This window comes from Leucopleurus acutus (assembly GCF_964270905.1).
Source record: "Leucopleurus acutus genome assembly, chromosome: 15".
Lineage (NCBI taxonomy): Eukaryota > Metazoa > Chordata > Mammalia > Artiodactyla > Delphinidae > Leucopleurus > Leucopleurus acutus.
This window is the reverse complement of record NC_139157.1, coordinates 26555761-26615196: the sequence shown is the minus strand read 5'-3', so window position 1 is coordinate 26615196 and position 59436 is coordinate 26555761. Positions and strand designations below refer to the sequence as shown.

The 59436-nt window shown below is 42.5% G+C and overlaps 1 protein-coding gene and 1 pseudogene across 2 annotated transcripts; one reads left to right on the top strand and one right to left on the bottom strand.

The window, feature by feature from the left end:
- Positions 1-3094: 3094 nt before the first annotated feature.
- SLC35D3 (solute carrier family 35 member D3) lies at positions 3095-5386 on the top strand (the record flags this gene model as incomplete). Its single annotated transcript, XM_082855273.1, has 2 exons — positions 3095-3533; positions 4557-5386. 2 exons carry the CDS (start codon positions 3095-3097, stop codon positions 5384-5386), a joined length of 1269 nt encoding a protein of 422 aa, XP_082711399.1.
- A 17435-nt stretch (positions 5387-22821) lies between these two features.
- Positions 22822-27688, bottom strand: LOC309972297 (annotated as a pseudogene). The gene is made up of 2 exons: positions 27641-27688; positions 22822-23356 (listed from the first exon to the last, which is right to left on the bottom strand). The product of its transcript is annotated as an uncharacterized misc_RNA (transcript).
- Between the last annotated feature and the right edge of the window lie 31748 nt (positions 27689-59436).

Sequence of the window (59436 nt, the reverse complement as noted above, 5' to 3'; positions counted from 1 at the left end):
GCTCTGTATATGTTTGTTGAATGAATGAGCTAAAGGATTTATTTAATGCCATCAGAATTTATTGTGTAGCTCCAAAGGTAATGGAGGTTGAGTCTTGACCCTTGATACCAGTAGGTCAAATAGCTTTTTGGCCTTCAGATCTACATTCATGTTCAATTAACCTTGCTAAACATAGTATTCTTTTTTTTTTCTTTTTGTTATATTTGGTTCTCTATATCAGATTTGTTATCAATTGTTTGGTTAATGTAATCTGATATCTATTTATTATGCTTATATATTTTGAAGCCCTGAAAAACTGTCATAGTCCCATGAAATTAAAGAAAATAGTTACTGAATGAAACCCTCTCCTCATTTTCTCCCAAATACAAGCCTGTAGTGGACAATTAATACTTTTTTAAAAATATTTTTAAGCCATTTAGAGTTGGGGTTTTTTTTTTTTTTTACACACATAGTATTCTTACTTTTCCATTTTTCCTTAGAAGATTTCCCATTTTTCTTTTAGGAGATTATCTAGTAACTGGTGTGGAAGATGGTATTAAATTTTTTTTAAATGAAAGCCCTAATGGAAAAAATTATATGCAGTAAAATGGAGAACATGTACTGTTTCATGCCAATGTAGGTTTCAAACATTAAGCTAAATATTCTTGCCTAAATGAGAAGGGTAAGAGAGCTGAATCAGCCCCAAATCTTTTACCTAATGTTAGTATCACAAATGGAAGCAATTATAATTGCTGGCAGAAATGAATCATTCCAAAACTAGGTCTGTGCAGACAATTCTTTATATTCACTTAATATGGCTTAAAACAACCATCCTTTAATTGGAATAGTCCCCAGAAGTAGAAATGTGTTATTTGCTGATGCTGTCTTTAAAAAATTAATTTTCCAAGTTTTTATCTGAGTGTACTATGAATATATGCTTATACCACCACACATATAAACATAAATTTCAACTGTTGCTTCAAACCTCATTATTTTCTAAAGGAAGAACATCAACACTTGAAAAACAGAGTCTCTGAAATAGCCAATAGTGTGTAACCATAGCTTGTAGCTACAAAACCCAAGAATCCGCCAGGGAACCGGAAGCACAGTTTTCAGTATAATGCTTTCCGGTTGCCACAGGGGGCCATTCCGCAAGCATTTTCTTGAGTGCCCACTTCTGGGGGCCTACTAGGCCCTGGGCATACCAGCAGGAGGACTGGTCGAGACCAAGCGCTCTCCCACCAAAGGGAGCTCCCAGCACACACAAAGCTGACGCAGATGAAGGACTGCAGTGATGCTACCAGTCCCTGATGTAAACTGTTATTTTGCTGCTGCGGCAATAATAATCGCGGCTTCAACATCTGGGCTGGAAGCGTTGCGTTTAGCACAGAAGTGGAAATATGGAGGAGAAAACAAAAGAATTAGTAGGGAAATGTGCCGTGTGTATTAGGGCAATGTGGTGGTTAGAAGGTTGGGATCCCGGTGGGGGTGGCTGGGTAATAGAAGTGAAGGAAAAGAGAGGTAGGGCGCCGCGATCTCGCGCGCTCTTCCTCGCTCCGGAACCCTGGCCAAGCCGGTAATTTTTAAGCAGCGCGAAAACTAAACTGTGCTGACTCTTAGTGGTGACCTCTGCTGAGCGAACGCGCTGTTGCTACCGAGTTTACGGTCCGGACATTACTTTCCAGGGAACGAAATTCAGATCGTAGGGACACAGAAGTCTTGCACCTGCAGAAAATAAGAATTTCATTCTTTTTACTCTTAGCCAAGTAAGAAGTAAACAGTTCACAAGTCCTGTGGGAGACACATGCCCTGGGCCGGGGAGGCAGGAGGTAGGGGTTGTCCTCCCCAAAGCGGCCCGTGACGGTTCCGCAGGTGGCGGTCGGTTCCAGGGCATCCACAGAAAGCTGCACCCAGTCTCGGCTCTACGTCCGCGTTCTGCCCCTGGGACCACGCCCTCCCTCCCCTGCTTCCACCCACACCCCATTCCCCAGAGCGGCCAGTCTCTCCCCGCTCACCCCTGGGAACCGTTGCCCCGGCGATCCTCCGGAACTAGTAGAGGCTACTTGGACTTAGTTTCTGCTGTTTTGCCTATTTCACATCTTTGCCTCACTTGGAATAGGTGTCCCTGCCCCCGGCCCCAGGCTCGGCTGCCCAGCGAGGCCACGGCGCCCCCGGGAACCTCCCCCCGCCCCTAGCCGCGAGCGTAATTCCAGGTCCCTCCTCGGAAGGCGCACAGGCAGAAGAGCGCGTCGCCCGGGACTGGGAGGGACCAGCTTCCCGCTCTAAATAAAGCACGTCCCGCCGGCGGCCCGGGGCCCTGGGCTCCTTCGATGTTGGGGCGTTGGCGCGCGAGAATCCGTGAGCCCCGCAGCCCGCTGGCACCGACCTTTTCCCCTTCCCTGGCCGGCAGCTGAACAGGGTACCGCAGCTGCGCCGGGAGGAACCGTGGGTGGAAAAGCCGCTGCAGCTCAGGGGGAAGGGGGCTGAGGGAGCTGTCACTTGTTGCGGCTAATGAACGGTGCCCGACCGTGGAACGCAGCTGTTTCTAAAGTCTTTAGCTGTGCCCGCGATCCCCCAGCCTGCGCCCCTCAGCTCGGAGCCGGGAAGCAAGGGCAAGCGGGAGCAGCTGGCCATGCGAGAGAAGAGAGGACCGCGCCCCGAGAGCCCGCCTGGCTGGGTGCTAGGTGCCCGAGGGGCGCAGGTCCGGTCCCGCTTGCGGCCGCTGCCGGGGCTTCCAACCGCAGAGCGTCCTCCCTGACGGGGAAACCGCACGGGACACAACCCAACGCAGCTCGTCACCTACTTACAAATCGCTGTCGCTAGGATTCCCGCCACTCCTCTCAGACCAGCCCCCCACCCCTGCCACTTTTCGGAGTCCCCCGCCCCCGTCACTGCCTCCCCGGAGCTGCGGGGCAGTCGGACGCGGAGCCGCAGAGCCGCGAGGACGCCCGGCTGGAGCTGCCCTTTTGCAGCCGAGCCGGCGCCCCCTGCCCTTCGCCGTGGTGTTGGGCGGGCTCCCCTGCCGCCCTCGCTCCGCTCCTCCCGGCTCTCTTCCCCGCTCTCCTTCCGCAGGTCTCGGAGCTCCACCACCGCCGGGTGCGGCGGGGCAGGCGCGATGCGGCAGCTGTGCCGGGGCCGCGTGCTGGGCATCTCGGTGGCCATCGCGCACGGGGTCTTCTCGGGCTCCCTCAACATCCTGCTCAAGTTCCTCATCAGCCGCTACCAGTTCACCTTCCTGACCCTGGTGCAGTGCCTGACCAGCTCCACCGCGGCGCTGAGCCTGGAGCTGCTGCGGCGCCTCGGGTTCATCGCTGTGCCCCCGTTTGGCCTGAGCCTGGCTCGCTCCTTCGCGGGGGTCACCGTGCTCTCCACGCTGCAGTCCAGCCTCACGCTCTGGTCCCTGCGCGGCCTCAGCCTGCCTATGTACGTGGTCTTCAAGCGCTGCCTGCCCCTGGTCACCATGCTCATCGGCGTCCTGGTGCTCAAGAACGGCGCGCCCTCGCCGGGGGTGCTCGCGGCCGTGCTCATCACCACTTGCGGCGCGGCGCTGGCAGGTGAGCGGGACCCGCGCGGACCCCCGGTACACCCCACCCCACCAGTCAGAGACCGCGGAGATCACTTAGGGCAAAGCCCTCACTTCCAGATGGGGAGACTGAGGCAGAGAGAGGCGGAAAGCTTTGAACGTGGTCGCTCGGCTCGAAAACGGTACTTCTGAGACCCAGCAGAGCCTTCCCCAGGGTTCCGGCCTCCCCCTTTCAGAGCCCCCTCCCCCGCCCCCCGTCCTGGCTTCCGACCCCCGCCCGTCTCACTCCGTATCGCCCTTCCGTTCTCGCCCTCCCCCTTCCGTCTTCCCCCTTTATTCGTTCCTTCCTCCGGGAGGGGTGGGAGAGACGCCTGAGCCTGGGAGCTAGAGTCCCCAGACCAAGACGGATGGAGGGGGCCGTGAACTTCCCTAGGTCACTCGGGGCCGGAGTAGGGAGGGACGACGGGAGCCAAGCTGGAGCTTGGGGCTAGTTTGGGATCTCCGGCGCCGCGCGGGGGGCTGCGGGCGCGAGGCAGAGGCAACTGGATTGAGACCCGTGCGGGCCGGGCTTGGAGGACCGAGCGAGATGGGAGCTGGCGAAGCGGGGTGCCTTCATTCGAGGGTCGAGGGGAGGGTGTTCTTCGCCCGGTTCCCAGCCCGCCGGCGGTTAGAAGCCACTAGCCGGGGCCCGCTCGCTCCTCCGGTGCCCCACGGAGGCGACAGGCGTACCACGTGCCTGGGTGACATCCTTGCCAGCTCGGGAAGCCACAGCGCCTACCCCGAGGGCATCTGCGCTGTCCTGGGCCTCTGTCTTGGATAGAGGTAGACGGGAGACCCCCGGGGATAAGGAAGGGAAGGAGCGCCTCTCCTGCCTCGAACTGGGCATTGGCTGAACTTGGCTCTTCCTTTCGATGAGCGTGGGTAGAGCTTGGGCGCGAACCCTGTCTGCTTTCCAACAGACGCCTTTGCCCCAGTGGGTACCCACCCTTGCCAACCCGGTGTCTCCTCTTTTTCCTTCCTGCCCTGGCTCCTCCGGCCTCTTGATGCGCTCCAGGAGCCGGCGACCTGACCGGCGACCCCATCGGGTACGTGACGGGCGTGCTGGCGGTGCTGGTGCACGCCGCCTACCTGGTGCTCATCCAGAAGGCGAGCGCCGACACGGAGCACGGGCCGCTCACCGCGCAGTACGTCATCGCTGTCTCCGCCACCCCGCTGCTGGTCATCTTCTCCTTCGCCAGCAGCGACTCTATCCACGCCTGGACCTTCCCCGGCTGGAAGGACCCGGCCATGGTGTGCATCTTCGTGGCCTGCATCCTGATCGGCTGTGCCATGAACTTCACTACGCTGCACTGCACCTACATCAACTCAGCGGTGACCACCAGCTTCGTGGGGGTGGTGAAGAGCATCGCCACCATCACGGTGGGTATGGTGGCCTTCAGCGATGTGGAGCCCACCTCTCTATTCATTGCCGGAGTCGTGGTGAACACCCTGGGCTCCATTATTTACTGCGTGGCCAAATTTTTGGAAACCAGAAAGCAAAGCAATTACGAGGACTTGGAGACGCAGCCTGGGGGAGAGGAGGCGCAGCCAAGTGGAGCCCAGCTGCCGTTCGGCTTGGAGGAGCTGCCCGCGGAGGGTGGAAGTGGCGGGTCGGAAGGTGGGACGGCAGCAGGTGACTCCACTCAGCAGGGTGGGCAAGAGGCGAGGGGCGGCCCCAGAGGAGTCCCGCTGGTGGCCGGGAGCTCGCAGATCTCAGACAGCCCTGCAGAAGTGAGCAAGAGGTCATTAAAGGATACTTACCTGGAAGTGTGGAGGTTAGTTAGGGGAACCAAGTACATGAAGAAGGATTATTTGATAGAAAATGAAGAGTTACCCAGTCCTTGAAAAGGAAATGCATATATGTATATATGTACATACACTATTTTCTATGTTAGAGATGACATATTTTAATGAGGAGCCGCCCAATATTTTGCTTTGAGGAGTGGGGAAGGGAAGCAAAGAAAGAAGCTGAAACGCCTGACAGCAACAAAATTAGCAACGGCGTGTGAATAATTTAGCGCGAGTTTAGCCGAGCATCACAGAGACAAAAGAATGTGAAGGTGACTAACAAATTAAGGCAGGGTTTCCGGCTGCAGACTCCTGGCACATTTTTTGTCATTATGGCCATAACCACGTATCTGCATGTACCAAGAGTCCTTCAACCACCCCCGACAAAGATGGAGTGTAGAAATGATGGCAGCGCTTAGTAAACTCAAAGATTACATGCAGGGGCACCTTTTTGATGACAGTTAGATCTATAGTTTTTATGGCCAGCTGGGAAGAGTATATTATTGAAATGACATTTTTAAATACACTGATGTTTACTGTTTATAGTCATCTAAAATATGTTTCCTCTAATATTTCCTCACTTTTAAAAAATATATAAGTGCTCTACTATTCTATTATATATTGGTAGAAAATGTTAAAGCTATTTTGAAACTGAATCCTTACCTTTCATCATGAAGTTTAAAGTTGGCTTTTAGTAATTATAAAAACAATTGGAGAGGTTGTTTTGGTTCATTGCTTTATAATATTTATTACTGAATGCCATAACCTTTTTAAAAAACAGTTTTACTGTGTCCAGTATTCTCTCAAGTAAATGCAACGGCTGACGTATAATTCAGTATTAACTGAAACCCAAACAGAAATGAGACCGTTCTGTTAAGCTAGGCCTTTCAAGTTGCACTGCACATCCAAACCGTGTTACAAAAAGAGCAACTGCTATATTCACTTTATGATATTTTTCTATCTTAAATTTGTCAAAATAAAGTATGAGTCTCTCTGCTAAAAGGGATAATGTTAGAAATTTGTTCTAGACACATCTGTGTCCTCTTGCTGTTGTGTGGCGTGTGTTTGCCTTCTGTGGTGGTGTTTTAGTCTCTGGGATGCAGGGCCCATCCCATCAGGAGCTTCCTAAATTAGCATGGCAGTTTGGTTTCAAACAACAACAGCATCAAAACACTCTCATTTTCCAGTCAAGGAAAAGTAAAGTAAAATAAAGTCCTGCCTCATGCTGCAGTGTGAAAGCCATCCAAAGCTGACTTCAGTTAACATAGAGTTTGAGACATAATAGTAGTGGGCAGCCAGCGGGAAGTCTTCCTGTCAGCCCTCTCCTGGAGAGGTACTTGGAGGGTGAAGACACTCATTATTTGCCAGCATATTTCTGAGAGTCTCAGATGGTGGCGTCCTTTATTTTTCTTTATTTTTCCAAAAATCAAAACAGAGCAAAAAGCAGAGGCGTCAGTTTGTGTCCACAAGCTGGTTAAGTGACATTGTAATGGTTTGTAATGGTTTGTAACTGGGTCTGGTTGACTTGTTCTCACGGCAGTTGATTGTTTCCATAGGTACCTCTACAAGCCATTTAAGATGTAGGAGCTCTCACTTGGCTGCAGTTAGGAATGGTTGGCTAGAGTTATACTGGCTTCTTTCAAAATAGGCATTAGTTGTAATGCCGGCATACCAGAAGGCAACATCCTGCTGCAACTCTGTGAAGCTGAGAATTAGTGAAAAGCAGCGAAGTTGAATGAAGTATATATATTTTTGTTAAGTCCACTATCAGGCAAATGGATAAAATGATTGTTTTTCACTGAGAAAAGAATTCCTTTTGGTTAAAACTGTTGGTTTGCATTTATTACAAAAAGATTAACTCTTTTCTGTCAATAAACTTGTGGAGACACTGTATCAGTTAGAATTCTCCAGAGAAACAGAACCAAGAAGTGTGTGTGTGTGTGTGTGTGTGTGTGTGTGTGTGTGTGTTCATGTGCGTGTGTGTGTATACTGAACCTAGAAGATCTATCTATCTACTTTAAGGAATTGGCAACTGTGGGAGTTGGCAAATCTAAAATCTGTAAGACAGGCCAGCAAGTGGGAAACTCAGGTGGGGCTTTTATGTTGCAGTCTTGAGGCAAAATTCCTCCTTCTGCAAACCTCAGTCTTTGCTCTTAAGGCATTCAACTGATTGGATGAGGCCCACCCACGTTATGGAGGGTAATCTCCTTTACTCAAAGTTTACTGAGTATAAATACTAGTTATATCTTAAAAGTGTCTCCACAGCAACATTTAGACTACCTTTGGACCAAACAACTGGGCACCACAGCCTAGACAGTTGTCATAGAAAAGTAACCATCACAGACACCTATGGTAGGAGGGGTGAGGGGGGTACGATAGGATAGAAAAAACCCAGGAAGATCAAAAGTGTCACATGCATTGGTTTGGGCAAAGCTTGGGAGTCTGTCCGTGGAGCAAGCAAGTCACAGGGCAGGGCAGCATAGGAGTTAGTGCTGGAGCTCAGCCACAGAAGGCATGATTAGGTGGCAGCCATGGCCTGGCTTGCAAATCCTTCCTCCATGGTCAGTAGCACTTGAGTCCATGCACAGACTCAGGTCCACCCTGACCTTTGGGCTCTGTCAAGGCATTGAGTCAGGCAGGAAGGAGGCTTCTGACGTTCTCCAGAGTATCACCATGGGAGGAACTCAGCTGGAAGTCACAACTGTCACGTGAGTGACCCAGTCTTTGTGCCCATTTCTGACAACTTGGATTCTCCCTTTTTCTGAGAATATGCCCCCACCTTGTACACCTTTTGGTGTCTGGTCCCAACTGACAATCTGTTCCTCTATCAATTCTTCAGGATGGAGGCCCTCACACTCACTTGCCACTTCTCAGCTGGAATCTGTCTGTGGAACACAGCATGATGTCAGACCTTCTCAATGCTGGCCCTGAGCTGGACCCCTACCCAGATTCTGTCTAGCCCTCTATTGTTAACTGAGTCATAGATCTCTGGGGTAAAAGATTTCCCAGAACTGTGCAGGTGAGAGGGTGTGTACATGCTACTGTGGGTTGCTGAACAGAGCTGAAGCAGTGACCTAAACTTCTATGAGACTAGCCATCCTGAAAAGTGGTGTCAGAGGGCCTCTAGTCTGTATGATTAATAGCAATAGTTCACCAAGACAAAGCTGTGTGAAACTCACAAGTCCTTACCTGACTGAAGTTTTTTTTTTTTTTTTTTTTTTTGCCTTTTAGTTTGAGAAGTTTCTATTGACCTATCTTCAAGCTCACTGATTCTGTTTTGGCCATGCCCAGTCTGTTGATGAGCCCATCAAGGTCATTCTTCATTTCTGTCAGTGTTTCGGTTTTTTTAAAAAACTTTTAGCATTTCCTTTGAATTCTTTCTTAGAGTTTCCATCTCCCTGCTTACATTGCCCATCTGCTCTAGCATGTTGTCTACTTATTCCATTAGATCCATTGGCATATTAATTATAGTTATTTTAAATTCCCTGTCTGGTAATTCCAGAACCTGTGTCAAATCTGAGTCTGGCCCTGATGCTTGCTTTGCCTATTCAGACATGTTTCATCCTTGTTACTTAACATGCCTTATAACTTTGTTGTTGTTCTTGAAAGCTAGGTGATGTATGGGATAATAGAAACTGGGGTAAATATGCTTCTAGTGTGAGATTTCATGGTAATATTGACTTTGTTTAATGTTTACTGCAACTGTTGTCTTTGGGCTTCTCTAAGAGCTCCTCCTTAAATAGAGTTTGACACACCTCAGCTCTTACAGCTGTAATCCACTCTTATTAGATTGGAGCCTTGTCGGTGTGCTGGTAAAGTGTAGGGGCGGGGATGTGTTCTACAATCTTATTATTACATCTCAGTCTGTTAGCGGTCTGTGTCCCTGGGTTGTGACCTTCACAGGTGTTTCTTAGCCTTTTCTTTTTTCTCCACTTAGATGATACAGGAAGACCAGAGGGGCCTCCAGTGGGAAAAATGCCCTTTCCCCAGGGTGGGAAAGTCTGGTAAGTCCCTGCCGCTGGAGAGTAGGCCTCTGTTGTGAAGAACCCTCTGGGCATATTTCAAAATGATTACTCTTTCCCTCCCTCTGCCAGAGTGCCAAGGTTTCGGAGAAGTCAAACCCATGAAAATGTAGTGGCTACCCTAAGACTCCTCCAGGAGTTTCTCACATGGTAGTCCACATTCAGCCTCCAGAAATTTATAAAATTTACCATTGAAGTGTTTCTACCAGTTTATAGCTCCAATGGCTTCTGCTTCAAGTAAGGAGGTCTCTGCTGTAACTTCCTGGATTCATCTGTCTATCCAGATTTAGGGGTGGCAGTTTGCCCTGTGACCTCAGTTCTCTGAAGAGTCCTTGAAAAGTCATTGATTTTCAGTTTGTTCATCTTTTTCTGCTTGTAAGGAAGATAGTAACAACTTCTAGGCTCTTTATATGATGGAGCTGAACCAGAAGTCCTGGCTGAAGATTTTTGAAAAGTCTGCTCAATTTCTATAACGACAGCCACTGTGAAGGGAAAGTAGACATTCCTATGGAAGGTTCCAAAAGAAAATAAAAGCACCCAAAGCTACTGGCCCTTCTTGTAACTCCTGACCTCTGCACCTCATGTTGAGTGTTGGCCACTCCTGCACTCAAGCTGTGGTGATATACGCAGGTGAGTGTGGGCAACTTTTGAGTCCAAGTGTGAACAAGAGTCAATGCACATTGAGATTGGTTGCCACAGTAGTTGTCATTAGTATAAAACAAAGTCGTTTTTATTGTTGCTATTTGCTTAAGTCATTTTAAGTTCAGATTTCTGCCACTTTCAACCCAAAGAGTCCCAAGTGGCACAAATATAAATGAATGGTTCTTAGCCCACAGGGTGGGGTGAACAACAAAAGAGGTTTTTGTTTGTTTGTTTTGTTTCTGTTTTTCATTTTTCACCATGCAAGCTGTTACCTGCACCTGACTAGGGATTAGATATGTCACCCTGGTCTCTTACAAATTACCATCTACCATGTATCACCTATGGTCTTAAACAACCCATGGTTTTACCTGTCGTCTTTCTCTTCAGTTTACAATTCAGTTGAACCCCACATTCATGCTTCACAAATTCACTGGACGTTGGAGCAATGTTGTGTATTGCACACTATTATAAATAATAATACCTGAGGTTTATTATTACAGTGCTTGCTATTTGCTCGAAGCAGTTCTAGGTGTTTTATATGGACTAATTCATGTAATTCTCACAATATTTCTACAGGTTGGCATTAATATTATCCCAATAATACAAAGGATAAACTGAGGCATGAAGAGGCTCCGTAACTTGCCCTGGTCTCATAGCTGGTAACTTGTAGGTGTGGGAGCTGATCTGAACCCAGGTGGTCTAGCTCCAGTGCCCATCTGTCTCACCATTATGCTATTCTGCCTCTTGGTAAGAAGCACTCAACCGCACATCATAAAGCTGGAGGAGGTGGGAGTGGTGGTGGGCAGTTCCAATGCTTGTTAATTTTGCAACTCAGTGAGGACCCAGACTCTATCCATGATTCCTTTCTGCTGTCCTCAAAAAGGAAAAGAATCCAACCTATATGTTTGTACGTACGAACAGTTTTCTGTTTGTGAGCACTAAGGGACCCAGAGAGCAGTTGAGGTACCATGAAAACAGAATAGAGATAGGGGTCCAATTGCTATTTTTTTTTGGCGGTACGCGGGCCTCTCACTTTTGTGGCCTCTCCCGTTGCGGAGCACAGGCTCCGGACGCGCAGCCTCAGCGGCCATGGCTCACGGACCCAGCCGCTCCACGGCATGTGGGATCCTCCCGGACCGGGGCACGAACCCGTGTCCCCTGCATCGGCAGGAGGACTCTCAACCACTGCACCATCAGGGAAGCCCTCCAATTGCTATTATAACCAAGTCCCCAAGATCTCCAGGCTTTTTGGTCCATCTCTCATTTAATAGTCAAATAAAACAACTTAATCCTTCACCTTAAATAACCCTGAAAAGTACAGAGCTTCAGACTAGTGTGTCTGAGGATTCCTTGAACATGCTCGGTGTTGTCGATGACTTCCTTCTCCCAGCTGCTGTGCCAATCACTTAAAAAAAAAAAAAAGCTTTATTGAAATATAATTTACATCCATAAAATTTGCTCATTTTAAGTGCACAATAGTCATTAGTATATTTATAGAATTGTACAACTGTTACCACCATCTAATTCTAGAACATTTTTAACATCCCCAAAAGAAATCGTGTACCGTTAGAAGACAGTATCCATTTCTCCTGAGTCTTCCCAGCCCCTAGCGTCACAAACCTACTTTCAGCCTCTATGGATCTGCCTCTTCTGGTTGGATGCTTCCTGCTGTCCTGAAATTGCTCTTTCAAGCTGCTCCTCCTAACGCGCTCCCGTGCTCCTTTTTTACGCCAGCTATTGCTAATAGAAAGTTGATGTTGGGATGCAGTTGAGGGGATCTACTAAACGCTTGAAGCTCCCCATCATAAGGGCATTTCAGTGCAGGAAAGGAAAACTTGAACGTTAATGTCGAAAGTCCTTGCTCTTGGTGTCTCTGAGTATTTCTCTCCCTACCTGGGCCTTGCTTGCTGCTGTGCACAGTCCCTTTCCCATAGTCACACTTACCCTAGACTTAAGCCCCCAAGTTCCTTATTTTCTTAATATTTTTCTGAAGAAGTAACCGGAAGGGCTCTAATACTGTTCTCTAAGACAAAAGAGCAATCATTCTCCAATATAATTCTTCACCACGTCCTAGAATGTGGAAAAGCCATAGTTATTAAAGCATCACCCCCTTTCTGTCCCACTACACAAAACACACACACACAGATATGTATATATGGGGAGATATATACACACACACACACACACACACATGGATAGAGAAAGTTACTCTGGAAGATTTTACAATTAATGCAAAGTTAATTGCCCATTTGTCATCTCCCAGCCCCTCTCCTATTCTTCCTTGCACACAGAACTCTAAACTTGTTCAGGTACAAGCAGCAATGTGCTCAGGGAAGGTGGGCTGACCCCCTAGTTGGATTAGTCATCATTTTTCTAAAGCCGTCATGGTGGACCCATAGCTCTTTGCCAATGATTGGTTTAGCGGTGGGCCTGTGACCCAGCTAGAGAATGAGGTGAATGAGTAAGTATGCTAGGGAAGGGGTTCTGGGCAATTTCGCTCTGATAAGAACACGCTCTTCAGAAGAAACTCCCTTTATACCACCTTTGCATGCAGTTGGTGTGGATGTGATGTCTGAAGCTACAGTAGTCATTTTGCAGCCGTGATTGGACAGCCCTAAGGGTGTACAGCAATGTGCTGAAGGCAGCCAAGAAAATGAGGGAAAGAGTCTGTTTCTTGACACCGTCATTGTGCTGCCGAATTAGGAACACTGGAACTGCCTACTTCAGGCTTCTTGTTATAGGAGAGGATAAACTCCTATTCTAAACTCCTATCCTATTTTTGGTTGGGCATTCTTTTTCTTTCAGTCAAAAACTTCCCAACTGATATAATTTAAATTTGATAATTACTTTTGCTTCTGAAAGAAAATACACTTGAAAAGCAACACCGATTTTTCCCATTGCAACACCGATTTTAACCCATCTATCCATAATTTATCCCTTTATTCAACATTTATTAAGTAAATATTATATACCAATTTCTGAAATGTGTTTCCTTTTTTAAAATATTTCTTTATAGTCAATGTAATTAGTGATATTATATACATGAAGGATTCCTTCCAAAAGGGCTAATTTGAGGATAAAGACTAGTCAAAACATTCTTTGAAAGGGCAATAAAAACTCTAAGGTTGGGCTTCCCTGGTGGCACAGTGGTTGAGAGTCCGCCTGCCGATGCAGGGGACACGGGTTCGTACCCCGGTCCGGGAGGATCCCACATGCCGCCGCGGAGTGGTTGGGCCCGTGAGCCGCGGCCGCTGAGCCTGCGCGTCCGGAGCCTGTGCTCCGCAACGGGAGAGGCCACAACAGTGAGAGGTCCGCGTACCGCAAAAAAAAAAAAACCTCTAAGGTTTATCTTCTAAAGTTTATCTGAAAGACACAACTGGACAATGTTTCTCATATTCACCAAGGGTTTGAAAAACGAACTAGAAATGTGATTTTAAAAAAAAAAGGGAGCAAAAGGTGTCAAAAGAAAGTTTTTAGCAAAGGAGAGCAAATGTCTCTTATACAGATGAAAGGATCCTTAACATCATTTAAATAGGAGAAAAGCAAATTAAACCACAATGAAAACACGCGTGTCAGCAAGGCTGTTGGAACGAAGGTTGTTCAGGAGAAAGCACGTTGGTACCACCTCTGAAGACAAGAAAATGGATGATAAATAATGCACCTTATTATGGGCTGAATGTTAATGTCTCCCTCTCTACCCCCAATTCATATGTTGAAATCCTAACCCTCAAGGTGTTGGTATTAGGAGGTGGACCCTCTGGGAGGTGATTAAGTCATGAGAGTGGAGGCCTCCTACCTGGGATTGGTGTCCTAATAAGAAGAGAAAAGTGAGCGTGCCTTCTCTCTCTGCTCTCTGCCTTGTAAGTGTACAAAGAGGGGCTGGCTCTCTGCAAACCAGAAATCAGGCCCTCGCAAGACACGGGATCTGCCATCACCTTGATGTTGGACGTTCCCGGCCTCCAGAATTGTGAGAAATAAACTTCGGTTGTTTAAGCCACTCAGTCTATGGAATTCTGTAGTTCAAACTGACTAAGACACAGCTATTATTTCATCCGGAATTTATCCTAACAATATGATTGCACATGGGCACAACAATATATGTACAAGGACTAAACCATTTTTGCCATACCAAAAATGACAAGAATCCTAAACTTCTATTTAAAGAGTGCTGGTTAAATAATTTATGATACAGCCAAACAATAGAAGACCTGCAGTCATTTACAAAGAAAGACTTGGGAATGATCTTCAAGATATGTCTAGGAAAAGCGTGCAGTATAGAAAAGTGTGGATTGCATGCTACCGTGTGTCTACAAAAAGGGATGCTGTCCTTTTGTATGATATGATATCTTTGGAAGACTACAGAAGTTGGTAATAATTCACAGTTGTCACTGTGAAGGGGAATCAGGTGACAGTGATAGAGGGGTCAGAGGAAGACACACTGTGTACCCTTAGTACCTTTTGGATTTTGTGTCCTCTGAATTATCTACTTAAAATTATTAGCATAATAACTTAAAAAGGTGACTACATTCCGTGACGGGACCAACAAAGCCTCTTTGTCTCCCAAATTCCCCTTTCCATGGGTTCTTGCTAAATACTGGTGTTTGCTGGCAGCTGTTGAACATGATACTGACAACCCACTAATAAATACACCAAGGCTTGGTGAATCCTTAATATTCCCCCCAAAGTATAGAGGATAAATAAATCAAATTCAAAATATGTGCTTGTGCCCGATAAGATTGCTAAGGTCTGAATGTTTGTGTCTTCCCCAAATTCATATGTTGAAAAAATAATGCCAAATGTGATGGTATTAGTAGGTGGGGTCTTTGGGAAGTGCTTAGGTCTTGAGAGGGGAGACTTCATAAATGGATTATTGCTCTTACAAAAGAGACAAAGATTTTATTTTAAATAAATACCTTTGGTGGGCACTTAGTTTTCCCCAGGCATTCCTTCTCCCTTCTTCCTTCTGGTACTGGAGCGCCCTGCTTTAGCTGCAGACCTCAGACTACAATTCCAAGTCTCCCTGCAACTAGCTGCAGCCAATCGGATATGAATGAATAGAATGAGGACAATGCCCATATCACTTGTCTAAAAGAAACTTGCTTGTTGATGAGAAGGTTTTGGAAATGGATAGTAGTGATGGTTGCACAACATTGTGAATGGAATCAGTGTCATTGAATTGTATATTTAAAAATGGTTAAAAGGGCAAATTTTACTATATATAGTCTGGTCAGACTGCTATAACAAAATACCGTTTTAAACCACAAACATTCATTTTCACAGTCATGGAAGCTGGAAGTCCACGATCAGGGTGCCAGCATGGTTGGGTTCCGTAAGGACCTGCTTCCTGGCTTATGTAGACAGCCACCCTCTTGCCATGTCCTTACTTGGCTAAGCGAGAGCTCTGGGCTGTTCATCCCCTTACGTGGGCACCAATCCCATCGTGGGGCTCTACCCACACGACCTCATCCAAATCCAATCATCTCCCCAAAACCCCACCTCCAAATACCACCACACTGGGGATTAGGGCCTCAACATATGAATTTGGGGAAGGTCACATTCAGTCCATAGCAATATATTTTACCACTATTAAAAAAATTAATAATGTAATATACCCAAGTCCATTGGCCGGTACACTTTAAACGGGTGAATTGTATGGTATGCATATTTTTAAAAAGTAAAACAAACCTGCTTGTCCTTTCCTCTCTCTCTTTCCTGTCCCATGGCTGGACTGTGGATGTGGCACTGACCCAGCTATGACCAAACACATTTAGAAGAAAGCTGGGAACCTGAATAATCCTGTGAGTGAGGTTTTCTACCATTACAACCCTACCCCTACTTTCAGACGATTGTGAGAGAGAAATACACTTGTTTGTTGAACTTCTGTACTCAGGATTCTTTTTAGTTCAGCAGTTTAGCCAGTGTTCTCACCGAAACACTGTCACCTCACTTGTCACAGTGAGAAAGACAATGATTTGGAAAAAAGAGACAGGGATTGAGGGCATCAACCTACTCTCTTTCTTCTGCTCCTTCCCTCCGTCATCTTGACCAGCACTCCATTTGTAACCGGCAACGTCCCAGGCCTCCACAATTCCTATACCCACTACATAATTTTACTTTAATTTACAGAACTGCTGAACGCCCAGTACTGTATATAAGAGTAAGCTACTACTATCCAATTTTTTTTCCTTTGATTTCATTAACAGTGGATGGAGTTTCAATGAGCACAATATTCTACAGTAGAACTTAAATAAGAATTAGTTCATGGTTCACGCCAACAGAGTCAATTGAATATATCAACTACGTTCAAATAAGCAAATCAGTTTTTTCCCTAGCTATCTGAGTAATGTCTGTTTGCCATTTGTTCCTTTTATTTCACTACAGAAAAGATTATGGAACATGAAAGCAGAAGGGTAGAAACCATCATTTTTCTTAAATCCATCCTTTATTATAAACTAATTCGGTAGATCTTCAGAGCTTGCAAGAATGTAGCAATGGATTAACTTCAGTGATATGTTCTCAAAATAACCCATAAAGTAAATTTGATGCAATGGAAAGAACAATTACTTATTATCAAAGGGCATGCCTTTGATTATGTCTCTTCACATGATGTAATTCCAAATATGTTTGGCTCATTTCTGCCTCTGGATCAACCTTTTCCTGTGATGTGATGGAAGAGACAAAGGTTGATTTTAATTGTTTGATGCCAAAACACCTGTTGAAAAATTTAAAAACTTGATAATCTTGATGTTTTTCTATCTTGATGCAGACCTAATTCAGAGAGATCTGGACAGTGGACCAAATTCCTTGCTTTTCGTTTGGCTATTTGGCTTCATGCAAGATAGCCGTGTGTGTGTATGTGTCCTTGTATCAAAGATCTCTTAATGAATGAGAGATGCTGTTGGTCTTGGACTGACTTTCCATACAATTATGATGAATCTAGAGTGCTAATGTATTGTGTGATTTAATAAAACATCACCAGTTATAAATCTCTGCTCTATAGCACCCCTGCCTTGGATTAGTGGAAGTTAACACAGGTCATGTCTGAAATTCAAAAGTCCTGACTATATGTGGAATGCTTTCACACTGATTGCCCAGTTCTCTGAAGGGCTACAATTCTTTCTCATCAATGATTGCTGTGCCCAGTTACCCTTAAAGCAGCCCATTGCAAGCAGCCCAGTTCAAAAGACCAGCTTCCTATTTTCCTTTCAGGAGTAATGTTCAATTTTCAAATGAATTAGACAGGCAAATTGGGGAAAGTTTTACATTTTGCAATTTGCCTAGTGGGTGTCTTCCAAAATCTGCAATATATTTTATAAACATTATTACTGACTTGGTAAACGGCCATTTCTGTAGGCATTTACTGTCATTGTGATGGTATAAAGGCAAATTCACTTTACCTAATATTCCCTAAGCCTTCCAGAGTGCTGCAGTAATCATAGGATGGTGCTACCTCTTCCATGTGATGAATGGCTTTGTAAACAAACACTCTCCCCTTTAATTCCATCACCATATGGAGAGATGATTGTGGAAAGGGAGCCAGTAAACCAGGCAGTTCACCGCACAAAGGCAGGTATTCCACTGTCTTATCTGCCCTATTTCCCACTGCCCCGCACTGTGCCTGGAACGTGGTCCAGCACTCAATAAATATCTGTTGACTGACTGACAAAAGAAAACCAAGTCATGAAAAATCAAAGCACAACTTCAGTTTTCTCATTCAATTGGAAACTACATTGGATTATAAGCTCTTTTAAGATGGCCTGATTGGTAAGCCTGATTTCCCTAAAGTGCCATTCTTGGAAAATAAAATGCTGTAAATTGAATCTGCTGGGTAAGGAATTGGCTGTGTAGTCTCTGCATAAAAGGCAGAGGCAGGAAGGCTTGGTGCAGACTGTTTGGAGGTCTGCTCAGTGAGATGGGGAGCTCTCACCCAGCACTCTTGGTTCCCTGAGGCCCCATGCAGTCAGGTTTTAGGAGACTTGCTCTGACTCAATCCAATAAAAATGTTCATAAAGAAATCTTTTTTTTTTTTTTTTTTGGCTAGGATGCTTGTCTTGAAAAATAATATAGAACATTGTTAACAATTCAGACAGGAATGGTAGAAATAGGTCAGACAAAAAATGAAGGGTGAAATTGTCCTGGCCTTTCTTTAATCTTTTGAACAGTGTTTGAAAGAGCTCTTGGCCGATGAACAAATTTGTTCTGTATTGTGGAGTTAATATCTGTGCCAGGGTTTTTGTCATCCCTCTGGGCATGGTGATCAATATAACTAATAAAGAGGAAATGGCTAGACTGAGCCCACTGGAGGCCAGCAATCTCCCTAAGGGGTCCCACAAAAGAAGACACCCTGAGATAATAGTCACACTGAGTTTGGAGAAGTGTGGGTCTTCACAGAACAGTTAGTGGCTCCTCAGTTAGCACTGAGTTACCTTAAGGAAGCTTGGCAACATCCAAGGATGACACTAGAAAAGAGACAGCAGGAGAGTGAACCAAGTGAGTGAGGGAAGAAGGAACCATAGAAGACAGTGAAGGAGCAGAAAACAAGGGAGGCTTTAAAAAAAAAAAAACAACTTTATTTTCTTAGAGCATTTTTAGGTTCACAGTGAAACTGAGAGGAAAGTACAGAGATTCCCTGCACAATGCATGGCCTCCCCCATTATCAACATCCACCACCAGAGTGATACATTTGTTACAATCGATTAGTCTGCCCTGACACATCCCTCTAAGTCCATAGTTTTCATTACAGTTCACTCTTGGTGTTGTATATTCTGTGGGTTTTGACAAATGTACACACATCCATCATTATAATATCATACAGAGTATTTTCATGCCCTAAAAATCCTCTGTGGTCTGCCTATTCATCCCTCCTCCACACTCCCAGCCCCTGGCAACCACTGATCCTTTCGTTGTTTCCAAAGTTTTGGCTTTTCCAGAAGGTTATGTAGTTGGAATCATACAATATCTAACCTTTTCAGACTGGCTCCTTTCCCTACTTAATGATACGTATTTTAGTTTCCATGTCTTTTCATGGCTTGATAGCTCATTATTTTTCAGTGCTGAATAATATTCCATCTTCTGGCTGCACCATGGTTTACTTATCCATTCACCTTCTGAAGGGTATTTTGGTTGCTTCCAAGTTTTGGCAACTATGAATAAAGCTGCAAAAACATCCAGGTTTTTGTGTGGATTCAGGTTTTTCAACTCCTTCGGGTAAATACCAAGGAATATGATTTCTGGATAGCATGGTAAGAGTATATTTAGTTTTGTAAGAAACCACCAAACTGTCTTCCAAAGAGGCTGCACATTTTGCCTTCCACCAGCAATGGATGAGAGTTCCTGCTGCTCCACATCTTCACTAGCATTTGGTGCTGTCAGTGTTCCAGATATTGGCCATTCTAATATGTGTGTAGTGGTATCTTACTGTTATTTTAATTTGCATTTCCCTGATGATATATGATGTGGAGCATCTTTCCAAATGCTTATTTGCCATCTGTATATCTTCTTTGGTGAGGTATCTGTTAAGGTCTTTGGTCCATTTTTTAATGGGATTATTTGTTTTCTTGCTGTTGAGAAAGGATCCTTTATTAGGACAGCAGAAGAGTTTACTGATGTTGGGAGTGAACCAGTGGTCTGTATCTGATATATATATATATATATATATATATATATATATGTATGTATGTATGTATGTATGTATAGGTTTATCCAGTGCTAACACAATCTAATATATATATATGTATATGATATATATCCCTGATATATATATGTATCCAGTGCTAACACAATCTAAGTCACACCCAAGAGAACCTCTGATTAAAACACAGTGAGAAAAATATGTAGTCACCAACTCAAATACAAAGGGAAAAAATGCATGTTATCAGAGGTATTGTTTGAGAATCAGATAGAAGCCCTGGGTCCAATAGGATTTTTAGGTTTAATGGTTCAACGAGAAAATTAAGGAGGTTTTTCCCTTTAGAGGACAGTTGACTAATTGCCAAAATAGAAACCAATCTAGTTACCAAGTCCTTCAACGTTAGCAGGAAGTTAAAGATGTGTATGAAGAACTGCAAGGCATGAGCATATGCTTTACAGCAGACTCCCATTATTACCCAGGGTGGTCTCAGTTTTCCTTTTTGAAAACTGGGATGATCAAAGAGCTTCAGGATTAAGTTTTTTAGTTTCTTTGTTTCTGTTGTTGTTTTACACCTTGGTTATCCTTAAAAGCTTAATATTTCAAATTCTGACTAAAAACGAAATAAATGATTTGCTTTGCAGAAACTTGCTTTGCAGAAACTTGCTTTGCAGATTCTAAACACTCTTTAGGTTAGAAAGTTACCACATGGGGGAAAAAAAGAAAGTGACCACATGAGAAGAGCCTGTTCAACTTCCTCAAGCCTTTCCCAGAAGGATGCACGTCAACACCTGTTAGAGGACTCCCCCCACCCTTCCACCAGCTATGTTTTTATTTATGTTTGTGTATTTGTGTCCCCACTCGACAGAGCTTCCACGGAGCAGGGCTTGGGTTTGTTCACCTTTGTATTTCTAGTGACCATGTGCTGTATAGCACCTAGTGTGCATTTAGTAAGTGCTTGCTCAATGCACGAATCCCTTCTGTGTTGAAAATATGTTTTCAAACAAAGAAACACTTGTAATAAAAGGAGTTCACAGGCCCTTCAATGGCAGGCCTTGAAAAACAGTGATGCACTGAAAATCCTCCCTGCATTTCCTGCTATGGTAGTGTTGTCAAAATGTTCAAACCAAATTATACCACAGACATCCAGTTAATTCTTTTTCCCTTTTTATTAAGTCGGCCATGCATTTCTTACTTGCAAATTATGTTGTCCTCAAACCTGGGCATGTCACTGTTATGTAAGCTGGACATTTAGGGACAAAGAATTTGTTTTTTGTTGTTTTTTTTTTCAGGTTCAAAAATGGAAAAAGATCTTCAGGGAAACTAGCAAAGCTGGATGAGTCCAGCTGTGGAAGGGTGGGAAAGGTGGCTTTCTAAAAGAGGCCTGATCAATGGAGCCACGTCTATGTGGCTGAGGATGCATTCAAATGCCTGCCAGACACTGTTATTAGGTCTGGATGAACAATGAGAACTGTAATTTTTATTGGCTTAACTTTGAGGATTTTCCCAAAGCTGGAGGCACTCTGATTAAAATCTCCAAATTTGTTAACTAACAAACATTCCTAAGCAGGCCAGAATTTCTCCTGATTGAACACTCTTAATATACAACATAGAAGTGCAAGGTACCCCAGTAGATAATTATTTAAATGAGGTGCCAAATACTTGTGTTAAACAGACATCTTAATTAGCAAAGCAGATATATTTTTGCATTTAAAATACTTAATAATACCACTATTCAAGAGTTATAAAGACTGTCTTCTCTGAGAAGGTCAATGAAGTCCCTACGTTGTTCATCTCCATGCATCCCAAAGTGCCTTTCTTATTTCCTTCTCTTCATGTCATTCTCATGGATTTGCTTGAGGTGTTGCACTTTCCTGAGAGAATAATTTTTATTGTCAGATATGTAAAATGACGTTTTCCTAAGACTGTATGAATTGGCAAAACTGAGCGTAAGAATATAACCTAAAATATTTTGGAGAGAAGCATCTAGCTTGTTTGTGATGGTTTTATTAGCTGCTTATGGCAAAAAAGTCTTTTTTTTCTTAAGGGTTCAACAATGCATGATTTTTATTCTCTCGCTCTGAGAGCTTGTATCTCTCTCTCTCTATATATATTAAACCAAGGAAAATAACTGATGATTTATGGGCCTCTTGTGCTTTAAAAAGGAAAAAAAAAAGGTAGCCACTAATTTGCTCAGATACAGCAGGCTTAGTGGTCCTGTATTTTGAAGATTTTAAGAATGTTTCTTAAGGTGGGAGGAAAGGGAAAACATTCACTATCCCTTTCCAGAATTTAAACAGAGGGCAGTAGACATTCTTTACACCCAAATAAAATTATGGCAGCAGTTCACATGTGACCAAGGTGAATGTAGAATGGAGATGTTCTAAACACAGCTAGGATTCTCAGCAAAGCTAATACTCTAAAATCATATGATTACATTTTGAAAGAAAATGCACAAAAACCAAATAGGAATTTTGAGATTTTTCATTTGAAGGTAAATCTTAATGCTATTAAATTCACAAATATGTTAATTTAAATACCCAGTTCTATTATCTAAAACACACATTGCAAACATACAAATATCTATTATCTCCACATGTCAGAGCCCATTCATTTCATGGTTTGGAAATGGGGAGAATAGATCCCCTTAAACTGCAAGTCAGCATTTGTTTCTTTACAGTTAACTTTAGCAAAACTCATTCAAAATAGTAATTAACAATGATCTTCTTTACTTGTTAACTCACAAGGAAACACCTTCAAAACTGCATTTTGTTAAAGTTTCTGTACTGAAATGTAGAAAAACTGAACTACACAAATATTGAAAAGTTAAAACTTCCTTAATTTTTTATTCCTGGTACCACTACCACAATTTACAGGGCAATATACCTGATTTAATAAAAATAAAAATAAAAAGCTACAACAGATAAAAGACCTCAGGAATGTACATCTAATTGACACTACAGTGCATTAATCAATAGCTGCACTTTTTGCAAACTGTGGCTATGACAGTCCTGAACAAGAAGGGTTTCCTGTTTAAGCTGCAGTAACTTTTCTGACTAAGGATCATCGTTCCTTCTGTGGCAGATTTTTACAGTTCCTCTAATGCATTTGGGACGACTGTCTCAAAGTAACCTGCAGCTTTCCTGATAACTCCTTGCTCTCTCTCCTGCTAAGAACTGTAACCCTTTTCTTCTGGGTTTTTAGAACCTTCTGCTACCATCCACCACTTCCACCACCAGATCCATAACCACCACCATAGGGACTTCCCGAGCTTCTTCCACCCAAACTTCCCCCCTTCATGGGTCCATAATTTGATTGCTGTTGTCCACTATAATTTCCAAAATCATTATAGTTTCCACCATACCATAGTTACCTCCAAAATTTCCTCCTTTACTGTAACCATCATATCCCCCCCCCCCACCGTCACCATATCCCCCACCTTGGTTTCCATATCCTGGTCCACCACCACCATAGCCTCCTCTACTACTGTAACCAGGACCACTGCCATAGTTACCGCTGTCGCCTCCAAATCCATCATATCCGCCATCACCTCCTCCATGACTACCTCTGCTGCCACCACCTCCACCACCATAGCCTCCTCTTCCACCAAAGTTTCCACCACGGCCAGTTACCTCCACCGCCTCCAAAGTTTCCTCCACGACCCATAAATTTGCCAGATCCACCTCCACGAGTCTTCCTTTTCTGAGCTGGATTATGATTGGTCCTTGTCCGAAGCTCTTATTAGAATTATTAAAAGAAAGGTGTTATCACTCTCTCTGGGTGATACTCAGCCTTCTTGGATGATGGATTTTAGTGTCTGCAACAGTGGTTTAAATTTGAAAAAGACTCGATTTATACAGCTACCATGACAGATCAAAATGAGGGAGTATATTCCTAAACTTGAAAAATATTAATATGATCTATTAGGCTTCTTTTTTTCCTTGACCAATCATCCAGGTAACGAATATTTCTTGGGCACTTTGTTGAGTAAGGCACTTTGGGCACACAAAGAAATATACTTAAGACTTAGCTCCTGCTCTCAAGGAGCTAACATTCTCCTTGGGAAGATAAGATATATGTACATGGCAAGTGACCTAACAATCCAAAATAGTACATGTCAGTACCAAGAGCAAAACAAAACAACAGACCTTTCATTTGCAAACTACAGATGTTTGCTCCAAGGCAGAATAAAGTTAGTAACTACCAAAGCAGGATTAAATTTCACTCCCTTGGTAAGTCTCTAAGCTTGAAAGATTAGAGGCATATAATTTGGGAATGAGAACTATTCGTCTACAGATAGTGCAAGTCTAGATTGTGAGCCAGATCCTTCAGACAGGTTAGTAAGTGGAAGAAAAACGAATTTCATAGAGGCTACGTGAAATGACTGGTTTTATCAAAGTAACTATTGGAAAGGGGACAAATCATTCCAGCAATTCCCAGTCAGGCTGGAATGATTGGACACCAAGCATCAGTAGAAATGTTAATGAGATTCCTTCTCAGGTGCCACAAAAAGCATTATTCTTCCTCTGTTCATATCATTGCGGAATAACCACAATGGCTGATGTGCTATTGACTTTCTGGAACCAAAATCTTGTGCAGCTAAATCAGCCTTTCTTACGGTTCACGCTGGGATTCTCTAGATTTCACCATCAGAGTCCTTGTCACATACAGGGTTCTCCCTTCCTGCTTCCCTTGAGGAGGTAGAATCATCCACAAAAGAGGCCAGTTGCTTTTCTGCTCATTCATCCCACATGAGATGAGTGTACCTGAGCTGTTTCAAACAATGCCCCTCCAGATTAGAAATGACCTAGAATGAGATCAGACTCTGAAAGGTGGTCCATAGCTGGAGAAGGTTAAAATATGAATGTGGCTTTGTACAAGACATTATTAACAATGCCTGAAAACCAACAGTTGAAGCCAAGGACCGGTGATGACCAACCATATAACCAATCTGTAATACATGGAGGTCTGGGGGGACCACTATTACTTTCAAGCACAAAATTTCCCGTTGCTACAGAAAAAGGAATATAGAAAGAACTATGAGAAGGGAAAGAGGCTGACTCAAAACTCAAACAGGAATATTTCATGTTAACAAGCTGCCTGCCAATAGTTAAAAAAAAATTCAGGAGTCTCCATTAAATTGAATTTCAAACGCATCTCTTTTGTGATCTGTTAATGAGGACAGTTTGACATTTTCCCAGGTGAAATAACTTAAGTAGAAACCATGTGACATTATAATCAATTTAAGCAGCTCTCTAACTACTTCAAGTTTGTCAAAGTGTTTTACAGTTAAAGCTATAATTAGCTAGCCCTTCTAAATTCACTGTGAGGTAAAGATTTGAATTATCAAGGAAGCTTTATAACTGTGGAAACAAAGAACAAATAATTTTCAGAAAGAGGCAGCCATTTGGGTGCTGGTTACAAGGATATGTTCATCTTGTGAAAATTGATCAAGCGACACACTTAAGGTGTGTGCACTATTGTGAATGTATATTACATATCAATGACAAGTTAAAATAAAAATGTGTGTGTGTGTGTGTGTGTGTGTATTAAGAAACCTGGTATAAAGAGAAAGAAGAAAGATCTCCTTCCAGACTAACTTTTCTGAAACTACCCAGTAAGGGCGTTTGTGTTTAGTGTAATGGGCCTTTGTCCTGCTGAGCCAGACGCTTGAGGTGCTAAAACTAACTCAGTTCCTCCTAGACTTAAGTTGGAGTTTGAAAAGAATAGAATTGTGTGTTCAGGTGTGTAGATGGGAGTTAAAGTGGCAAGAAGATAAATGGATTATCACACGGTTGTTTACCGAGTGGTTTGCTTCCTCCATGGAACTCTTGGGTCTTGACGGCCTGGTGCACTAGAAGCAAGTCATGACTGTGACCTCCAGGTTCAAAGCTTTCATCTCGCGGAGATGGGAACAAGCTCCTAGAGGTGAAGTTGCTAGAGAGTGGCTGACCCGCTCACTCCCAGGGCCTCGGTGCTTTAGATCCAGATAGACCTGGAACCAAATTCCAGCTCGATGTTTTATGTACCCTGGGCTGTGGGCAAACCAGTGGACCTTTCTGACTCAATTTCCTGAGAAGTTTAAAGAGAGAATATAATAATGCCCATACGGTAGAACTGTTGGGATGATAAAAGGGAAAAAACACACAAAGGTCTGGCAGGCACTGTGTTGTATGAATTCCTGCACCACACACACCACTCCTTTTTTCATTTAAAACCAGAGAAATGGATCAGATTAGCCCCAGAGTTCTCAGCAGGCAGGAAATGGAAGGTGACAGCACCTTCTTAAAGCAAAACTCTCCTCTGTCTCCCTTCCTCTGTCTCCCTCCCTCTCTCTCTCTCACACACACACACACACACATACACACTCTCACACACACACACACGTTCCTCCTTGACCTGAGTCTCCTGACTATTTTCTGTCCCTTCTTTCCACTAGCTTTCGATGTCAAGCTTCCTGAAATTTGAGTCTGCTCTGCTGTTTGCGCTCTCGCTTCTCCCATTCAGTCTTCAGTCTCTGAGATCTGGGTTCTAGCCCCACCACTCCACTGCAACCGCCCTGCCAAGATCCTCAGAGATGTCACGCTTACAAAAGTCAAGTCCCTTCTTCAACTTGATCTTATTACTTTTCTGTGGCATTTGTCCCGTCGATCGCTCTTTCTCTGAAACACATTCCCTCCTTGGATTTTACATGGCTCTCACGGTTTTCATTCTGCCCATCTGCCCACGGCTTCTCAGTCTCTTTTTCAGGGTCTCTGAAATGCAGGTGATCTTCAGGGCTCCCTACCTCTCCTTGACCATCTATCTCACCCCCACCTGTGACTCCTCCTACCTTCCAGATGGCACACAAATGTATCTTTCTATCCTGTCCTGTCTCCTGAGCTCTACATCTCTGTATCAATCACCTGTGGGATGCTCCATTGATTAAACATCTTGTCTCAGCTGTGTCCACCATTGCCGCTCTCTCCACTTCCTCCTCCTCTATCAGGCTCCCTATTCCTGAGCCCTGAATTGTACCACCATCTATGCTGTGGCTTTAGCTCTCCCTCACTACTAGCAACGAATCCATCGACAGGTTTGGTACCCTCATTTCTTATAAATTCTCTTGAAGCATATGTGTTTCTTGTCCTCACACTCACTGCTCTAACCTGGCCTTTTCTTTTTCTTTTTTTTTTTTTTGCGGTACACGGGCCTCTCACTGTTGTGGCCTCTCCCGTTGTGGAGCACAGGCTCTGGACGCGCAGACTCAGCGGCCATGGCTCACTGGCCCAGCCGCTCCACGGCATGTGGGATCTTTCCGGACCGGGGCACGAGCCCATGTCCCCTGCATCGGCAGGCGGACTCTCAACCACTGCGCCACCAGGGAAGCCCCAGGCCTTTTCTTTTTAACTATTATTATTTACTCTTTTAAAAAAATATTTATTTATTTATTTTGGCTGCGCTGGGTCTTCATTATGGTGCGCAGGCTCTTTGCTGCGGTGCGTGAGCTTCTCTACTTGCGGCTCTTGGGCTTCTCTAGTTGTGGCACTGGGCTCTAGAGCACATGGGCTCAGTAGTTGCGGCTCGTGGGCTTAGTTGCGGTATGTGGGATCTTAGTTCCCCAACCAGGGATCATACCTGGGCCCCCTGCATTGGGAGCATGGAGTCTTAACCACTGGACCACCAGGGTAGTCCCTAGCCCTGCCTTTTATCCTCGTTGGTTTTCTTGATTTGAGTCATTTAGAAAGGAGGTGACAGCCTATGTACAACACTGATGCTGTGAATACAAATCAGATTAATCCCTTCTTAAACATGCTAGTCATTGCTTCCCATCTACTTCAGAATGAAGTTCAGCTCTTAGTATAGCCTTCAAGACCCTCTATGATTGCCCTGGCTCTCTTTTCCAAATTTCACTTTTTCATTCCATATCTCGTATCTTGAGATTGTGCAGCTGAGATTGCCAAGAATGTCCTTCGCTTTTCCTGAACAACTTCCATTCATCTTTCAAAACACAGTCAGCTCTGGGAAGGATTCTCTCACCTTCACCTCCTGCACTCCATCCCCAGCTGGGTTGGGTGCCTGGTTCATAACATTCTGCTCATAACAGGAGACCTCCCTCTCTGCATTGTGATTGTCTGTCTACTTGTCTGACTTTTTCATTAGAGGCAGGAAATGTGTTCTTTCATCTGTTTTGCCAGGGCATAACACGATGCCCGCATGTACCAGTCCCTCCATAAATGCAATTTGAGTGAGTGATGAGTTGGCTAGAGCAAGTCTGTGGGAAACTTTGGTGAGGCTTTGGAGGAGGAGGGAGGTGTGAGTGTGTATGAATCGGGTGGCTTATCGACTCCTCCACAGTCTAGAACTAGCTCAAAAGTAATTTAAATACAAAATGAGAAGCTCATTTTTTTCCTCTGATCCACCCACATTATCATTTCACTGCTACCTGAAGACTAAAAACCATATAGCTTTCTGTTGCTTGCATGACCCTGTCAAGTGATCTGAAACATGTCATTCGTGAGCAGTGTCTCTGGCGGGGCTGACACCCACAGGAGAAGATTTCTCCCAGCCTTTGCTTTTTCTCTCCTTCATTCTTCTGAAACACATCATATATTCCTGTGAGCTTTTTCATCCCGGAACAATTCTCCTCTGATGAAAACATCCTCTTCATCTTGTTCCAACCTCCCTCTTCCCCCAAAAACCTCCATGGATAGAACAAAGGTGATGACTTTTTAAAAATTTTAATGAGGCATCCAGGGGAGTGGCATAGAAGGAGATTTTAATGTTGCACTTAAAAGAAAAAACAGACAATTTGTCTGAATCTTCTTTTGGAAATGTATCAAAGGGAAATATTTGGAATTCAAATGTAAATTGTAAAACAGAAAACAGAATGTCCATTAGAATGAAATTGATGCTGACCAGTGGCCCAACGATCCCACAGAAACAAAGATTTTTGTTCCTTTGAAGTTAAATAAATGTTAGTTATACTATGTTTTTGACCTCATCTGTTTTTCCTTAGAAATACTAGTATAGAATGGAAGATAAAAATCCATAGGCAAACGACTAAACTCAATCTTATCTTTGTTCATCTGTCTTCATTGTTATTTTACATCAAAGTCTGGGTCAACTTAATTTATAAGGAAAAGAATATTTATTCCATGACCCTGTGTTGAAGGAAAATTGTTGAGTTAAAAAACAGTTATTGGGTAGAGGGAGCATGAAATATTGAAGAAATTTGTTACCTTTTGTGGACATCAGTATCTGTAAGCAGCTACCTTACAATTATAAAAATTCATTTTGCTTAAGTGAGAGAAAGCCTCTTAGGGTTATTATTTAGTCACAGACTTCCTCCATTTTCAGTGGCTGTTTACTAAGAAAATGGGAGTAGAAGAGTGATTATTTGAGCAAAATGTGTTTCAGTGCTGATTACCAAAAGCCTTATTTTCTCTACAGAGTTAAGATCTCTTCAAATTCTCTCTCAATTTCTCTTTTTGTTTTTGTGTTTGTTTCTTTTTTTACTTTGAGTAAACACAGCCATTAATGACTGAGCTACTGTGGCCAGGCCCCCAGTCACCCACTGCTGTGGCTGCTGGTCTGGAGATAATTTACCAGGGAGGAAATAATGTAGACGAGAAGCTGGCAGGGGGCAACGCGTAGCAGAGGGTCTCTTAGTAACACAGATCTTCTTTTTCAGTTCTCATCTTTCATTTATCCAAGTTCCATTCCCCCAAAGAGGTCTTCCTTGCCTCTCGCTCCAGGCCCTCTTGTTCCATAGCCCTCAGCAACTACGTTCATACCTATGCTTATTTATGGACTTTTCTCATGTCCCTCTCAGATTATTGTCCATCAGTAGGTTTGATTTTCTCTAGTAATTTATATATTCTCTAGGAGACTGGGTTTCTTGAGTTGGGAGTTGAGAAACAGACAGAACCATAACTCTTTTGACCCTCATTCTCTGTCAGTGAAGGTGACCCTTTCACTGGGATATTGTATTTACCATGAGTTTTTATACTGTTGGTTTGGTAGTCTAGATAACACCCTTTTCTGAAGGATGAGGTCATTGACTAGGTCAGTCATTCGAGGAAGATTTGCAGCACTCAGATGCTTATGGAAAGTTGAGAGAAAAGAGGTCCAGGAGGGCTGTGGGATGGGAGTCTGTTGGGGTTTGGGCCAGAGGGTCTCAAGAGGTCCAGGAAGTAGTTCCCAAATGTTGGATCATAAGATGGCAATCTCCACAAAGAACTAAGTTGGGAGCAGAAGAGACCAGGAGTTTGCAGTTCTGGGTTTGTCTTTGGTGCTGGATTAGAAGGCAGAGACTAGACATGCTATGCTCAGTCAACTACTGCAGGGTCAGATCCCAAAGTCCCATGTCAGAATGTCTGTAAGCTTATTTTATTCTCTGTGTTCATTTCCATTTTATCTGCTGAAAATACTGAGTAAAATCTTTTTGAAAATTTGAGCTTTTTTAAGATATGCTAAGAGGAGCTAAGGGAAAAGGTATAGGGTTAGGTTATGCCTCTAGACCAGGAATAAATATTTTAGGTTTGTGGGCCATATGGTCACTGTCACAGCTACTCAGCTCTGCTACTGTAGTGTGAAAACAGCCACAAGCAACACATAAATGAATGAGTGTGACAGGGTTCCAATATAAGTTTATTTACAAAAACAGGCAGGGAATTCTCTGGTGATCCAGTGGTTAGGACTCAACGCTTTCACTGCTGGGGGCCTGGGTTTGATCTTTGGTTGGGGAACTAAGATCCTGTAAGCTGCGTGGTGCCTCCCCCCCGAAAAAAAACCCAAAACAGGTAGGAGGTTGTTGTTGGCCCACTGACCTTAGTGTGCTGTAGACAGGAAAGGGGGTATGATCCATCTCTGAGGGCCAGGGTAGCGGTAGCAGAAGGAAACCAAGTAAGAGATGCAGAAGGCATAGGTGGCTCAGGAGACAGGCTAGGATCTCCTGGCTGCCTAAGACTTGAGTGTTTGAGTTTTAATTTATTAAGAGAGATACTTCCCTACCCCCACCTCAAAAAAATCTTGAGAGCAGGGATTTTTTTTCTTGTTTGTTTCTGCTGTATCCTCTGCACCCATGCAGTTGCCTGGCACTCCAAAACACTTGTTGATGAGTAAATATTTAGTGAATAAAATTATCTTACATAACAGGGTTGAATGAACATTTAGTATCTCTGTGACCCTGGGCATGACTCAATATATGAACAAACAAGCAAAAATACTAGTTTCAGCATTGCAAGGCTAGAAAAAACAGTTGCAAAGAGAAGAAATCAAATATACACTTTCAATTTAAAACTAATTGAAGGTGAGTGTTGTGTCTGCTCATCTCTGCATCCAGCACAGGACTGTGCCCTATGTAATCCACACTGTGTTGGTAATGAGATACTTGAGGGTGGAGCCAAGTCTTGAAGGCAGACCCTAATGGTGGGCAGTGCTATGGTCTGAATGTTTGTGTCCTTCCCCCCGCCCACCCCCAGAATTTATATCTTGAAACCTAATGCCCAATGTGATGGTATTAGGATAGGAGGTGGGGGGCTTTAGGAGATGTTTAGGTCATGAGGGTGGAGCCCTCATGAATGGGATTAGTGCCCTCATGAAAGAGACGCCAGAGAGCTTCTTTGATCCTTCCACCATGGGGGTGACAGTGAGAAGATCCCATCTATGAATCAGGAAGCAGGTCCTCACCAGATGTCAAATCTGCCAGTGTCTCCCATTCTCCAGAACTGTGAGAAATAAATTTCTGTTGTTTATAAGCCACCCAGTCTGTGGTATTTTTGTTGTTACAGCCTGAATGGACTAAGATGGCAGGGGAGGGGAGGATGACTTAGCAAATCTTCACTAGGCTTCTTACAGAATTATCCATTGCACCCATGTGGAAACCACCCTACCTGCACATTTTGGTATTTTCACTAATAATACCTTTTTGGAGACCATGCTATTAGGTTATATTGTATTATGTTTAAAGTATTATGTGGACTAAGTGCTTATATCTATGCTTCTTGCAAAGGGAAGGCAAGTTCCCTGCACTTTTCAGATTTCTCTAAGACAGGGAGATTCCTGAGCACAGAGAGAGCACGTCTCAGTGTAAGCAGAGGCCAGAGGGCAGTGGGAGAGAACCGACAGGTGGGCAGGGGGAAACCCTCCAGCTATCAGCCACCCAGCTCTGTGTGTGTATGTGTGTGTCTGCAACTGTGCACACGTGTGAAAATATTGCCTCTCCAAGGGCCTTCTAAAATCAAACCTCCTGGAAATGATAATCCTTTAAGTCTTTCAGTGATTATTGCCTCATTATGAATTGGTTTATCAGATACTCTCCTCGGAGTCAGAAAATAGCTGCTCTTTCTTGATTAGTGACCACAGACAGGCATTTTGCTGAGTACTCTGCATGTTCTATAATTTAATCTTCTCACCCAATTCTGTAAAACAGTTACATTATTTTCTCTGTTTATTATAGGGAACACCGAGGCTCAGAGAAGTGAAATAACTTACTGAGATTACTCAGTAATAAGAGGAAAGGACTAGGGTGAGGCAAGTGAAGCATGCGGAGTACCAAGTTTAAGGAGGCAAACTCTCAGGTTTGAGCAAGTTCAGGCTGATGCTTGCAAGAACCTGAGAGTATCTCAAGTTTTGCATCTAGCCTGCCTCACCCCCGTCCCAGGAATTCTTAGGTCTTCCGGCCTCCAAAGCACATGCTCTGGACCACTACACCATGGTTGAAAGCAGAATATTCTGCAGTCAAATACTCTACCCCTGAGCTATGCCTGCTAAAGCAGAACATCCCACATGGTAATACTGAGAAGGGAAGAGGTGTAGATTGGAATAAGGTAGCCCAGTTGTCTTCAAAGTTTTTTGTTTATATATTCCAGGAGAGAATTTTCAAAAGCTATGTATTCTTTGCACCTGTTTAAGTTGATATCTAAAAATTTTCAGGTGAAGTTTACACAGTTGCAAAGGATTTAATTTCCTCTTTTATTTAAAATAAAATTGATACATCATTTTAATGTATTCAACAAAGCCTAAATCTCATAGTGGTAAGAAAGACATGGGTATAGATGAGGGGAAATTTTATACCATCTTCTTTTTTCCTTACCCTTTGAAATTGTATTTCTATTCCACTCCCTGATAGAAATTTTATCCTAGTGCTTTCTGTATTTGAAAGTCTTAAATATTTTTCTCAAACAAAAATATGTATAGAAATTGAAATTAATTTTTTGACCACAGGACCCTAAGCGTAAGGGTTTTCTTCTAGAATTGAGTTATCATTACAATTATTATCAGGACTCAGTGGGTTCTCAGCTTAATTATATTACAAATGTTAATAATTACTAAATATAAAAATAAAATTCTATTAGAACTGCATCTCTTAATGAGATAGATGGGATGTTTAAAAAGTTATTTCATGAATTCATAGAAGAATATTACTTATGGTCAGAAAAAGTCAGGGCTTAGCTCTAATTTTCATTATGCATTTTTATAGACGTGTTGAGAAATTTCGTTCACTGAGTAAGTAGGTGGTAGTGGAAAGAGTTTTGTTGTTAGGAAAGCCTCTCACTTCTCCAAGATGTAGCCTAACAAAAATCACATAGTAATCTGTGAAGGAAAATTATTTTTAATGATTTATCAGCTTTTTTTCCAAAAGAATCAGGAGCCACTTGACTTGCAAAAGGATTTGTTAGTCACTATAGTCGCAACACCAATACTACTACTTTTTTTTTTTTAATTAATTATTTTATTTTTGGCTGCATTGGGTCCCTGTTGCTGGGCACGGGCTCTCTCTAGTTGCGGCGAGCAGGGGCCACTCTTCGTTGCAGTGCGTGGGCCTCTCATTGCAGTGGTTTCTCTCGTTGTGGTGCATGGGCTCCAGGCACGCAGGCTTCAGTAGTTGTGGCTCACGGGCTTATTTGCTCGGTGGCATGTAGGATCTTCCTGGACCAGGGCTCAAACCCATGTCCCCCACATTGGCAGGCAGACTCCTAACCACTGCACCACCAGGGAAGTCCCACTACTACTTATTTTAAATTGAAGTATAGTTGATTTACGTTTCAGGTGTGCAGCAAAATGATTCACATATATTTTTTTAGATTCCACATAAAAGTGATATCATATATTTGTCTTTCTCTGTCTGACTTACTTCACTTAGTATGATAATCTCTAGGTCCATCCATGTTGGGGCAAATGGCATTATTTCATTCTTTTTTATGGCTGAGTAATATTCCATCGTATATATGTACCACATCTTCTTTATGCGTTCGTCCGTCGATGGGCATTTAGGTTGTTTCCATGTCTTGGCTATTGTAAGTAGTGCATTGGGGTGCACGAATCTTTTCGAATTAGAGTTTTCATCTTTTCTGGATATATGCCCAGGAATGGGATTGCTGGGCCACACAGTAACTCTATTTTTAGTGTTTAAGGGCCTTCCAAACTATCTTCCAGCCAGCACTACTACTTTAAATTGATTTTACCTTGGTTGCCCCAGAGAGTTTTAAGCCCTCTGGTAATACACTGAATTGAGTCCTGATAGGTGAGAGGTATGCCTTCTTTTTCTGTTTTCTTTTTTTTAGGTGAGAAAAGGGTGCCTATGAAAGGGGGGACAGGAACAGAGAACCAAAAGGACACCTTGACCACAGGCTCTTTCTCAGGGAGAATGGTTTTAATAAAAAGCCCATATGAAAAAAAAAAAAAAGCCCATATGGACGCTAAGGATTTGGGAACTGATTCCCATAACACTACCTGTGTCCATTTTGAGGACCACTGGGATAGGGCATGATGGACATTCTTGAAAGAGTTGATAAGAACTCTTTCGAAGGATAGGATGACAAGGGTGGGAGGGAGGTGTAGAAAAGGCAGTGGGGAGGAGGAAGGCAGCACCAGTCCGGTAGGAAAATGGGGGAGAACTGAAAGGGCACGAAAGAGTTAACTCACCTTTGCCTGTGATTGGCCCCTCTGTGTCATATACTGGGCATTGACTCACCCTCACCAGCACAAGATTTAGAACCTAGTGTTTTTGTCTTGTGTTTCTTGGACGAGCTGATTTTTATTCAGGGTTTCAGTCAGGAAAGGAATCAATATTAGAATACGTGGTTTACAAAACAGGTCAAGATTAGAAGATAGAAAGGGTACAATTTGGAAAAAGGAGAGAGGACTTAAGGTAAAGTCTGGGCAGGCTGATTTTGTGTCCCTGGCTTGTGTCATTAGCACTGTTAGCAGCAGATGTTGCTTGCTCTTCTCAAATTAAATTTTAATGTCCTTAGAGTTGGAATAATGCAGTTCAGTTATCTTTCAACCAGAGTATACCATCTCTCGGTACTTTCAGAACTGTTAAGGTGTATTTTGTGTGTAACCTTTATTTTGTGTGTAATACATATGAATGTTTTTGAGCATCATTTAGAAACAGACCATTTCTCTTTGACAGGTCTGTATCGATTCAGGGAAATGTTTGCTATTAGGCTGACACTGTTGTCAGCTTAATCCAAAATAACCTATGTTAAGATTAGGCTCTATAGGTGGAAAAGTCACTAAGCTAAGTTTTAAAAACTACCTTTGAATGAACAGATGAAAAGAAATAAGAAAATTAATTTTAAAAATCTTTGCTTGAATTCAAAGTTCATGAAACTCTGTTGTGAACTTACTTTTAATACATAACTTTAAAATTGAAGAAAATATTTGAAAATTAGTTTCATATTTTTTCAGCACTGCTTTTAACTCTGTTCACCGGAATTGCAAAACTTATCTATTTGTAGAAATTTTTCTTTCTAAATACGACTCTTAAGCATATGTATTTATCTCATTGTTAACACATATCTTTACGAAAGAAATAAGCAAAAGTTATAGTCACACAATTATCGAAGTATCCCGTGTAGATGATTTCTATTTTAATGAGAAGTCAAAAAAGACTTCTGAGACAGAGCCTTCCCTATTAAATACTATATAACCCTCTCCTTGCTGATGCCAACTAGATCATATTCCAAACTGATGATCCAGCTGTTAATTCATAAAATAAAGCAGGTGAGAAGGTCTCTATTTTGCCTTTAACTTTCATTATTTTGACAATTTTTTCTTTCTCGCTTCAAATGCAAGTCATTAGCAAATGTCACCTAAATGGTACTTCCTTTGTGACTTTGCAGCTCTCTTTGTTATACATTCAGCAGGCCTGAAGCCTCTTCTGTGTATTTCTGGAAAGCTATTCCTCTGTGTAAGCTAAACAAATGGAGCTGTTTAAGCTGTTAAAATACAGTACCATAGTTGTTTGTTTTTTGCATCCTCAAGTTGCATCTAAATGAGAGGTCTGAATAATTGGTTCTAGGAATAGTATCAAAAGCAGCCCTGGAGAATTTCTCCTGGTATTAAGGGAATGCACTTCCGGCGCTCTCGCCGACCTCAAACAGAAGGAAGGGCGTCCCGGTTTTCCCTGGAGCCGCTTGTACTTATCTCCACCAGCTTAGTGGTAGTGGGATGCGGTGGTGGGGAGAGCAGGAAGAAAGATAAACGTGGCACACTGCAGGCAGACCCGTGCTTGGAGGGGAAGGAACTGCTCCAAGCAAGAGAGGAGCCGGGGCAGGGCTGGCCACGTGGGCGAGCGACCAGCGCTGTCACACAGGGTCCCGCGCCCAGAAGGGCACCCCCCCCCAACCCCCCGCACTCCCAGTTTCTGCCGTAGCCGTTTTACCATAATGATTTATCTTTGAATTTGTGTCAGGTAAGTGAAGTCGGACGGGACAATGAACTACGGGCCGAGATCCTGGAGCCTCCCGCCGCCCTCCCGCCTCCCCGGGGGCCGCGCATCCTCGCAGCCGCCCTTCTCCCGCGCCGGCTGGGCAAGGGCTCCGGGAGGGCGGGGGGCGCGCGCACCCAGACTCTTGGAAAATGAAGGGAGGGCACTAACCGAGAGTGTGGAATATGGCACATGAAGGGATCGACTTCTTTCCGACCCCATGCCCTCTCCTCTTTAAAGCTGCTTGAAAGGTTTATTAGTGGTTCCTGGATCTCTTTCCCAAAGGGTTGGAGTAATGCCCTGAGGGCTTGTCACGTAGGCCTTTACCCCTTCTAATCAGCCAGATGGCAGCTGCGGGAAGCAGCCAGGGAGGCAACAATCACGGGACAGTGTTGACAGGGAGGTCTTCAACTGAATGGGGAACACGAGGAAGCATATGCCGTGGAGTTTCTCCGCCTGGGATATTAGATTCGCTTTTGTCAGTTGGGTTTTACGTATTAGTTGGGAATACTTCAATAATAAACAACAGCTATTTGATTATGTTCATTTACTGGGCCAAAATAGAAAATTGCTTTAAGAAAAAAGCCCTTCTAGATTAAAATTTCATCTCAGAAACATGGATAACTTGTCACCGCTCTTAATCTAAAAATTTTCCTACCTTTGTAAGTGGTTCAAAGTGTGTGTGCTGTTTGTGCTTGTGTATTTAGTTTTTTATTTTTATATGAGAAATTATATAAAAAGAAAACACACTCTCTTCAGTAGCAACCTGTAAATCTCATAATCCTTAAGGGAAAAGGGACCAGAGAAATGGAGCTACAAGGAGAGACGTTGCCTGCCTTTGCAGACCTCAGTGTGGTCACTGGCTTCCCTCAGCAAGGGCAACATACCGTGCAGATGTGCAACAAAAAGCAAGCAGAGAGTCTAATGAAAATGCCAGTAAGCCCTTTGGGAAGCTGGCAAAGTGTGTGACAAACGCGGACACAAGCTCCATCCATAGGCCTATTATTAGAATAGGGACAACGTCCAGCTCCCTTAACTGTGGAATGACATACTTATACCTGCCACTGAATTGCCTCAGTGTCACCTGTGAACTATACCTAATCTTAGACAGCAAGAACATTTGCTCATTCAGTTATCTATGTGTCCATCAACTCATCCATCCATCCAAAAGATTGAATGTGGTCCTTTAAAACTGTATACAACAGGCTCTTCTGTCAGTACAAATATTCCCTCTTGGAAACCGTAATGTGACATGAGTTATGATTAAGTGGCTTATATTTTTCCTATCAAAACAGCATTAAAATTTAGAGCTTTCTTCTGTTCAAATACCAGAAAAAAAGTAAACAAGACACAAAATATTTGGCAAAAGCATCAATACAAGTAAAACCCCACAAGCCTCTATAATCTATAATACAGTAGAAGTATATGTGAGAAGACCAAAGCTGTGAGAGAGGAAAGGACTTGCCTGGTGTCAGTCACTTAACTCAAAAAAGCTAAGCTTATAAACCTGGTCCTCAGATCCACGTTCCTTTTCTGATACCATATTTCCTCTCTCAGAAAAATCCAAAGATTTATTTAAGGTTGCTTAAGTAAGAGATCACAGTATACGGTAATACATGCATACAACATGAAAGGTTACAACTATATTTCATATGATTAAATTAAATCATTAGCCAAAATATATATTGAAATAGTTAAAGATTGTTATTCAATTAAGAATGTAAATCAACTATACTTCAATAAAAAAAATAAAAATTGTTTGCTTTATTAAGAGCTACTAAAATTTGGCGGGCACAGGGGGGAAGCCCATTTCCCTTAATAAAAGTGCTCAGGAACAGCTGAGCCAGTAATTACGTGGGCTCGGTCCGTTGTTTGCCTGACTAGGTTCCATCCGTTCCTTCTTCTTTCCCCACAGACCCTGATTTTATTTGGGTTCCTGTCACACTTCTCTGCCCCTTTGTGCCTCAGTGGCGTGGACCCCTTCCCAGCTCTAGGGCTGGTCTCCATGAGTGTAAGGAGATGTCCACACCCTTGCCCATGATTGGTTTTGGGAAAGTCATATGACTTAGTCAAATGGGACAAGAGGGGAAGACTGTTGGAAGCTCTGGGCGAGATTTCCAGAAGATGCCGTCTCTCTGAGGTTATTTTGTCAGGGCTGAGATTTGCAGCAGCATCTCACTACCTACCCGTGAACTAACAATGAAGTGAGTCAATGAATGGTGTTTATTGTTTAAGCCCATTGAATGTTTTCCTTTGTTTGTATCCCCAAAATGGATGCACGGATGCAGCAAGTGCCCCCCTCCTCCCCCCTCCCTCCCTGGCTCCCGATGTCCCCCTAGTATGTCCCCCTAGTATGTTGCTATGCACAGGTGTCCTCCTCATTGTGGAGGATGCTTAAGTGAACATGAATTCAGAATCCCTGCCCCCAAAGGGCTTACAGCAGCCTTCACAACTTTTTTCATAACCAGTGCCCTCCCATGAAAATGTAATACCACAGGTATACTATATATGTGTGTGTAATATCTATCTATCTATCTATCTATCTATCTATCTATCTATCTAAGCTTTATACATTAAAATAGTAAGACTTTTTTGTCCCCCCAAGAAGCAATTTTTGCCTTCTTGGGAGAGATATTGCCTCCGTTGAGAACGGTTTAGAGGGAGAGATGGAAGCAGGCAGTCATGATGAGATATATTACGATGAGGCTATCCCCAGGATGGGAGCACCTATACACATACAGAAAGCAGAGGCATTGCAGATTCTTTTACAGAACAGTCATTGCAACACACAAATATTTAAAACTATTACCATGGGCTTTATTTGGTCTTAAATTTATCTTGTTCCATTCTTTTCTCTCTTTCCCCATCATCTTCTCCCACAACAGCTACATTCTGACAGTCTGAAAGAAGAAAAGCAGAACCCAAGGACAGCCAGGGTTGGGGAGGGGGTGTAGGGAAAGAGGCTTCGGGTCATAAACCTCAGTTTTGTTGGCAAATCATCTTATTTTCTGTCATGTCTCTGAAATCTCTTTTTCATCTTTCTCTTCTTTTTTGTTTTCTTTGCTATCATCCTCATAAGCCTGTATTGCCTCTGGTCTGGGCAATCATTTCTCTCTTTTTTAAAATTATTTACTTAGGACCAACTGAATTTCAAGTACTTCCTATTACAGTCTCAAGCAACACAACAACCATGTGGATTAGGTATTAATGCCTCCATTTTATAGACAAGGAAACTGAGGCTCGAGTGTTTTAGTGACTGGCTCAAAGCTAGAAGCTAGTAAGATATAGACAGAGCTGACACTTAAACCCAGTTTGCAACCTATGCTTATGCTCCTTCTGCTGGTGTTTTGTAATGTATTTTAAAAATTACACATGTGATAAATGAATACCTTCTCTTGGCAAAAAAATAAAAAAGATATCACAACTTAATATTCTTATTAATCGCCCCTCCCTATTCCTATTCTTCCTGTCCCCATCCCCAAAGGTAACCACAGTCACAGTTCGGTGTGGAGCTTTCCAGATCTTATTCTAGGTATTTCATGTGACTATTCGTGCTCCACTGCACTGGAGGGACCAATACAGCACCTCAGGCATTGGCCCCCCTGCTTGGATGACTTCCCATGACACAGTCCAGTACCTTGCATGTAGCTGAGCAGCTCCACTTGGTAACTGGCTGGTTTGCAAATCCTTCTCCTCGTAAATTACAGCTTGCCAATGTGCAAGTGGCTCTCTCCTCTGCTCCAGACCATGCCGTGAATATTAGGTATGTTCCTTTTGGTTTATGTTTTCACCCCTTCCCCTCTTTACACCATTTTTCCTCATCACCTTTTAACCAGAACACTTGGGTCCCTTTTTCTCTTTAGGATAGCAGTGGTTCTTTTTGTTGCTGACTGGGAAGAGTACTTAGGTAAATATCAGTGTGGACTGTAAAATAAGCTTAAGATAGCGCTTTTTTACCATGGGCTAATTTACTACCTCCTTCTTTTTTTGCACCTTTTTCTTCAGTTAACAGAACTTGCGAGCTAGTGATAGAGAAAGTAAGTTATTTTAAGGTTGACAAACTGCCTGCAGTCAGCCCCGGGAATTATCACTAGACTAGATACACGCCGTTGCCCTTGCTCCCCGTACACTGCTTCTGCAGCCCCTTCTGAGCTCGGCAGTAGGACACTAGGGAGGAAAGGGGGACGTATTTGCAGGGGAGAAGCTGGTGTTGCTGACCTTTACGGAGATAGGCAAGTGGGACATGGAGTCCAGAGGGACCAACCTCGGCCTCTGTGCCTATGCACCCCAGAGCCCCTACCCAGCCTGGAGCCCTGGCTGTGCACTCCAGAGCCCGCTTCCAGCATGCAGATCTCTAGGTAGAGTTCTGGGTAGAGACCGTGCACGACACCAATCATATGGCCATGATGCTGAAAGGGGAGGTGGCTCATCTTCCCTGCAGAGACAGAAGTCAGACCTCAGGGCCTTTCTTGCCATACTTAGTGGACTGTGGACACACACTTGGTCTTCGCTGGTGTTACTTGAGGCACCAGTCAGGGGGTTATACCAGCTGGAAGGAATGTGGAGAATAATGGAGGAATCAGCCACTGCCTACGCCCCACAGGTAGGGGCAGGGAGATGAGAGAGCGCCAGCCACTGTGGTCCAGAAACTGCCCCAGCCTCTGGGAGTCACAGGTGGGTAGTCACAGATGCTGCCACCCTCCCCCATAGGGGTGGACACCATGCTGCAGGGGTCTTGTCAAATCTTATCAGCTTCCTGATGAAGGAGGGCTGGGAGGAAGGTGAGGCCTGACAGATGAGAAGAATGGAGAGAGGGGAACGAATCTGGGTGAAGTTTTGGTCAAGTTTGCCATCCCCATTCATCTTCTCTGTCTCAGGACTCCTTATATGAAAACCAGCCAACACGTACTTTACTCAGCGATTCATCCCTAAGTCCCGCTGATGGACAGAAATGCAATGTAATAACTTCCACCACAAGGTGGCAGCAGCATCTCCTTGGCTGTGTTCAACTAGCCTAGTGGGCACATTTTAACTACAGAAGAAATGGTTTTCTCCCCGCTTGTACTTTCAGAAACAAGTTGCTCTTTGAGCACCCGAGGATCTTCACAGTACTTATCACAAGGAGTTTTCTGAATGTTTCTCTTTCCTTAAATTAATGTCTTGGAAAAAATGAGGTTATGCATTAGCAGGTGCCTCTTCTGTCTTTGCCTAACAGCCAGTATTTAAAATCTAACTCTTCGTATCTGTGAAGCCAGTGGTTTTGCAATGGGATTAAGGGGACAAGGGAAGGTGACCAGATGTTCTAATTGAGGCAGACAGTCTTGGTTCCGGTAATGAGCAGGTGCTCTGGAAGAAGTCCCAGGCAGGCTCTGCTGTGCCCCTTATCTGAACCAAGCTGATGAGCTGGCCCCTTTCCAGAGGAGGGTGACCAGAGCAGACAGGGATCTGGAAACCAGGCGCAACCGGGACATGTGGAGGCGAAGGGGGATGTTTGCTGAGGAAGAGGTGACGTGAACGCTGCATTTAGACATTTGAAGGGCTGTTGTGGAGAAGACAGGTGGTTGGAATCAGATTGGTTAAATGCTAATTATGGAAGGGACCTTAGAAATCCCATCAAACACACTCCCCAATTTACAAAAGGGGAAAATGAGGCCAAGAGAGTGACACTTTCCTAGTGTCACACAACTGGCTGGTAATAGAGCTAGGACAAGAACATTGACCTTGGACTGTACCCAAATATGGTCACCCATCAGGTTGTAAGCTGTACCCAAGGTGGGGGGAGGGAGGGTGATGGCTTCTGTTTAGTGTTGAAGCAGAAACTGAATGTCCATAGAGAGAGTTCCTGAATTGCACAGAGGGCTGGCCACAGCCCAGCCACTAGAAAACCTCTGCGGTTACTTCTAGGTTCTCTGCCTCTGTGCCGTTGCCGTGAGACTCTTCCAGTAACTGGTAGATAATTCATTGTGTGTAGTTGGGTGAGGTGAGGGTCGGAAAGGCAGTCCCCAGGTAAGGTCTGGCCTTCAGAAAAGGCCACGTTTGTGTGCTTCTCCACAACAGGAGGCTACGGAGTTCTCCGGCCTGGGATCCCCTAGTGTTCTTGCCCTTGCAGAGTCCCCAGGCTCTGACTTGGGGGTGGGGTGGGGAGAATGGAGCCAGGAGAAAGGGGCATTGCAGGATTCTCTACGCAGCAGCCAGGCCCTTGGCAAGGGGGTGGGGCTACTTGTGATCTGAACTTGAAGCTCCCATTGCCAGCTTAACAGGACCCCACTCTTGTCTTTATCCCTGAAAAATCCTTCTAAAGCACTATATGATATTAATGTTCTATCAACTTTCCATGTATTTGTTTATTCTTTGTTAAGGTGCCTGCCTGACCTGGGCATGAGGTTTCATCACACCTTGCATGCCTTTTTTTTTAATTTTTAAATTGATGTATAGTTGACTTACAATATTGTGTTAGTTTAAAGTGTACAGTAAAGTGATTCAGTTTCATATATGTATATATTCTTTTTCAGATTCTTTTCCATTATAGGTTATTACAAGATATTGAATATAGTTCTCTGTGTTATACAGTAGGTCCTTGTTGTTTATTTTATATATAGTAGTGTGTATATGTTAACCCCAAACTCCTAATTATCTCTCCCCCCTTCGCTTTAACCATAAGTTTATTTTCTATGTCTGTGAGTCTATTTCTGTTTTGTTAATAAGTTTATTTGTATCTTTTTTTAGATTCCACAAGTAAATGATACCATGTGATATTTGTCTTTCTCTGACTTACTTAGCTTAGTATGATAATCTCTAGGTTCATCTGTGTAGCTGCAAATGGCATTATTTCATTCTGTTTTATGGCTGAGTAATATTCCATTGTATATATACCACATCAAAAAGATAACATACGAAATGGGAGAAAATATTTGTAAACAATGTGACCGACAAGGGCTTAATTTCCAAAATATACAAACAGCTTATACAGTTTAACATAAAAAAACCCAAACAACCCAATCAAAAAATCGGGAGTAAACCTAAATAGACATTTCTCCAAAGAAGACATACAGATGGTCAACAGGCACATGAAAAGATGTTCAATATCACTAACTATTAGAGAAATGCAAATCAAAACTACAACAAGATATCACCTCACACCAGTCAGAATGGCCATCATCAAATAGTCTACAAATAATAAATGCTGGAGAGGGTGTGGAGAAAAGGGGACCCTCCCACACTGTTGGTGGGAATATAAATTGATACAGCCACTATAGAGAACAGTATGGAGGTTCCTTAAAAACTAAAAACAGAGCTACCATATGATCCAGCAATCCCACTCTTGGGCATATAACCAGAGAAAACTCTAATCTGAAAAGATATATGCACCCAATGTTCAGAGTAGTACTATTTACAATAGCCAAGACATGGAAGCAACCTAAGTGTCCATTGACAGAGGAATGGATAAAGAAGATGCTGTACAGATATGTGCATTTGATGATTATCTGGGTGATGAAGAAATGAGTGCAGGCCATTCCCTAGATATGAGACACTGCAGCAATTAATTAAGCACTTAATGACTATTTTCTTAAGATGGATAGGAGTGACAGCAGTGACCAGAGGAAAATGAGGTCCTTCCACTGCATTCAGCCAGAGAGTGGAAAGGTCATGCTAGAAGAAACAAGGGCAATTATGCTCCCAAATGTGTCCCACATACCATAGGGATGCTGAAATGACTTAGGTGTGAAGAGGAACATTTCCAAATGGAATTGTTGTGTACATATTTTCAAGTGTGCTAGAAATCCGTGGCTGGTGTATTAAATTTATTTGCTTAGAATGAGGCCAAAGCAATTACTTAAGTTAAAAAAGTAGGTAGGTTAGAAAAATGACAGCTGATACTAAGTGCAGTGTGCCTAGTCTTGTACTAAGTGCTTGATAGCTAGTCCCTCATTTAACCTTCTCACAGCCATCCTATGAGTTGAATTCAATTTTACAGGAAACTAAATTAGAGCAGAGAAAAATTGCATAACTTGACCAAATGCACACAGTTATAAGGGGCAGACCTGTCTGGTTGCAGACAAACTCAGATCTGTCGGAATTCAGAATCTGGATCCGGAACACCGTGAGATACGGCTCTCCAAAATGTAAGTCTGGACCCAGAACACCGTGAGATGCGGCTCTTCAAAATGTAATCACTCCTCCTCCCCAACAGAGGGCCTTTGTTTCTGCTGGATCCCCAGTGCACAGTAGGGCCTTAACAAATCTTTGCTGAATGGATGAATGAAGGAATGAGTAGCACATGATAGATGCTGATTGAAGCAAAAGTCATAAGGTGGTACATGGATGCCTGAAGCTTAGGAAACCCTGACCTAGTTTAATGGTTTCAAAGTGTATTCTCAGGAACTGTCCTGGGATTCAAGCCGCAGAGGAGCCTCTGGGGCTGCTATGAGAAGGGGGGGAGGTCAAGAGGCAGGTTTCCAGCCCATTCTATCAGCTTCAACCAGGGCAGCTCTCTTTGTTTTTAACGTTTATTTCCCCTCCTCCCATTTTAATTTTTGAAAGTCTTTACTGCTGTTGCAATCAAGACAAAACAAAGCAAAAATCAAACAAACAACAAATAACGCCTCACAACGAAAACCTCCCAGTGATCCCAGTGCAATAACCTCATGATACAGATGAAGAAACAGTCCCAGAGAAGGAAAGCTTAGAACAAAGCCAGAACTTGAATCCAGTCTCTCTGACCCTTATCCCAGTGCTTATTCCATCACACTGAGAAAGTGATACTTGAAGTTTTGTTGGAAAACATCATTGTAGTACTGATGTCTGTATCTAGTATGTGGAAAGATAGCTGTAGGGTCCAACCCTGACCTACACAGAGATGCATTTTAAATGCTGGGTATTCCCCTCTACAGAAATGTCTTAGGTGAGTTCAATTCCCATCATTCACTTGCATAAGGAACAGGTAATTTGGAAGCATAAATTTAGGAGGAGTAGGCGGAATTAGCCAATCCGATCTTTCAAAAAGGGTTTAGTACACATTGTAACAAAATATATTGCTCAAACGAAGGTGACTTAATAAATCATAGTTCAAACCCTAAACATAGATAAAAGATAACATTATTACACAATACATGGTAAGTACAAGATGAACTGTAGACAAAAAGTGACTAGTTAAGCAATAGGAAGAAAGTCCTTCCAACTAGGGTGGCTTCAATGCTTTAAGGTACCAGCAACTCCTGAGGGGGCCTTGAAGGATTGATGGGGTCCAAGCATTCATGATATAGGGAGGGGGAAGACTTTGGGGAAGGCAGGTAAGGATTTTGGAAATACTTTTATGATTGGAGCTGGGGCATTGGGCTGGGTAGCTGATGAATGTGGTAACATCCTTGAGGCAGAACATCTGTTATACTGTTTACTTGAACTAAATGATGGGAAAGAATTTTTAAACATTTAAAATAATGTGGAAATCAAAGAGATATGCATTATTATCAATAATAGTAAATTTATCATTTAAAAATACAGTTTCCTTCAACTATATGCAATGTAAGATTTTTATTCTTTAAGATCTATTATTGTTTTAAAATCACATATTTGTCCAGTTTTATGGAATAAATGTAAATTGTTAAATGTAAATCAATTTTAAAAATCAAAATCCTAGTTCAAAGGAACTGGAGATTTTTTTACTTAACATAATCATACTGTGAATTTTTTTGTTAAGTAATGAATCACTGTACATAAAAAATTACAAGTTTTGTGTTTTAGAGGAAATAGGACTTGACACATTCATTCTAAAAATAGGACTTATTGTGAAGAATAATTTGTGAGATTACTAAGAAAACTCAGAAAAGATAAGTAATGAGGGAAAAGTACTGAGGATTAAATCAAAAAACCTTAATATAATAGCTTTATACTCATACAATAATACACATAAATCAATGGAAACAAAATACGTACTAGTTCATAAGGGGATTTTATATGTGATACGGAGGGTACATTACTTTCCTAGGGCTGCTGTAATGAAGTACCACAAACCGAGTGGTTTAAAACAACAGAAATTTATTGTCTCACAGTTCTGGAGGCTAGAAGTCCAAATTCAAGGTGTCAGCAGGACAATGCTCCCTCTGGAGGTTCTGAGGAAGAATCCTTCCTTGCTTTTTCCTAGCTTCTGATAGTTGGTGGCCATCCTCGGTGTTCCTTGGCTTGTGGCAACATGACTACAACCTCTGGAGCCGCCTTCATATGGCCGTCTTTGCCCTGTGTATCTGAGTCTTCACTTGGAGTTCTCCTCTCTGTCTGCTTCTTTTCTTCTTATAAGGGCAAGCATCTTATTGGATTAAGGGCCTATCCTACTCCAGCGTAACCTTAACTTAACTAACTACGTTCTCAATGACCCTATTTTTTTTTTTTTTTTTTGCGATACGCGGGCCTCTCGCTGTTGTGGCCTCTCCAGTCGCGGAGCACAGGCTCCGGATGCGCAGGCTCAGCGGCCACGGCTCACGGGCTCAGCAGCTCCGCGGCATGTGGGATCCTCCCGGACCGGGGCACGAACCCGTGTCCCCTGCATCGGCAGGCGGACTCTCAACCACTGCGCCACCAGGGAAGCCCAATGACCCTATTTTTAAATAAGGTCATTATGAAATACTGAGGCTTAGGACTTTCAACATATCTTTCTGGAGGACACATTTCAATCCATAATGGATGGTATCACAAAATTGTAGGGAAAGAAACCATTGCTCAAGGAATGACAATTTATTTAACTCTTTTGGACAAAAAATTAAGTTGGTTGGACACACCTCACACTTCAGCCCCAAATAAATTTCAAATGGATTAAAATTAAACCTAAAATATGAAAAAGTAAAACAGAAAAATAGAAGAAAAATGACTACATCCTAGGAGGTCAAAGACTCTAACTATAGAAGCAGTAGTAGATGTTTGTCTAAATTTGTCAGAAACCCTTAAAATTAAAAAAAATACTAAGGCAGGGAAAACACTTGCAATAAATATGACAAACATATGCAGAATTCTTCAAACTCAATAAGAAAGACACTAATGCAACAATAGAAAAAAGTGATAAAATTGTGAACAGTTAGTATATTTCAATCAGACTTTAATGTAACATATTCAAAAATAAATTTAATGTAAAACCTGCATAAACAATAGGATAACCATGAAAAGTATGTCTAAATATATGAGCAGAAAAGACCTGAAGGTAAATACCTCAAAATGTCAACAGGGGTTTTCCCTTGGTGCTGGAATTACTGTTGATTTTTATTTTCTTCCGTATATTTTCTGTATCTACCCAATACAAATGTATTCTTTTTACAGATAAAAAAATTTTTCTTTTAAAGGCTACCCACTCCAATTTATTTCTGTGCAAATAAAGATTGCTAAAATTGAATTGCTTAATGTAAAATTATAGCCCTAGTATACTAAATTAGTTTTCCAAACTGATGTAACAGAAATCCAAAAATGCACAAAGTTGGCTCGACACTGCTTGTGTGTTAGAGATATATGTGTGTCATATCATTTTTTTGGTTTTATTGCATATCTGAATGTTCTGAATTTCCTTTTCAGAACAAGTAGTACATACCAGCATTAGTTTTGATGCTTTAAATGGGCCCTTTAAGTGGCTTGGCTTCCCAAGAGAAGTTCTTTGAATATCTCAGATCATGGGAACGAGGGTCAGGAATATGCAGACAGAGACTTCAGGCAGAATTTGGCTTTTAGACAACTTGCCCCAACTTGGGGGACCTTTCTTATACTCCAAGGTGCTCTTCTCTCCCTCTCTTCAGTCAGATTCCAGTTGTTGCCTTTCTAGTGCCTCTGACTGGACTATAAAAGCAAAGCTGTTAGTCACCCAGTCACTGGTGTGCATCTCTGCTAGTATCTTAAATGAAGACCTAAGGAATTTTTGGTTGTGGGAAGCTGTGTGTGTGTAGGTTGTACAGAGGGTGGGGAGAGGACTTCTTTTTCTTTTTGAGGTGAAAAAAATTTCCGGTAATCTTCATTACCATTGTTCTGATTTCTCTTTACTCCTCCAGAAAGGTTAATGACTCTTTGAACAAAGTTGCCCCAATTCACAGTACCCAACACTTGGGAAGTGACCAAAGGTAGCAAGGGAACTATGCCTATATATTACAGGGTAGCAAGTCTGGAGGAAGTTGAGCACCATCCCTTTTTACTTTTTAAAAAATTAATTAATTAATTTTTGTCTGTGTTGGGTCTTCGTTGCTTCACGCAGGCTTTCTCTAGTTGCGGCGAGCGGGGGCTACTCTTCGTTGCAGCGCACGGCCTTCTCATTGCGGTGGCTTCTCTTGTTGCGGAGCATGGGCTCTAAGCGTGTGGGCTTCAGTAGTTGTGGCACGCGGGCTCAGTAGTTGTGGCGCATGGGCCTAGTTGCTCCGCGGCATGTGGGATCTTCCCGGACCAGGACTCAAACCCGTGTCCCCTGCATTGGCTGGCAGATTCTTAACCACTGGGCCACCAGGGAAGTCCCAGACCACCATCCCTTTTGACCCGTAAAATGAAATATACTCAGGATTATAGTGTCTTTACCCACATCTCTGGTTTGTGACTGAGTTGGGGGCAGATCTGCATTTTACTTGCAGATGGTCACTTAATATTTGTCTCATGAGTTTCATCGTTCTTGCCTTAATGGGATGATATAATTAATATAGTCAAATTGCATCACGAGGCTAGCTGACCATACATAAATGGTTAAATATAAATGGATAAACAGAGGTTCATTTTTTCCAACTGGCCCCATCTGATGGCAAAGGAAGTAGAACTGCCAAAAGCTAAGCCTGTGTTTTGAAATCAAGTAATTATTCTGGGTGGAGAAACTGACACAGGAAGGCACAGTGGCAAGCCAAGCACACCCCCGACTAATGGGGTGTGTGGCATGTTAAATTGCCTTAAATTCCCTGAAGTGGTAGGTGTCTGGCAGGCTGAAAACAAAAGTCAGGCAAGTACTGATTCAAAATCTATTGGTCATCTCTATTTGGAAGTGGGTACTTTAAGCCAATCCCCCTTAGCATTCCTGTACTTTCATAACTCTTGTTGCCTTATCCATAATTCTGGAGACATGACCTTTTTCATTGGCCAGGTTCTAGACTAGAAGAAATTGTGCATCCAGCTCTGGCATTTGTCCCTTTGGAAAATGAGTGAACTACTCAAAACTGTCTAAAAATCCTTTCTCAAATCTCCAGAGGAGATGATTTTCTCCTAGACTACGCAACCCAGCTATTGATACCCTCTCCCTGTGTCTGGCTGGTTAATTAACCTGGGCATGAAATTCTGGGGCGTCCTCTCCTTTCATTCTCTCTCCCTCCCATTTTGCTTTTCTTCTCTTCTCTTCCTTCTTTCTCAAAGCAAAACACATTCTTCAACTTGCCTCTTGAATCTCAATTTAGCATTTTTCTCACTTGAAGCCTGATCTTGAGGTCTTGTCTTACCCTCAGTCCCAATCAGTTTATCAAAATATTTTTTCCAGATAAACATAGAGCACTTCCTCAGAGGAATTCCAGTGAGTAAATTTTCTCTGTCTCATTCCATTTATAACAGTGATGTTATGGAACTTGAAAAGTATAATATTAAAGACAAAACGTTGCCTTACTTAAAAGATAAACAATATTTATGATGCAGTCCTTATGTATTGATCACTCTCCAAGTGATTTCCTTGCCTTCTCTTACTAGCTAACCTTTCTGGCAACCCTAAAAAATAAATGTTTTATTCCCTGTTATTAAGCAACTTGTCCGAAATCACACAGCTAGTAAATGGTGAAACTGGGATTTGGACGTAGGAGTTTGGTTTTTACTATGACATACACTTACATCTAGGGAGGCATGAAGGACATTAATTTTTTTTTAATTTCTTTTTGACATTAAGTTTTGAACAAGGTATGAACAGAGAAGCAGGAGAGAGTATTAGATAAGTAAAATATATTTGGGAATAGGTACTCAAAAACTGCTTTATTAATTTATTAAATATTCTCTATTTTAGAATTGCTTTTTTTCACTGCTATAAAATTATTTTATTGTCATCATTCATTTGTATATTGAGCATTTTTGCATTCCTTTTTATTTATTTATTTTTTAGTTTATTCTTTTTTATTGAATGAAAGATTTTTTTTTAAACATCTTTTTTGGATATAATTGGTTTACAATGGTGTGTTAGTTTCTACTGTATAACAAAGTGAATCAGCTATACGTAAACATATATCCCCATATCTCCTTCCTCTCGTGTCTCCCTCCCACCCTCCCTATCCCACCCTTTAGGTGGACACAAAGCACCGAGCTGATCTCCCTATGCTATGTGGCTGCTTCCCACTAGCTATCGATTTTACATTTGGTAATGTACATATGTCCATGCCACTCTCTCGCTTTGTCCCAGCTTACCCTTCCCCCTCACTGTGTCCTCAAGTCCATTCTCTACGTCTGTGTCTTTATTGTTGTTCTGCCCCTAGGTTCTTCAGAACCATTTTTTTTTTTTAGGTTCCATATATATGCGTTAGCATACGGTATTTGTTTTTCTCTTTCTGACTTACTTCACTCTGTATGACAGACTCTAGGTCCATCCACCTCACTACAAATAACTCAGTTTCGTTTCTTTTTATGGCTGAGTGATATTCCATTGTATATATGTGCCACATCTTTATCCATTCCTCTGTCCATGGACACTTAGGTTGCTTCCATGTCCTGGCTATTGTAAACAGAGCTGCAATGAACATTGTTGTAGATGACTCTTTTTGAATTATGGTTTTCTCAGGGTATATGCCCAGGAGTGGGATTGCTGGGTCGTATGGTAGTTCTATTTTTAGTTTTTGAAGGAATCTCCATACTGTTCTCCATAGTGGCTATATCAATTTACATTCCCACCAACAGTGCAAGAGGGTTCCCTTTTCTCCACACCCTCTCCAGCATTTATTGTTTGTAGTGAATGAAAGCCTCTTTAAATTCTATAGTGCTTTACAATTTTCAAAAGTTTCACACACATGATTTCATATAATCTCATAATAACTCTTTTTTAAATGCTCTGCCCCTATATTGCCCCTCCTCCCTTCCCTTTCCCCATGGGTAACCACTTGTTTGTTCTCTACATCTGTGAGTCTGCTTCTTTTTAGTTTTATTCACTAGTTTGTTGTAGTTTTTAGATTCCATATATAAGTGATATCATACAGCATTTATCTTTCTCTGTCTGACTTATTTTAATGCCCCCCAAGTCCATCCATGAGGCTGTAAATGGCAAGCCTTCATTCTTTTTTATGGCTGAGTAGTATTCCATTGTGTATATACACCACATCTTCTTTATCCATTCATCTGCTGAAGGACAATTACATTGCTTCCATACCTTGGTAATTGTAAGTAATGCTGCTATGAACATTGGGGTGAATGTATCCTTTTGAATTAATGTTTTTGTTTCTCATTTGGTATGTGAGCTAGTCTAGGCACAAAACAGTTCTTGACTTCAAGTTTGAGTTTTGTCTTCTAATCAGTTCAGAACCCAAGGAGGAAGTTGGGGCGGGGATGGGAGGTGGGGGTTAGGGGTGGCTTTTGTACCCTGCCAAACTCCACTCCTAGCTCCTAAATGAGGGATGGTCCTTCAGTCTCAGCCCTTAGGGCCAGTGCCCCATCCTACCCTGTTGGACATCCCTTTCTATTTAGATACTCATCTCTCCTTGGACTCTCTGTCTCCTCCTTGTTGGGTCTTCTAGCCCCTTCTGACCTCTGCTGCCTCCAGGGAAGAATGCCACTCACTTATCCATTCTGGATGGGGTGGGCTGAAAATGACCTTGGATAGTATGTGTGACATCTGCAAGACAATCAGTATATATGCCCCTAGGCTTTCTGTGTAGTTCTTATGCCCTCTCTAGAACTGCGATCCCTAATGCCCTCTTCTCATATCTTGGCTTCTGTAAGTATCAAGCCCAGAAGGGTATATGGTGGTGAGAATCAGAGGATAGAAACCATTTTTCTTCTATAAGCTATTGCTTTTATATCTCTGTGCTCCTGAATATCAGCAATGAGTATACTTTAATATTATAAAATGTACTTTTTGGTGAATGGGAGAATAGTGACTGTTGCTTGGAAGGGACCACATAATTTTATATATATATTTTTTTGCTTAAAACAACACACTCCAGAAACTGACACACCATTGTAAAGCAATTATACCCCAATAAAGATGTTAAATAAATAAATAAATAAAACAAAAAAACCCAACACACTCATACAATCATTATTACTACCATTATACCATTTTTTTAAATATGAAAGGATTTTCATATATATCATTTTACTTAATCCTCACAACAAGTTTTAGGAAGGTAAGTTAGATATGATTATCTGCTGTGAATCTCAAGTTTGTGTGTTCTCCTTATTTCCTATCTACATTTTCTGGCCTGTGATTGTTATGTTCATGAAGATATGCTATCTTACCGTGTCTGGTTAGTTTTTCTAAACTCTTTTCCGTGGATTAACCTCTGTTTTATTCTTTTTTATTTCTTGGATTGACAGGATATAAAAATATTAAATAACAGTTTTACATTTGACATTTTTTATTGGTACTGACTTTAAAGAGAATGGCTCCAATATTTCCCCACTTTTTCCTATTTTTAAATTTTATTTTCCCTTTGTATTTTTGTGAATGCTTTATTCTTTTCAGATAGCAAAATTACCATACATCATAAAAATTTTGGAAAATATTTTAAAAAGCACAGAGAAGAAAATAAAAATAAGTTAATATAAAAAACTCCACTTAGAAATAAACCTATAAACTATGTTGTGTCTATTCCTTCTAGCTTCTCATTTCTCTCAATTTTATACTATCATAAATTATTAAAACTCCCAATTGTTATACATGTTTAATGTTTATAATTTTCCTATATTTTAAGGGATGCCATAATAAACATTTACTTACCTATATATTAGAATATTTCTGGTAAGTTCTTAGTAAAATTGCATAATCAATTTTAAAGCTTTTGATGAATTATACCAGATGGTTATTCAGAAAGTCTTACCAATATATGCTTTTAAAAACGTTGCGTGAGTCTGTGTGTTTTACCACGTGCTAAATAATCTTAGGTATAATCATTGTTTCAATCTTTGCCTCCTTGATGAGTAAAGTAATACTTTAGTGTTGTTTCATTTTGTATGTTAAACTCTGATGAGGCTGAGTATCTTTGTGTGTATGAATTGCCTTTTCCCATCCTTGGCTCATTTTTTTTTTAATCGAGGAGCTAATAAAAGAAAAAACCTTGCTCTAAGAACTTTCTATACTAAATATGTTAATCCCTTGTCGATTACATATTCTAATTAGCCTGTTATTTGCCTTTTTAATGGCATTTTAACAATTTTTTTGAATTTGAAAATTATGAATGGTTATTGAGTTTTACCAAGTATCTTATTGATACTTATTAATAGTTTTTCTTATTTTTAAATCTATACATGTGATACATTGCAGGAAGAAAAATAAACCATATGTTGGACTATCCTTGTATTCCATAAACTCTTTTAGACATGCCATAATTTTGTTTGAATCTGATGATATTTTTCGGGAGAACAAATCATTTCGTGTTATTAGAGATGCCAATTATTTCCTGCCTTGGGGATGCTTCCGCAGCTGAGCTGTGGCACTGCCTTCCCAACTCCAAGTATCAGGTGACTGCTGTAGAATTGGACACCTGACCAGAGGGTTCCCTCAGTAGACTCACCAGAGACCAGGCTGGCATGACTCTTAGGAACGTGGAACTTTGAGTGATTCAACGGTGAGCACCTGAGCTGCAGGTGTGTTGGGCCACATACAAGATAAACAAGCAGCTATGCAAGAAACCCTGTGGTTCCTGAGAGGTGGGAGGTGCAGGGTGGGTTCTTGAGGGCTCTTGAGTTTCTTAAGTTTCCAATGAGTCTCAAAGGCACCGTCTGCCCTTGGATTCTGAGCCCCTCCAGGGTTCTTTCAATCATATACTTTCCTCTCTTTTAAGGTAGTTGGAGATTTCTGACTTATGCAACCAAAAAGCCTTCAGTTGACACTCAGGATGTCACTGGCCTCCTTCAAAAATAGGAAAGGGGGCTTCCGTGGTGGCGCAGTGGTTGAGAATCCGCCTGCCAGTGCAGGGGACACAGGTTCGAGCCCTGGTCTGGGAAGATCCCACATGCTGCGGAGCAACTGGGCCCGTGAGCCACAACTACTGAGCCTGTGCGTCTGGAGCCTGTGCTCCGCAACAAGAGAGGCCGCGATAGTGAGAGGTCCACGCACCGCGATGAAGAGTGGCCCCCGCTCGCTGCAACTAGAGAAAGCCCTCGCACAGAAACAAAGACCCAACGCAGCCAAAAATAAAAAAATAATAAAAAAAAAATACGAAGGGGACGAACTCAGCACTATCTGATCTGGAAGTTTCCCTTAAGCCCCACAGTTCTATAAATCTATGGAATTAATGGTCCCCTTTATTGGGACAGTTTCTAAACCCAGCTTGGTAGAACTCTGGAATAACAACGATTCAGTGAAAACCAGGAGCCAGATGGCGATGTGTTAAGACAGACCTCTTAAGACAGGAAGACATTTCCAATTTTCGAAAAATTGTGTTTCATTAAAACCTGAAGGAGCATTTTGCTTCTCAGTCACTGAATTGAACGAGTACCTCTGCTTCCTAAACAGTGTAATTTCAGCTGTCTGTGCTTCTCTTCACGTACCTCAGACTGGGCATCTGGCAGTGACAGGTAATCAAATCATATCGAGGGACACTGAGCCATCTGCCTTGATCTCAGCTCTCAGAACTGAGCTATTAGAAAGGGTTTCAGCTTTTCATCTGCAGCTTGCAAGCCCGCATGGTCCAGTTTTCTCAATGAAAGTATTGATTTAGGCCTTTAAAAATAATTCCCGGCCTTGCTGACATCAAGGAGACGACTCATAGCAGCAAGATAAAAGAGAATCAGGCTGTGAATAAAGCCATTCAATTTTCTTTTGCGCACAAAACAAAAGTCTGAAATGCCCGCCTTCAATGGCCAAAAAAGAGCAGCGAGATAATTAGGACTTTAGGATTAAGAAAGCACAGTGTTGGGAGGTAATGAGGAGGTTGAGGGTGACAACAATTCCTGGGCTGCTGTCAGACGGGATATATGAAGAGGGATGGAGCTTATGCTCGATGCAAAGAAGGATACCTTTATTTCTGTTAAAGACTTGAATGTACAACAAACATCGAAACTGATTGGCTTTTAAATTACTTTTAAGTCCCTTAGTATCTTAGTCAGTTTGCTATAGCAGATTACACTAGACTAGATGACTTAAACAATCAATGTTTATTTCTCATGTTTCTGGAGGCTAGAAGTCCAAGATCAGGGTGCCAGGATGCTCTTAGTGAGGGTCCATGTGGTTATGTCCTCACATGGCCTTTCCTTGGCATGTGCACAAAAAAAAAAAGAGGGAGAGAGATCTCATGTCTCTTCCTCTTTTTAATTTTTTTTTTTTTTTTTTTTTTTTTGCAGTACGTGGGCCTCTCACTGTTGTGGCCTCTCCCGTTGCGGAGCACAGGCTCCGGACGCACAGGCTCAGCAGCCATGGCCCACGGGCCCAGTCGCTCTGCGGCATGTGGGATCTTCCCGGACCGGGGCACGAACCCATGTACCCTGCATCGGCAGGCAGACTCTCAACCACTGCGCCACCAGGGAAGCCCTCTTCCTCTTTTTATAAGGGCACTTATAATCATGGGGGCTCCACCCTTAAGGCCTAATTTCCTATTTACCACCACCAAATACCATCAAATTGGGGACAAAGTGTTTCGACAAAAGAGTTTTGAGAGGACACAAACATTCAGTCCATAGCACTTGGGAATATGTGTTCTATTCAGGGATCTTTGGGTTGCATCTTAGGTTGAGTTTCCCGTAAGTGGACCCTGAGATAAGGATTCATGGGAAAGTAGTTCATTAGGAAATGGCCCTAGGAGAACCTGGTAGGGGAGCGGGATTGTGCAAGAGTGTCAGATCAATATCTCACAGGCCATAACTCTTACTCAATCCTGCAGTAAGTAAAACCATCAGAGTAAGGCAAGGGTTACAAATAGCTCCCAGGGGATGTAAATTCCCGGGTAGTTACAGCTCTTAAGACCAACAGGCTGGGCAGCCTGAGAGTAGTCCTCTAACAAAGAGCTGCAGGTACTGGTTGGTAGGAGTGAAAGCACCTTGAGGGAAGGCCCTTGTGCAGGAAAAGGATCCATAGGGTATGGATGGTGCAAAAACAGCAAGTTGCAAGAAACAAAAACCCACCCAGGGTAACGTAAGCAAAGGGGTATCTCAGTTAAGATTTCATTTGGCTGCATATAATAAAAACTGGATTCAGCACCCAACCAAAAGAATTTATGTTTCTAATGAAATAAGAAGTTCAGAAGTTGGCAGTCTGGGATTGGTGTAGCTGCTTCCTGATGGTATCAGTGAACAGTGTTCCAGCTCAACCTTCTTGCTTTTTGCTTCATGCTTGCAAGACGGCTCTTCTACCTCCAACCTCATGTGTGCATTCCTGTAGGAAGAAGAAGAGGAACAGAAAGAAGGCCATATGTGTATCAGGAAAACAAACACCAGAAATCTAGAACAGCCTTCTGATTATTTTTTATTGGCTCTGAGTTGCATAATTACCTTTAGATGTAAGGAATTCTGGGAAGTGGCATATGGCTCCCCTGAAAAGACTAACTTTTCTTTTAGTAAAGAAGAGAGAAAGGACAATGACTAGGCATCCAATAGGGGATTTTTTGCAAAAATACAGTGGGCCATCTTATGGGCATCCAAGGACAAGACACAAGCACAGCTTGGATTCCTGAGGGATGGTGCCAGAACTGGCCAATGAGGAGGTTGTGTTTTGTAAGTTAAGTCTGAATAGATAATGGAACATGCCTGTGCAAAGAGGAGATATGTGAAGTGACAGCACACAGTACACATGCACACACACACGCCCTCATGCACGCTGGCTTAGTCCTGTGGCACTGTGAGCAGTGGCCAATGTTCGTGCTAAGCAGTTAGCCTGGCTGCACACGCCAAGGCTGGGACCTGGGTCCGGATTGGTGGTGATGATGGCGACAGCAGCAGCAGAAGCAGCAATGGTGGCAGCAGTAGCCATAGCCCTGGAGAGAGGAGGGTCCTCGTGTGAAGACGATGCTAGGATCCATGGTGGGTGCCTGTCTGCTGATCTGGTCATGGAGCCTATCTCTGGGGCACTGACACAAATCTTAAATCTTTGGCCAGGAACTGCTGGAGCTCAGCTGGTAAAACTTTGTCAGCAAATTATTACTAAATAAAAAAAGACACGTGGGCATTGTAATAAAGCCTATCAGTGAGTTGCTAGAATTCTTCATAATTTAAAATCTCTGGTTTTGAAAACTGTTGCAACGTTGCCAAATACATATCCACAAGCCTAGAAATAGAAATTAAACTTAAAGATCATCACATCTGATGGAAAAGAACACTATTGTCATATGAAGCATCAGGTGAACCAATTATTAATGAAGGAAATCATTTTAAAATTAGTTTTCTCTTGTAATGGAAGATACAGTGATAGAATACATAAACAGATGTTTGAATTGTATATAAATCATGAAGTCAGATTTCTGTATAACCCCCACAAGTTACAGGAAATATAAGAGGAAATGTTAACATGCCATTGTTCAAATTTGCATTTAAAATTAGATCTAGACTTACATGAAAGGGATTTGTATGAAGGATCACATTTTTTAAGAAAAATTGTTCTGCAAGAATCATCAGCTCTAGATGTACTGATACTTGTATTTCAAAATAAATAATCAGAAAATTTCCCCAAAGTTTTCACAGCCTATAAAATACTCTTAACAGCTCCAGTAACTGGAGTTATCAGAAGATAGATATGGGCTTCCCTGGTGGCGCAGCGGTTGGGAGTCCGCCTGCTGATGCGGGGGACGCGGGTTCGTGCCCCGGTCCGGGAAGATCTCACATGCCGCGGAGCGGCTGGGCCCATGAGCCTTGGCCGCTGAGCCTGCGCGTCCGGAGCCTCTGCTCCGCAATGGGAGAGGCCACAACAGTGAGAGGCCTGCGTACCGCAAAAAAAAAAAAAAAAAAAATTCAATCTTGAATTTTCCAAGAGCACCTCACATTGCTTTCAATATCAATTGAAAATGAAGTTGCTAAAAGTATAAATTTTGATGGCCTAATAATTATGTTTGCAGTAGTGAGCCAGAAAAGTCTAATGATCAATCAAGCCATCACACTAATAAACTATTATTTATTGTGTTATATAAGGTCGTGACACAAAAGAATATTATTTTGTTCATGTTGTAAGTTCAATTTGTAAATGATTCTTATGTGTCACTATTATTCCCTTGTTATGGACTGAATTCTGTCCCCTGTCCCCAATTCATATGTTGAAATCCTAATAACCTTCTATGTGACTGTAGTTGGAGATAAGGACATTAAAGAAGTAATTAAAGTTAAATAAGGTCATAAGGCTTGGGCTCTAATCTCATAGGACAAGTGTCCTTATAAGAAGAGGAAGAGACGCTCGACATGTCTCTCTTTCTGTGTGCACAGAGTAAGGGTTGTATGAGATACACCAAGAAGGCAGCCATCTGCAAGCCAGGAAGAGAGGTCTTACCAGAAACCCTAGCAGCACCTTGATCTTGGACTTCTAGTCTCCAGAACTGTAAGAAAGTAAATTTCTGTTCTGTAAGCCACCCAGTATGTGATACCTTGTTAAGGCAGCCTTAGCTGACTAATATACTCCTGTACATTTTATGAATAATTTTAAAGGAAAAATCTTTATATTTTAGTACCTTTAGTGGCATTTTCCCCCTTGTTTTTGAATAAGGGGGTCCACATTTCCATTATGTGCTGAACCCTGCCAATTATATAGCTGGTCATTCTCTGAATTGAGGTCACACTCTGCGTCTTTCCTAGGGTCTCTTCTCTCTGCTTCCTTTCTCTCTAATCAGATTTTCATGGTTGCATATAACCCAACAGGCCACTTCCATCCCGACTCTACATGACCTTTTAGGTCAAGTGCTCAACATCAACCCATTAGTTTCATCTCAGAGCCCTGACTCTATATTTCCAAGAGAAAGAATCTAACTGGCTTGGCCACACATGTTTTCCTGGATGTCCAGGCCTCCAGCTGCAGGAGCTGAGA